Raw genomic sequence first — 68,740 nt, forward strand, 5'->3', positions numbered from 1 at the left:
CAAACTTATTCCTATTTGATAGTGTTCTTTCTTTTTCTTTTTTCCATTTTTAGAAGAAAAAAAATTCAAGTAAAAATCTCACATTCTTGTATCAGCTTGACAATTTTCATCGAGGATAATCAATCTGATTCAGAAGTCACAAAAGTTCAAAAGATTGGCCTGGTTGGAACAACGTAAGTTTCTGACTATCCACGTGTTCCATTTGTTTCTCTACATTTCTGCTCATATAACTAAATTACTTTTGTTAAATTCTTTTGGGTAATTTGTTACTTTCTTTTATACCTATACTCCAACCAGTAGTGGAAAATTGCAATTACCTTTCATGGAAATTAGGCTTTCAACTTTGGTTGTGGTTTATTTAAGTGTGAACTTCATCATCTTGAGGAAAGTCCATTCTAATATAGGACTTGCCATAATTTGTTTTCAAGGAATCAAATACCTGTCGTGTTTCTTTGTGCGTATGTTTAGTCCCGTAGCATGGCTTGTTTCATTTATGTGGCAGTGTTGTGGCAGACACATAGATATAGTATAGACTTACTAGAACATATCTGACAATCTCCCATTGTGACAATTGTGACATACTACTGCATCTCCTTAAAATACTTACAATAAGCATCTGATGTTTTTCTTGTGGTCAGTACCAGAGCCACACTTGCCCGTAGACGGTCACGTTCCCAAGTAACAAATTTCAAGTTTTAGTTTGTTTATTTCCCAATCTGGCTAGGTAGTGTAGTGAATAGCTGATTAGATAGCAACAAAGTGGTCATAACCAAGCAAGTGTTTTGTTTTCCTCCTTTTTTGTTGGTCTAAACATTTTATGTTTATATATAAAGATTATATTTTGGAAATTTTAATGTTATCATCAAATCACATCACACAAATTTAAAGATATCATTTTGGGCATGTTTCTTATGTAGTTTTTATATTGGGCATGTATTTTTTTTCATAGATATTTTGTGTGCCTCGCTAGAAATTAAATTCTGACTCCTGCTTGTGATATAGGGTGGAAACAACTAACATGAAGGGTTTGAAGAAGATTGAGGATGGACACTGAAGAGACATAAAAATGAATGAATTAACAAAAGGTGGATCATCTAAGATCGATCTGATTGTTTAGCAAACCCATTTGTGTGCATGGGGTCTGTGGCATATTGTACCCTGAGATTATAGTTAAGTTTCCTTTGCCCTTCATGGGATAGGATCCTAATATTTGACTAAAGATTTAAAGTTATTGCCCTTCGTGAGAAGCATCATGTTGTTTGGTTAAAATGACTGAGTTGCATGTATGTTTCGTTCCGAGATTTATATAAGGTTGTTGGTGGTTAGGTTTGCCTCTGGTGACTGCCACCAATCGATAGCATCTATAGGAGTTTAAACTCCGTCGATCTGGTTCAGACAGCTCAATATGCAATATAAACAATTTCAATTCTTTATATGCTTGGGGTCCTTGCTCCTTGGTCAGTTTTTTATCTATGTGCTTCAAGCCGCTGTCTTTGAAGATTGGGGTGATAAGTGAACATTTACTGGGAATCAGAGTAATACAAAAGGAACTTCATTACAAATTGAAGAAATGAGAAATGTACAAGATAATTGTTCTATCTGTCTATAATACCCAATTGAAACTGAAACAACATGGGCAGGTCCAGGCCTTGAGACCATGAGTGCACACAAAAGAGCCTCATTAGCTCGAAAAGAGTAAAAGGTAAGTAATGGAAATCTCGACCCAAGTGGGTGAGGTCGATTCCAGTCTGTATGATCAACTGCTTCTAGAATAGAGATCGATGCTACCTAATTGCAGCCGCGAATTTGATTGAATATCGCGAACCCTCAAAAATCTAAACCTGGTACAAGTAACTACATGTTAAATGAGAGCCACAATACAAGCAGATGTTCAAATAGATTTAGAGCGCACAATACCTGAAAGCATTTGATAGGAAACCTTCAGATGAAACTTTAAATGTTCTACACTGAAAACGACTGTCGAATAGTTGAGAAGTTCGTTTATCTATCAGGTGCCAGCTTGACCCCCCATCATTGCTTCTCTCGACAACCCTGAAAGTAAAAATGTTAGATGTTTACAAGGGAAGATATGTGGACAATCACAAATGTAGTGCATATATATACCAATCCATTGGATCTCTTTCAGGTGCATCATTGGCTGACATCAACTCATATGCCACAAGTTCGTGCATCTGGTTATCCGATACTTTATATACGATCCAACAACCTACAAGAACAAAAGAAGAAAATTCAAACAGTGAATTTGTTACACTGGGAATCAGGCTATCATAACAGGTACCATCTAATTTTTATTTTACTCAAGTTATTGTGTTTTCGGTCTTTCTTGGTGTTGAACAAAAACCTGACCACCTAAAAATTGATACATTTTTGACAATTCAATTGTAATAATGAAGATGGACCAATAAAAGAAACTAAGAAAAGAGAGAAGTTTACATTACCTTTGGCACCATTTGGTTCTTCCCACTTGGACACGCGTGTCCCATCAAAAGCTGATGTCGCCTGAAATTTATTAAAGTGATTATGGATAGATTTCTCAAGTAAAAATTTAAAATGGTGAACTGCACTATAAAATAACACTCACAATTCCAAATGGAATTTCTTCTCCACTTGCACGTACTACACCAGAATGTATTCTGTTTAACTTAAGAAGTGGCAAGCAAAGAGAATCTTTAACAAAGTTTTCACAACTTTTAAGATTACGGATTGTGATGTCCAAAGCATGGAATGTAACAGGCAGTGCCAAAGAGGTTTTAACAGCAGGTCCAGCCAATGAAATTTCAACCCTCCCATCAGTATCTGCCTTGCTACTCAATGAAAGAGCGCTGAGTAACTCAGTGAAAGAGGGCAGCAACTGCCGAACAACAGACTGGTTGATATTTGGAACTGAATCTACTGACACCCTCCTTGTTTTAAAAGGGGATTTCTTAAGATTTATGAGAAGTCCTTTAAGAATCTCCAGTACTTCAACTGCCCTTGACTTTGGAAAACCTTCATCTACCAACTGTGCAAGAATTGGAAGAAAACCATTGTAAATTTTTGTCACGTGCTCGTCCACACATTGACGAAGTGGACAAGAAGAACCAGTTAAGGATAAACTCTCATCAGAGCCATCTTCCATTCTTGACTTGCGCCATTCCTTGTCCCCACTTCGTCTCCCAGGTAATGAGGTTGAGGCATCGTCTGTAGAACGTAAATCTCTCTCTAGTTCTTGTCTTTCCTTCTCATCGCGGTCTTCAAGTGCAGAACGCACTTGAGAAGTATAGCCTCGTCGACATTCTTTTGTTATATTAGCAAGCACAGATGACAGTGCAGGCTCTGAAATAATGTTACGTCGAGAAAGAACCTGCAAATTGAAAGATTTATTTCTCATCAGTGACTCAGCATTAAGAAATCTAACGAGAACTATCTTTTAAGTTCTCCACAAGCATTTCTCATTATGAAAATCTAGGCAACAAATTAAAGCTACTACGCCTCTTTTTGATTACCTCATGCCACTTCCTTGTGTACCGTTTCGTTACATCACATACGCCGTCCTTCCCAATGGCAATTACATAATTTAATTTTTTACTCCACCTTTAAGAAAGCACTTATTTTAATTATAATACGAACACATCAAAGTATACAATTCTAGTATCAAGAACTTGGATGAAAGATTATTCTAGAAAGATGATTGAACTAGCAAAACAAAAGGTGTACCCGCTTTCATATAACAGTGGTTTGTCATACACTCCTTCACAAGGATCAAGATGCATCCATCTGAACAATAGAAGAGGTATCAGAAAGGATTTCCCAACTTAATGAAAACTCAGTAATTTGTAGATGAAAGTTACCTTCCTAAAGATTCTGAAAAGCACTCTGTCCAAACATGATCCGTGAAATCTAGGATCTAAAAAGGAATAAAAGAATAAATAAATTATAGAAAAGGCTATGGACGGCCAGCATCAGTGAACCGTGAGGAAAAAAGTAGATCTCTGAACTGTTGCCGTAACTAGATAAGATAAATATTCTGAGTTGGAACTGTACTTGTTACGTATAGTAAAAGAAAGATTATATACATAATATTGAGCATGTCCTATTAGAGTTGAAAATCACTGACCAGGCGGGATTCAAACCCAAAAGTTCGGCAATAAAGCGTGAAGCAATTTGCCCATTCCCCACAACGACCCCTTCTTGTTTCCACAAGCTGTATTTTGGAAAAGGAGAGAGAATGATGGAGATATGAAATATCAAATGAGCTTTTCAATAGGTAAATAAGTAATCATAAGCTTCTCAAGACGTAAAGAAGCATAGATACCTTTAGTGGGTCATTGTAGCGTGGGAAACGAGTCACTGTTGGGCAAGAAGTGCATCTGGGTTTTTAAAAAAGGAAGAGAGATAAAGACCATTGCAGTTAATCAAGAAATAATCAACATCATTATCGAATATGAACAGACCACAAGAAAACAAAGAATGCATGGAAGCTAGGACAGTAGAAACCCTAACTCAAACAACTTTATGACAATAAATAAAGAATCTTTACAAGGTGAAGATACAGCTACAAATGCTGTCATAGCTTAGCAGTGAAGGGTGCATGTTTAGGGTTGAAGAGCATATATACACTCAGCTACACAGAAACGTCATAGTGATTGATGATATACGGTAATAAATTCACAAATAAAATAAAAAGTAATTAATAAGAAAAAAGTACCAGAGGCCAGAATTGGACGGTTAAATTCTTGGTTTGGCACTTTGGTTGCAGAAAGAGGGGTTGGGGAATCAAAACAGCAATGCCATGCAAACCATATGCCAAAGCCAAGGCTACAACTGGCGGACCCTTTAAGGGGCAGGAGAGGGTTGTGGCCCCTCCGGCGATTCGAACTTTCTCTTAATTCTTGTCCAATTATGTACTTATTAGTATTAAATTCAAGGTTTTTGTATATATTGGCCCCTTCGGGAATCTAAATCAAGTTCTGCCATTGGCTACAAGTGCAAATTTAAAGGGGAGAGAGATGGGTCTGGACAATCAAAAGAGTTCGCTGTAGCATACCTATAAATTTCAACTCGTGAACCTCCATGAAGAAGTTCTGGAGGAAGTGCAGCATCCATGCCAAGGCTGACTGTTTTCTGGCCGCAACTATCACAGGGAGGTTGATTAACCCAACTGCAGTACCGAACAAGGACATTATAACCGATATTCATCTTGACAGAAATGCACAATCAAGTGAAGTACAAATTTGATTAAATAAAAGAGAACAATAAATTTTCCTCAGAAACTGCTCTGTTTTCACCATAATATACTATATCATATTTAGAACGAACGTGTTATTTCTTTACTCTTCAACAACCAAGAGCAGACAAAATCATACTATAAACTGAAGATATTCAGAATGGTATTGACCACATTCAAAATAAGCCCCAACCATCATTCAGAAACAGACTGATGCAAACCCACCCATGGTTGGGATATTTACTTAAATTAGCTTGCTACTGTTGACCAATGATGGTAATATGTGATTAGTAAGTTAAATCTGTGTCTTATATTTTGCGGGATCTGTACTAATCTTCACTTAATATGCAGACACATCAGTTTGGACTTTCGAGTCCAACAAATTAACAAAAACCAAGATAAATTTGAAAATAATAAAATAACATGAAATAAAACAATACAAAACTGGAACACACCTGAAGGATTGTTTGAACCAGAATAGCAGCTGCAGCAGAAACGCGTGATCTTGTTGCTTCTTTGATGGAGTAAAGTTCCCTTCCTGACATGTTTATCAAATTTTCTTATTACCAAGGCATCTTTACCAGTTTCATCATATATTGCTAAACCAGTATGTATTCGGATAAACAAAAGTACTTATTGTAGTCCTCGATATCAAATTTTATCTTTTCACAAAATCACTAATCATATTGATACAACATAAGCTTCGGTTTCAGACGATTAAAAAGCACAAATTTCACATTTATATAGTGAAGCAAGATAGTGGTGCTCTCACCTTGGCCAAACTGACCAATGCCTTCTCCTCCAGCTGCTCTACCGAGACTGTTTTCCTCGCAGCCTCCTGCCGTATCGGATCCTCATACTAATCAGAGCCAAAAATCCCAATAAACACATCAGTTCACAAACTCTAAAAATCGCAAAATTTCAAACTCTTCTACACATTCTTTTCTCTACTAAAACACATCACTTCATTTGATCCAAATGCATATAGACTCCAAACTTCAATCGAAAAATCAAGTAAAAAGGGAAAGAACATCTACCATAAGAACTTGACTGATGTAAGGCCGCACTCTCCCCTCAAATGCTCCATTATCTTCACGAACAGCGAATTGCTGATACATAAGCGCCTCCTCCTCCGCCTAATTTTCACTCAAAACAAATCTCAACGCTCAAATTAACAAAATTTCAGCTAAACAGCTTCGAAAATCTACAGAATCGAACACAAACCTGCAACATTCTAGCCAATTCCTCATCGGATTTCAGCAACTCGTCGTTCCCGGCGGCCTGTTCCGGTTGATCGTCACTGATCGAAACCAACCGGAGCTTCTCCGAGACCGCGGCCAGGTCGGAGTCGTCTGAAACGACGCGATCGTCATCGGCGCCGATGATCTTCACAAAAAAAAAATAAATAAAATAAAATCAATGTAATCCACTGGAGCAAAGCTAGCGGCGGAGAGAAGAGAGAGAGAGAGAGATTGATGAACCTTTTGCTCGTCCGGAGGTACAGAGGTGAGAGAGAAGAGCTGGTATTTCAAGACCTGCAAAGAGAAATGAGATTTTGCTTAGTTTAGAGTGAGAAGAAGAGAGAGGACAGAGAGAGAGAGAGAGGTGGTGTAATACTTCGAGGCCGTCGTCGGTGTCGTAGACGACGGCGAAATCGGAGTCGTTGTGGCGGACCTGGAAGCTCCGAGTCACCATTGCTTTCTTCAACGACTGGGAAATGATCTCAAGTCAAGGAAGCCAACGACTTCTCCATTTGTGGAAGAAGAAGAATAAGAAGAAATAAAAGACGACGTGTCGTTTCGGGTATGGAGCGGAGGCCCAAACAAAATAAAGAACTGGCCAATAACGGGCTTCTGCGTGTGGCCCTGACTGATCACAACAGAGCCAGGGCCCAATGATCGGTTGCCTTGATGGATTTGAGAAGCCCCATCCAATAACTCGTCCCAAAACACAGAAGACTCACGTAAACAAACGAAAGTTGGGAAGCCCTAACCAATCGCTATTACAAAAGATATAACATCATTCAAATCGAGGCAAAGTCCCTCTACATCAAACCTAATGAGAAATCCAAGACAAGTAGTTGCTCCATTCTTCGCTTAATTAGTTGCCATGTACTTAAGTGAGAAAGCGAAGGAAACTAAGAATTAACTAGTGCGCTCCGATTCCACTTGCAACCAAATATGCTTCCACATACTCCCTTCCCACGCTATTTCAATAGCCTTGATCACAACCAAAACTTCACAATAACGGAACTTGGAATATGTCCAAGTTAGAGCAAAGAATTACCTTGCCTCTATAATTCTGAAGGGTAGTGCTAAAGGGCCTTAATAAAATCTAAGATTTATGGCTTTAATCTTATGTGGCATGTCATGTCACCTAAACACGACATCAATTTAAAAAATCATATCATATCATCCATAGATCAAAATGCAATCATATCCTTCTCAAATCCAAATTAGGCAATAATTATACCAAATTCTTCTCTTATTTAGATGATTTAGTTACCTTTTTTTATCAAGTTGATTTTGTTACCTTACATAAATTTTATTAAATTTATTTCTTAATGGAGTCTAACATTATAATAATTTATGGAATCTTACAGGAATTTCATACCACCAAAGATTAAGACCAAAAATCTTAGACCTTATTAAGTTCTTTAATCATTTTCCAATTCTGAAATATCCCGCCATAACCAACTTTGTTTTTTCATGCCCTTATTATCAGTTCAGCTTAATACACCCGTAAGAAAGAGGACGCCAATTGAGCGACTTCAATTACTCTAGGAGGACGCGTACGTAAGAAAATGATGGTGTATAATTAGAGAGGAGCGGCAAGCTACTAATGTATGGTTAGTATATATACGATTATACGTTATGGACGTGGCTTGTTCAGAACGCACTCGCTAAATTCATCACAGTTTGACTTTGATATTCCACGTCCTATCAATTCCTCCGGTTTGCTAGGCCGGCTAAAGTGCTAAACCCTTCAGTTGGTTTAATTTCATTGTCAAATTCATTGGTGTGACAAGTACTTGAGGGATACAAGGGGTACCATTGGTGAAGTGGTGTACGCCCATGCAATCAACACATGATGGTGCTAGAAACCCGAAATGAACGAAATTGAAAAGGATATGACACTGCTTAATTGTGTGTAGAAGCTTAAGAAAGCACTTCCATACATTATTTCCTTGATTTGTTATATCTATGGATCACTTTCAATACGTATTTTTCTCTCCACGAGATGATCGAATAATACGACATGCATGATAGAGTTGTTCTTTTGCTTATGGTTGAAGCTCACTCGAATCTATTTTCTTGACCCACAATATTCAACACATGCAGTTGCTCCTAACCAGAACTGCCAACCTACATCTGTCTCGCTCCTACAACATCAGGAGCACCGATTTGGTAATTTTCATGCGTCGGTGTTGCATCAATTAAATTCCAACCACACCAATTTGTATCGAGTTTTGGAAGAAGTCATATAATCGTACACATACTAGTTTAAAGGAATATATGAGTCCTCGATTGTCCGTTGCGAGTGGGACAACAAGGACAGCTGAATTTCTCTTCATTTGAGCATCATGATCAGCTGGCTATTTTTCTGGTTTGCAGATTACACAAATAACGTGGTTACGATCATATACATCACAGCACCGTAGACAACCATCGTAACTGAATAGTTACAAGGATAACTGAACTATTAAATCCGTCTTTTGTTTTTAATATGGCTTAGCAATTAAGTAAATGTGTTCTGAGAAATTTTAAACGAAAAATTTTCATATAGAGGACTAAAGTCCTTCCCGCAAACGCTGACTAGCTACTTCATTTGATAGATTTATTGAGCTCAACCAACTTCTTCAATGTCCACCTGCCCCCAAGAACGCTGAGGCATCACGATCAGTATCACACTTTACAATTTCCATACGCAAGCTTTACTATAAATCAGAGGAGAAATTATAGTCTTTTGTACTCTTATTTCTACGTACTCCATATACATTCTCGCTCCAATCTAGCTATACAACTCTTCCTGATTTCTTTGTCTCATCTCTGAAAATGATGACGCAGAGTCACAGCAACCGGGTGGCTCTCCGGTCAAAACTAACGGCAGTATCGAGCCGGCCGGTGAACCCTGGTACGATACATTGTTTCACTGGTCTGGACCGAGCAATGGCCCTGCACAGCGTTCACGTGGTATTCTACTACAAGGAGAAGCTCTTCACATATTTTGACCTGGACCCTTTTAGGGTGTGTCTCTCTGAGGCGCTGTCGCTTTACCCGCCGGTGACGGGTCGGATAGTCCGGAGAGAGGACGACGGTGAGTGGGAGGTCAAGTGTAACGATTCTGGGGTGAGGGTGGTGAAGGCCACGGTGGCGACAACACTTGATGAGTGGCTGATATCTGCTGATGAGGCGGAGGAGAGGCTGTTGGCGGCGTGGGATGATATGCCTCAGCAGGGTGATCCTAGCTTGTGGTCGCCGTATAGAATCCAGGTATAACTCTTAACTTCCCTATCTTTTAAACGAAACTAAAAAAGAACATATTATAGATTGCTTCAGTATTTCCTAATTTGGTGACCTGAAATCTCTTTGGTTATTTTAAGAGATTTCAAATTATTCGAATTGTGAAGTCTGGTTTTTATTACCAAGATACTACGATGAAGGGACTCATTTATGTTGAGCAATGATATTTACTCCGTAGTTTTCCTTTAGGATTTCGACCAGAGTACACAGAGGAATATATGCTGGTCGGTACAAACATAAATCAATTATCAGCTATGAATGCTTTGTGTACGTAATTGTTTCCATGATATGGTAATTGGTCGAATCTAAAAGGGTAGTTGCATGGCATGGGGACACTTGTGGATGCCCAGTGAGTTAATCTATCTGGGTATGCGAGACTGATCGAATAGGATCTAAGAGGTCTCGTGCTTCCTGGAAATGCTTTGAAAGTACGTAGCAGAACCACAGTCAGGGTTTGGTCCACAACCACCGGTACCATGCATGACATTCGCCGTACACGACTGCGTTGAGGTTTAATTTTGGTAGTTGAAAGTAAGACGTCATATATAACCGATCAATAAATCGAGGCCACCCCACCAATTAGCAACAAGCTAGACTCCAAATCTCCAATAATTATGCACTTGATAACAATAAACAAGAGCTCGATCACATAATAGCTAGATACGGTTGAACGATCATATTCTATATTTCTTTTTTTTCTTTTTTTTTTTAATCTAAAAGCAGCCCTCACGCTATTACTATTAATGAATTTTATATTTCTATATATGATGTGTTTTTGGATTGTTGGTTTCTGGTCAGATGAAAATTAATTGTTGGGGACCTATTTAGGTTTCGGGTAGAGGTTGTCTACACATGCAGTTGATCATTTCAAAAGTTATTATAAGGTCAAAAAACTTGAATTTAAGTAATAATTAATAAAAATGTTTTTCTAAGTCTCTAATTATATTGAGTTTTAGGTACTTAGCTGGTTTCAATCTGAACCTCACATTTAAGTTCTTCAGAACTTCGTATGAACGTTTTAAAGGACTAAACTAAATAACAACTTCCACTAAACAGATGAAAAAAAAAATTACGTTTTGGTTTAACTATATATACTCTTAATTTATCTATATATGGAGCAGATAAATGAATTTGAAGGAGGAGGAGTAGCCATTGGATTAAGCTGCTCCCACATGCAAGCAGACCCAACTTCTGCAACCCTGCTTATCAAATCATGGGCCGAGACTCACCGCCGTGAAGCCGTCGTACACCCACCGTCCTTCGGTGACTTGTCAGATTCGTCACTCACTCGCGGATCACTTAGCATTAACAACTCAAAGTCACTAAGCGCTTATTACGAAGCCAAGTCCATGGCAACAAAGACTCCATTGGTACCGAAGAAAATGGGCACAGCCACTTTCAAATTTTCCGATGAAGCTATCAAGCAAAGCCTCTTAGAAATCCACCAAACATGCCCTGTTGCCACCCCGTTTGATTTGCTCGCCGCGCTCTTTTGGGCACGCATTGCTCGCTTGAAGCACTCGAAAAGCGAAAGCAAGCATTCCCTCTCCATTTGTGTCGACTTCAGGAAGAAGCTGCAGCTGTCTTATGGGTACTACGGCAATGCGTTACATTTTTCGTTGCTTACATTACCTGACGTAGAAGTCAAGCAAGACTTGGGGGACGTGGCCGGAGCCGTGCACCGCCATGTCTCGAGTCAGGGGGAGGAGGAGTTTTGGTCTGATATAGACTGGTTTGAGTCCAGAAATGGAGAGGGAGGTGAGTCTAGGGCACCTTTTAGGATGTATGGCCCCCAGTTGACATGCATGAGCATGGAGCATATGATCGAGTTTCCTGGGAGTACTGGGAATACGCCGTTGATGCCATACAGCTGTATTTGATAAGGAGAGGAGACCCGTACACGTGTCGTATCATGTCGGAAATGTGGAAGGGGAAGGGTTGATAATGGTGACGCCATCTCCGGAAGGAGGGCTCGCGAGGATGGTTACGGTGACGTTGCCGGAGGAGGAACTAGAGCAGCTTCGTGAGGATGAAATTATTCTGAGCCAAAACCCAGTAATGATCGTAAGTGGGACGAGACAAGCATAAATTTTCTTTTATATCCAAGGAATAAAAAGGTCTTAACGATCTTTTTCGAGTTGATTTTGTGTTTATGTATGTTAAATGTGCATGATTATTACAGTTCTAAAATTGTATTAAAATAGACCTGATAGTCTCACACATCTTGAGCTTGATTTTATATATTCTGTTTACTTCAGTGACTCTCTCTCTCTCTCTCTCTCTGGGTCTCTATCAGAGCTAGGAGATTAGGGTTTTCTTGATTGAAACCATTATTAGGTTAATTATACTGTAAGAGGTCATATAATGAAATCTTTAGTCTTCCTTATGACAAAGGAACTGTGATTTACGGTTCACACACGCATTTATTGCGAAAAAAATGTAACACATGCATGATCGATGTAGACAAAGAAGCAACATCAAGAAATTAAGATTAGTTGAGAATCTAAATCCTTAGTGAGTTAGTGTTACTTCCGGTATAAAATTGTATAATGCAGTTCAAATATCACTGTGTATTTATTATTTTGTTATTGGAAACGATTACACTTTATTCATAATAACTAGTAGCATTACAATGAAACTTGCACGTCACACAGTGTGGCATAGAGAAAATAAGTTCCTCACATATGGTACTACTTGAAGAAGTACAAATTAATGGGATATGATATCCCATATTTAACTTACTTATCAAAGAGAAGTTTCGTTTGCTTCAAAACACATATTACTGATGATATAGTCAAGAACTCAAGATTGAGATGAACTAGTTCAGAGTCTTTTGAGGAGTGTTGGCATATTTCCATTGCACATGACTCGAGCTTGGATACGTTTTATCACCAGCTACTTCATCTAGTGGAACAGCTTCAGTGATTTCTTTGAGGTCATCTTCCTTGAGATTCAGACTTAAGGAGCCAATGTTGGTATCCAGGTTCTTAATCTTTGTTGTCCCTGCATGTATATGTATGTGGAAATTAGTTCAAAGTATTATAATCTTTGTCGTCTGCATTATTTAACTTGAAGATCGACGAAGAGGTTCTCAGACTCACCGGGGATTGGTACAACGTCATCACCTTGGTGGAGAACCCACGACAGTGCTAGTTGAGCAGGAGAGCAATGGTGCTTAGTTGTAGCAAGGCTTTCTATTGCCTGGTATATGTGTCTGTTCTTCTCCAAGTTCTCTCCAGTTAGCCGAGGATGGGAGGCCTGGTATTACAAAATCCAAGATTATGTCACATACTAATGCCATAATGAAATGCTCGGTTTCTGAATTACAGAGCTCTCTGTTTAGACGTGTGCTATATCATGCTCTATACGTGTGTTCTAAGTTTGTCATAGAATTTGAGAAGATATCAATGTAAGGGAGAAAACGATTTGTACCCCATGAACATTTGGATCCAAACTTTCGACAACTGCTTTGCCTGCGAAGAAACCACGACCAAGAGGACTATATGGAACTATTCCAATGCCACGCTCCCTGCATCATGTGATCATGAGAATTTAAGATTGATTGATGTACATGTGATATGGGAATCGAAGAATAGTATGATGGAATGGAAAAACACCATCATTGTGCATGAAATCTTTATATTCATATAGCATTCCTAAATCTACACAATCTGTATGATGTTTACATCATTCATTTTCATCTGACGATACCAGCCCATATGTACACCTCTGTCCCTCATTTCTGCATTTGTTCTTGTGTGTCCTTATCAATGCTACTTTGATTAAATATATCAGATATTAGAAGAAATTAAAGAAGATTCAACTAATAATGATAGGTGAATCTATTTGTGAGAATGAAAGAACTATCATCATCCCAATTCACTCTCTAGTTGGAAAGACACATGTCTTCGAAAAATTTTAAGGAGAATCTCACCGATTAATCAGTAATAACACCCTAGCATCTTGTTGAATTATTCAAATGCAAAAAGAACTGGAAGGACTCTATGAAAAAGAGAATGGGAACATTTAAACTCTAGACAATGTTCCAAATAATGCTGATCATGATATATTTGTTTGATCCGTATATCATACACTCTTATATGAGTCCTTGTTATTTATGCTCTTCATTTTAATATATAGCTTACATGTAAATGATGATTACAAAGAATTAATGATGACAATTATATTGAACATTTTCTCAGTTTATATATAGTGAGGGATACTGTGTTGATCCTACCAAAAAAAAAAAAAGTTTAATACATAAATATTAATCTTGAAATGAATTAATTATATACCTGCAAAGTGGAATAATCTCTTCTTCAATATCTCTAGTCCAAAGAGACCACTCCATTTGCACAGCTGTGATGGGATGCACAGCATGTGCTCTCCTTATTGTGTCTGGACTGGCTTCAGATAACCCAATATACTTGATCTTTCCTTCTTCCACAAGTTTCTTCAGCTCTCCCATCTAAAATCCAACAACAAAAAAGAGCAAGTATCTTATCACATTTCCGTCTGGGGTTGTTTCGGATGCTCGAAATTGTTCTCTATATTGGTAGTATGCATATGTTCAAATGAAAATTACAGTTTGATTTCAAACTTACAGTATCCTCTATTGGCACCGTTTGATCAATGCGGTGATAATAGTAGAGGTCAATGTAGTCGACGCCAAGACGCTTCAAGCTAGCCTCGCAGCATGACCGGACATACTCAGGAGTTCCCTTCACCACCAAGCGAGGAGGTCCTAAGCTTACAACACCAAACTTCGTTGCTAGTTGAACCTCTTCCCTTGGCAACTGCTTCAGGGCCTAAAACAACATACAGAAAATTAGTCTGCCTCTCATTACCACTATCTGTGATGTTTCCTCAAACTAACTACCCCATTTGTGGAACTGGACTTTGATAGTATCAGAATTCAGTAACAAAAATTCACATTGCATTTGATAATCTCTACAAAAACACTTGGACAAATGCTTTAAGGAAAGTTCACCAGCGAAGGTGTGATCAAATCATCAAATCATCAAATTATCTTACTTACCTTGCCAACAAGAATTTCATTGGCATGATCAGTTCCGTATATATCAGATGTGTCGAAGAAAGTGATTCCTTTACTGAAGGCATGCTTTATAATGGAGATTCCATCCTCTTCAGCACCAGGAGACTTGACAAACGTCAATCCCATGCATCCAAACCCCAATTTTGAAACCTGAAGTTAATGCAATTATGGGATATAAGAAATAAACCAAACAAAGCTACTCAAAGGAAGTTAATTATTCAGGAATGAAAGAAAATGCAGGAGGAATATTATATCTGACCTCAAATCCTTGAGTTCCTAGTTTAACCTTTGGGATCTGTATTTCCTTCTGTTCAGCCATTTCTTCGATCTCTTCCTGCGAATGATTACTTTTGAGTTGTGAAACTGGGAATGGGATTGTCAAGAGTGAAGTTCAAGATTTACGAAACTCTTTAGTCTGTAGTGTTTGAAATTGTAGATATGATTCTGTGGTTATATATGTACTCTCACACTGGCGAGTGACATCATTGACTATGTCATAGTATCTAGTTCTCATAATCTCATTGACTACTTTTCAGAGTATCTGGTCCTAGTTATAGCAATATGTCAATATGGCTTTTCTTTCGGTAAGTGATTATGTCACTACTAAACAAGTAATAATTGACATCACTGCTTATGCATGTCTTGGCTTTACTGCTTGCAGGGGTACACCTTGTGCATTACTGCGAGGATGACAAAAAACAGTGTATACCATAAATCTTTATCATTTGGCCCAAAGCCAGAGGCTTCCGATACAAACTGGCCAGCGCTTTGTCACCAAAAGCAACATTCTTGAGTCAAATAGATCCAACCTCCAATCAAATTTTATTGTTGACATGATATACCCAAGTCTAAGAGTAACAATACAATATTATTACCAACAATAAACCGAGCTAATTAACTTTCTTCAACACTATGTCTAAAAATCATTAGACCACGTGCAAAGATAATTTACTCATATATTAACAATCAGACAACATCGCAATGAGAACATTTATGTCACACTCAGATTTTTGAAATTTTTTATTTTTTATTTTTTTATTTAGGTGTAACTCATATTCCAAAACTAGAATAAATTTTCCATAAATAGAATATGAAAGAAATTGGAAAAGAATACATTGATACTCAACTGAAAGATCACTCTTTATTTCCAAGTAGTTCATAAAGTAGCTTACAAAGATAGCTAGACTAATGAAAGTCTACATCTTATTCTAAGAAAACAAACAACAAACATATTTCACATGAACTAAAACATTCTTACAAGAAATCAACTTCAGACAACTTGTTCCTCACTTGCAAAACATTTAGAGGGGTGAGCTTAAATAGCCTAATAGGAGACAAAACCTCTTCAAACAATACAAATCAGAATACAATATTTATATACATGTGTATGATCTGCTCCATATAGTTCATATAACAAAATACACCAAGTCTATATGTCTCATATCATGTATTTTACCACAAGGGCGACTTGGAGTATCTATTTACATAAACTATCTCCCTCTAACCCCTTTTGCTAGTCATCTTGTCCATTCCCCTTTCACCAATCTCGAATTACCCTTTCCATAACCTATACTACTTGCGCATCAATATGGGCATACCTGGGATATGGTTCCTACTGAAGATATGGACTCAACTACACAAAAGTTTTATTACTCACTTTTTTATCCCAAATGCTTTATGCATAGTACTACACTCTCTTATACTTTATATGGAAACAACACCTTTATGAATTTAAACAAACCATATCAGTAATCTGGCAACAAGAAAATAAACAATTCAGACAATCCGTAAAACCACTTATAAGGCAAACATAGAGGTTCCCCAAGTTTCCTCCTACCTTTGCCGGATCGATCTTCAAGTTTCAAGCTCCTAATAAAAGATGAATCATTAGTTAAAAAGTCTAAGCTAAACTGCTGAAACAAGAAATAAAGTACCAAAACAGTAAAAAAAAAAACATGTTTTTCTATACTTAAACATGATTTTCTGTACCAGTTACAAATAGACTAAAAACTGTACAAAGCTGTTCATAATTTGACTTCGAGGTCTTCTAATGACTTATAGCAGGCAAACAGAAGAAACTATGAGAGTTGGAATCACCTTAAAACGATTTTTATTGAATTAGTTATGAATTTTCAAAATTCAGCTTCAAGTTCAGGTTTTTCTGAAAATTTTGCTAAAAAGAGTTTTCAAAAGCAAAACAAAAACTCTAAGTGATACAAAACTTCTAGGTATTTAATATAGACCTTTTGGTGTTAAAACAAAAAGAAATCACACAAAATTTTCAGTGTAAAGGACTGAACTAAAGCATCACACAAATAGCAGAGTAAACTAGCAACAAGTAAAAGTAGTTCTAAATCTTATAGCTAGCTTTAAGCAACCCAAAAATCATGGTTTCTACCTTCAATATCAGAAAATAATGACACATATAAGAACTTTATGATCTAATCTCAATACCTATACAAGTTTGAACAAAGGAAACCATTAAAACGAATAAACAGTAAAATAGTACCAAATGCAGAAACCATTTAAAGCTGACCTTCAATTTCGAAAATTCATAACTTAATCTACAGAAATTCTTTTCAAGAGATTCAAACTTCTAAATGATGTTTAACATGTGTACTACAACTTTCATGAAGACACAAACTTCAACTACTCAACTGAAATGCACAGATATTAGTAAAGAGACAGCTGGGTCGAAAACTCAGAATACTGATATGCAGAATTTCTTATTGCAGACCCTGGACTTTGAAAAATCATATCTTAATCTAAAGAAATCCTTTTTGAAGTGATTCAAATTCTGGAATAATCTTTAGGATGTCTGCTACAACTTTTATGAAGAAACAAACTTCAAATAACCAACCTAAATGTACGGTTTTTAGCAACAAAATGACTGACTCCAAAATACAAGAAAGCTGATTTGCAGAATGTTCAACTATGTTTTCAGCTTCAAACTTGACTAATGAATTCTAAATGAACTTGCATGAAACTACCCAGATATCAAGCTAAGAATATGACCTTTCAAGACATGCAAATGATTTCTAAAATGCATGATTAATTCAAAAGATATGGCTACTTAGAGTTAACTAAATGAACAAGTTACAAAAACTTTTCCATTCAAATGTCACTTCAGTTCATGCAAAGTCTAAGGTTCCTAATCAGTTCTATGGATGTTTAAATGCTCATATAGGTTTCTTAGTCATTCTAAGATCTTGCTGTATAAGAGAAAACAAGAGTATCAAATTCGAACAACAACACTGTAATTACTCAGGACACCCAAACCTGTAGAACTAAAGTTCTATAATTATCTTCATCAGTTTCTATTCTGTTTGGAAAAGAATAAATCTACTACATGAACAGAATCTTAAGCTAATTCAAACAATAGCAACAACAACAATAACAATAATATCATATATTTGATTCTCTAGCTGTTAATAACATATAAGAACTGATTTGGCTAACAAAGATATCAATTCAAAAATAACCAAAACTAAATGATTAGTAATCCTATTTGCCACAGAATTCAATAACAACAACAAAACCATAGGAACTATCCAATCATACAAGAATTCCAACATGAATTCAAAATCTAGTTTCACAAACTAAGAACATATAAACAAACCAATTAGTTAGAATGTAAAAAAAAATACACTTGACACCAAAGTATCTCTCTAAGTATGAATAGCTGCTGAAAACCTATCTCAAAATGTAGAATGTTCTACCTATTTATAGGGTCTAAAAAGGGGATAAAACTTGGCGTCCAAGAGAAGAACATAAGAAGTAAAATTGGATTTGTTCAATCGAAATCTTACCCGTTTAGGTACTAGGCTAGACCCCTAGGGTACTAGCTCCTACTGCATAGCTTCAAGTTGTCATCAACTGGTCTCCAAGCAATTGACACGTCCTGCTTAAAGAGGTCGGCTACCCTTGTTTAAGCTTTTCTAGGTCGGTTTCTGGGTTTCAAGGTGGTTGAGCAAGATTTCGGATGGGACTGATCATGGTTCCGGATTGAGAAGCATCTGGTGGAGGAGAAAGTCGGTGAAGATGAAGGACAAGCTTCTGAGTTTAAGTCGTGTTTTCTGTCTATCCATTTGCGACAACACTTTCTAAACAATGTTTTAGTTTGGGCTCAGGTTTTGGGTTAATTGATGTTGGGCCAAGTTTTGGTTTATGGGCTAAAAACTCTCCTAGAAAAATAAATAAAATAGAAATAATCTAAACAACTAAAACAGTTTTTAACATGTATTAAAATAGAAATAACATATATATATATATATAAGTGGACATCCGCACTCCGGCTTAAAGTGCGGATGTCGTCCGTTCTCCGCCGTCTCACGCCGACGACGGCTTCTCTCCTTCCCGGACGACAACACAGGCTTTCAGGACGACTTCTCTCCTTCCAGGACTGGCCGGCGACAAGTTTTCTGGCCAACCTTGATCAATCATGGTGTTTTCCATCTAGAGCTTCAATCCGGCCGGAAAACTTGTCGCCGGCCAGTCCTGGAAAGAGAGAAACCGTCCGGGAAGGAGAGAAGCCGTCCCCGGCGTGAGACTGCGGAGAACGGACGACGTCCGTCACATCCTCTCCGTGTATATATATATCTATACACACAAAAGATTAAAACCAACAACGCAGAAAATTAGTTAAAATTTCTGAGTTGTCACAATTTATCCCCATAAATGATATCACCAAAGTAGCATACCAACAAAACCAAAGAACCCAACACTCGCTCCTACACCAATGAGACCAGAAGCCAATGCTAACGTGAGGGCGCTGCCGGACAAGCGAGATACTCAATATGTTTTCCTAACCATAAGCCTTATGTTATTGCAGAGCAAACGAGACTCTTTAGATGATGACTACTCTGAGGGTTTTTTTTTTTTTCGTGGTTGGTAATTTGTTGACTTCTAATTGGATTCTTATATCAGTTTAATGGTTCTAGGGTGTTTCTTCTTTAAATAAATTCAAACGTGTCTTTACCATTTTTACATTCCTTTTTACCATTTCCTTATATTGTAGATATCTACAATGACTTTTTACCTTCCTAGATCAAAATTCATAAATACAAATTGGTACAAAATTATAGCGCCATGAGTAAAAAAGTTTAGCCAATTAGTTATTTTTGTTGTAGTCTATGCAATCAGTTGGCTTGAAGGGTACTATGTTTTTATCCAAATTAGAACCAAATTTATAAATCTGTCTGAAGCATGCCCCCAAAATAGCCAAAGTCATCAGTGCCGCCCACGATTACAAGGCAATACATCCCATTCTCGCGAGCTGTTAACACCTTATTGCTCAACAACACTTCGCCACCACCCTCAAAATGTAAAGCAATTCTTGGCAATTCTGAAGGCGTTGTGGTAAAAAAACAAAGGGTATCCAACCCATAGTTTTTATTTACGACTGACTCTAATGGAACTGCCTTTTGTATCTTAGTTACCACCCGGTCAAACAGATCTTTTGGTAGTCGTGGAAAAGGTGTACCTGAGTCGATCAACATGTTATCTTTTTTCAGCAGGGTACCATTTGAGTTAAATGGAACAAAATCATTTCCGATGCTAATTCTTGATACCATCACATAATAAAAGGTTGTATGATTGACTAAAGGTGTTGTCACCACCTCTTCATCCAAAACTTTACTTGACACGACCCACCCCGAATTTCACCCTGAAACCCGGAGTAAGTCGTGCGGGGACCACCTCCAAGGAAAATTTACTGAAAAGATTAAGGAAATCTCCCTTGCAGATGGACAACCCTAACTCGAAAATTCCAAATTACACTCTTAATTCAACACTTCCAAACATCACATAATTATCCTTTAGAAATTCTACACATAATATACAATAATCCCAAAATATTCAGAGCTACTAAACACTAGCGGAAGCAAGAAAACACGAGTAGGTTGAACATGTAACCTACTGACGAAAACTGGCAGAAATGCGGGTGACTATGCCTCGCCTCCTACTAGATCCAACCCGAACTCTGCAGACTGGGCAATTTAAAACGAAGGGCCCAGGGAAAAACATTTAATAACGTTAGAGTGAGTTGACAAAAATAAAATAATAAATAAAATATTTATGTTTCCCCAAATTAATTTCTAAGGAAAAATCGAATGCATGCCGCAAGCGATAAAACTTTTATCTCATAAAAAAATCGAGCCTCTCAGACTCTATAATATATATATGTATTTACACTCGTCGATACTCCCTATATAAATTCATGGGTCTATATAGGGCTACTACGCTCGCGTCCAACGCTCACGTCACGCCCTAATGCGGTGCTACACTACGCCATCAAGGTGGACAGACGGGTGTATCAATATGTGTCCATACCCCCTATATGAATTAAACACTCAAATAGGGCTACTACGCTTACGTCCAACGCTCACGTCACACCATAATGCGGCTATATGCTACGCCATTAAGGTGGACAGACACATATGGCTAGCTAGCATTTATATACTCTCTCATAAATACATATTTATATCCACCGAAAATCCCATTTTCGGTAACTCTCCAAGAGAAATAAAAATCGTCAAATTAAAATGACGTTAAAATATTCTGCAACATTAATTGTTCAACCATGAACTATAGCATGCATTTATTTAAAATAAACGTCCACTCACAAATTAGGCCTAAGCCTGATGTCGATCTGGGGCCTTGTCTGCTCGAGCCTCCTCACGTCCTGTTCCAAATATAATATTAATTTCCCAACCAATAATCCAATATTTAATCAAAATAGGCAAAATTACCCGAGGGCCATAAATACGCTCATCATTGCCTAACTTCGATATTCTTAAATCGGGACGATCCGAACTTAAATATCATACTCAACAGTCGTAAATACAACCTCCCCAAAATACGACTTAAATCCTACGGCCGGATTCTACATTAATTAACCGCCAAAAATACCAAACTTCGGAAATTCACAAACCTACCCAAATCTCATCCAAAAATTCCATAAATCACATCAATATACTCCTCTTAATATTCCACACTTAAAACCCTAAAAATCTCCTAACCGGCGGCGGCCGCCGGAGGCCAATTCCGGCGACCTCCAAAACCTATGAAATTTTGACAGAATAATCTCCTCATCATGCTCTACAACTTTCCTGACCAACACATCACCCAATTCCAAGCCTAACTAGGCTAATCGAACAAAAACATCCTAAAAGCCCTAGAAATTTCAACTCCACATTTCTCCTTACCTAGCTCAAGAGGGAGTGAGCTGATTGGAGGGGTTGTTGCACGAGAGGAGGGCTACAAAATGAGCCAAGGATCACTGGTTTTGGTGGCCGGAGGAGGGAGCTCCGGCAAGAGAACCACCACGGCAGCTAGCGGCTCCAGGCGACGTTTCTCTCTCACGGCGGCGCTAGGGGAGCTGCTACCGGCCTAGAATGGAAGCTGGGTTGGAGACCGATCGATTGGGACCGGTGCGGCGGTCTGGGGCGGCAGGACGGCGGCGGTCGGGCGGCCGGAAGGTTTGGCTGCGGGAGGACTCGGGGAGAAACCGGGAGGAAAAGAGAGGAAAAGAGAATGGGTTTGGGCCTCACACCCCAAACCGGTCCATCACCTATATACTACCCAATTCTAAAATAAAACACCCCGAAAAAATAATACCCGAATAAAAATTACCTTTTACTAGCTAAAATTTATCATTTTTACTGTTGACATAAATTCTCCCACGAATGATTCCCCGAAATTAATCGTCCCTTTAAAACACCTCTAGGGACCAATTAAACTATTACCTCAATGACGGAGACGGTAAAATTCTTATTATAATCAAGCTAGTAAATAAGGTAAAAATATAAGGGTCGGGATGTGACATTACTCTTGTTCCTGAAATAGATCTTGCTTTCCAAATTGGGATCTTACACCAAACAATGAGAGAATCTCTTGCCTCCAACATAAGGAGCAATTTGAGAGACAAATGACAAGGGCCCACGCCTAAGCCCTATAACTCCCATTTCATTTCCAGTGCTAAAAGTGTTATTGTTCGTAGTCTTACACCTAAAGATAATGTCTTTTAGGATTACAACGTTACATGTAGTGGATTTCAACAAAATTGTTTCTCTACTTAGATTACCTATTGTGTATGTCCTGTCTGCATAACTGTACATGTACACGTAATTTGTAGAAGGTTCTTTTTTATACACTCATGCTAAACTCGGGGTATAGGATTCGCCAAGTAGTCTACAGTCCCCTGACTGACATGTAATGTTCTACTAAGTTGATGAGTTTCTCAGGTTAAAAACACCAAACTTGGTCTTGTAACAAGCATTGCATGGCTCACATTGCGTCCATAATAGATCGCTACCATTATCAGTAATTGCATAAATATCGATAGGCGGAGTTCTCATTGAGAACTTCATAATACGTTCGAAGTTGGTATCAAGTTTCATCGGTGCTTCGGGAACTTCTGGACCTATCAACCGTCGAGAAACTTTGTTGTTTCTTTGTTTGTGCAATGGTGATTTGGGGGAATTTTTATGGATAAGATGGGCGCTAAATTCACCCTTGATATTGTTGATATTGGTTGTTGCTGTAACAATATAGTATCCAAGATGAAAGAAAAAAAGGGTGATGATGACTATAGTATGGTTAATTCTTGGTGAAGAACAAAGGGTAGCCATATGATCGAGTTTACATGATGATACACGAAAAAGAAAAAAAAGACTTGAATTCGAGGCAAGATCACAAAGGATTTCAAAGATTTGTGATCTTTAAATGTTAAAAGGTTACTTCACTCCACAAATATCCAGTTATGATTGAACGTTAAATTTTAGTTAAAGATCACAATTGATTGTTCATATAGAGATTGTAAATTTTGTGTTTACAGCTGAAAAACCACTATTCACACTTGGAGACATAACATTAACGTGGACGTGGTTGTGGAAAATCTATTTTTAGAAATATTTGAAATGTGATGTGGTCCACGTTTTTTTGAAACAACTCTGTACTAGTAGTTTTATAGGGCAGAGCCTCATTTGAAGAGTTTTTTTTTCTTCTTTTTTCTTTTCCAAATATTGTATTTTGCAATAATTTCCTACCATACATTTCAAAATTAGTTAATTAAGTCATTAGAGTGTATTAAAATATTACCTGAAAGAGCACAAATAGTTTTAGTACAGAGTTACACGTGCTAAGTTGAATCCATAAGGAATGTATGAAAAATGAATAAACTAATCAAATCAAACTAATCGATTCTAAATGAATTTAACGCTAATTTAGTTGAATAAAAGTTGGTTGTGATGCAAAATTAAGTGATCCTAGATTTGAGTCTGACCATCCTAACTCCAAGATGAGGCCCTATGCTCAACATAATGCCCAAACCCAATTCTAGGATCTTTTCGCTACCGTCGTCGCACCGTTACTAGTAGAACTCGAAAGATAAAGCACACAAGCATAGAGCCGAATCTGCACCCTTGAAGGACAGAGTGATTGACGCTACCTCACAACATATTTGTTACTTTATCAGCAAGTAACTTTGTCATCTTAGCCTTCATTTTAGATTCATATATCCATTCTTTTTATCCTGTTTAATTCCTTCTTTTGCACATCAACCAAACTGAGTTTGCATACTTTGCATATGTAGGCAGACTGACCATGTTTTGTGACGAAGTTGCATACCTTCAGTGTTGTTTGCTATTCGAATGCAAAATGCATTGGCCTCTTCATGTCTAGACAGTAAGTGTTCTTCTGTCAACGGATATTCGCCACCACGCACTCTTATCTTCTTTGTTCCCGAAAAAGATCCTGCTTTCAATGTATGTTCTATGACAACAGATGAACTACAAAAACCACATTACATTGCAGAGCCCTTATATTTACTATCATATATATACTAAATGAAGTCCCACTCTGATACCACACAGAAGTTTCAATTTATTTTCCATCAAAGAATTGAACTTTCTCAGATTATGTAAGAGGAGTTTTTGAGCAAATGTGATGTGAATTAGTGTTCAAGAAGTTGTACTGAATATATTGAAGGAGGGAAATTACATGGAGCCCTCTTTTATTATATTGGTGTACTACGACAAGAAGCAGCAAATTTTAATTCATGTGGATCAATTTCATAAGATGGAACTCTAAAGCTATCAGATTTTGGATTCTTTTGGGGGAGTGTTGGCGAATCTCCATTCCAAGTGCATCAGGTTTCCATAAGTTCTACCACCCGCCACTTGGTCTAGTGGAACAGCACCAGAAACTTGTTTCAAGTCTTCTTCCCCAAGTTTCACCTTTAAGGAGCCAATGTTTGCGTCTAGGTTCTTTATCTTTGTTGTTCCTGCAGTGGAACCGGAATGTCAGTATGACAGGGATATATAAGAAGTTAAGAACATAACAGATGAAAAGGACAATGAACAATTACTCTTAGAATCCATAATTTTGGAAGTCATGTTTTCATTGTTGAGAACAAATATGGAAATGATGATGAGTCACCTGGGATAGATACAACATCATCTCCTTGGTGAAGAACCCATGCAAATGCTAGTTGAGGAGTACGGCATTGGTGCTTTTGAGCAAGGCTTTCCAATTGATTGTAAATAGTCTTGTTCTTCTCCAAGTTCTCTCCTACGAACCGAGGATGGGATGACTAGAACATAGAAAAGAAAACTGATTCAATTAACCAGTATAATTCTGTTTAAGCAGCCGGAGCCGTGCACCGCCATATCTCGAGTCAGGGGGAGGAGGAGTTTTGGTCTGCTATAGACTGGTTTGAGTCCAGAAATGGAGAGGGAGGTGAGTCTAGGGTACCTTTTAGGATGTATGGCCCCGAGTTGACATGCATGAGCATGGAGAATATGACTGAGTTTCCTGGTAGTACTGGGAATACGCCGTTGATGCACACAGCTGTGTTTAATACGGAGAGGAGGCCCGTACACGTGTCGTATCATGTCGGAAATGTGGAAGGGGAAGGGTTGATAATGGTGATGCCATCTCCCGAAGGAGAGCTCGCGAGGATGGTTACGGTGACGTTGCCGGTGGAGGAACTAGAGCAGCTACGTGAGGATGAAGCTGTTCTGAGCCTAAACCCAATAAGTGGGACGAAACAAGCATAAATTTCTGTTATGTCTATCTCTGAAGGAATAAAAAGGTCTGAACGATCTTTTTCAAGTTGATTTTGTGTTTATGTACTTTAAATGTGATTATTACTGCTCAAAAATTGAATTAAAATAGAACCTGATCGATAGCCTCACACATCTTGAGCTTGATTTTATATATATTCTGTTTCACTTCTGTAACTACTCTCTCTCTCTCTCTCGCTCTCTCTGGGTCTCTATCAGAGCTAGGAGATTAGGCGTAGGATAGGTTTAGGTTTNTGTATACGAACTATAGTAGTTATANATAAGAGGTAGNTNTATAGAGATTNTTNTTCTTCTTNNAAGAAGATTTTGTTTTTTTTTTTTTTTTTATAAATTTTTTTATTAAATAACTCACACACCCAATATATGTCAATGAGGTTTGAACCCATGACGTCAAAGTTGTTAGTTAACCACCTTAACCAACCACGCCACGGCTCACCGACAAGGAACTGTGATTTAGGGTTCAATTAATATACACATGCACACACATTTATTGGGAAAAAAATGTAATACACGCATGATGTAGACAAAGAAGCAACATCAAGAAATTTAAGATAAGTTCAGAATGATCTAAATCCTTAGTGAGTTGGTGTTACTTCCGGTATAAAATTGTATAATGCAGTTCAAATATCACTGAGTATATATTATTTTGTTATTGGAAACGATAACACTTTATTCATAATAACTAGTAGCATTACATTGAAACTTGCATGTCACACAGTGTGGCGTAGAGAAAATAAGTTCCCCACATATGATACTACTCAAAGAAGTACAATGGGATATGATATCCCCATATTTAACCTACTTATCATAGAGAAGCTTCGTTTGCCTCAAATACACATATTACTGATGATTTAGTTCAGAGTCTTTTGAGGAGTGTTGGCATATTTCCATTGCACATGACTCGAGCTTGGATAAGTTTTATCACCAGCTACTTCGTCTAGTGGAACAGCTTCAGTGATTTCTTTGAGGTCATCTTCCTTGAGATTCAGACTTAAGGAGCCAATGTTGGTATCCAGGTTCTTAATCTTTGTTGTCCCTGCATGTATATGTATGTGGAAATTAGTTCAAAGTACTATAATATTTGTCGTCTGCATTATTTAACTTGAAGATCGAGGAAGAGGTTCTCAGACTCACCGGGGATTGGTACAACGTCATCACCTTGGTGGAGAACCCACGACAGTGCTAGTTGAGCAGGAGAGCAAAGGTGCTTATTTGTAGCAAGGTTTTCTATTGCCTGGTACATGTGTCTGTTCTTCTCCAAGTTCTCTCCAGTTAGCCGAGGATGTGCGGCCTGGTATTACAAAATCCAAGATTATGTCACATAGTAATGCCATAATGAAATGCTCTTTTTCTGAATTACAGATCTCTCTGTTTAGACGTATACTATATCATGCTCTATACGTGTGTTCTAAGTTTGTCATAGAATTTGAGAAGAGATCAATGTAAGGGAGAAGACGATTTGTACCGCATGAACATTTGGATCCAAACTTTGGACAACTCCTTTGCCTGCGAAGAAACCACGACCAAGAGGACTATATGGAACTATTCCAATGCCACGCTCCCTGCACCATGTGATCAGGAGAATTTAAGATTGATCGATGTACATGTGATATGGGAATCGAAGAATAGTATGATGGAATGGAAAAACGCAAACATTGTGCATGAAATCTTTATATTCATATTGCATTCCTAAATCTACACAATCTGTATGATGTTTACATCATTCATTTTCATCTGATGATACCAGCCCACATGTACACCTCTGTCCCTCATTTCTGCATTAGTTCTTGTATGTCCTTATCAATGTTACTTTGATTAAATAGATGAGATATTAGAAGAAATTAAAGAAGATTCAACTAATAATAAAATTGTACGTATACTCTCAAGCTAGTCATGGTATCAAAGACAATGTGATAGGTGAATCTATTTGTGAGAATGAAAGAACTATCATCATCCCAGTTCACTTTCTAGTTCGAAAGACACATGTATATAGTAACGGATACTGTGTTTGATTCTACCAGAAAAAAGTTTATACATAAATATTAATGTTGAAATGAATTAATTATATACCTGCAAAGTGGAATAATCTCTTCTTCAATATCTCTAGTCCAAAGAGACCACTCCATTTGCACAGCTGTGATGGGATGCACAGCATGCGCTCTCCTTATTGTGTCTGGACTGGCTTCAGATAACCCAATATACTTGATCTTTCCTTCTTCCACAAGTTTCTTCAGCTCTTCCATCTAAAATCCAACAAGAAAAAAGAGCAAGTATCTTATCACATTTCCATCTGGGGTTGTTTTGGTACTAAATGCATATGTTCAAATGAAAATTAATTTCAAACTTACAGTTTCCTCTATTGGCACCGTTTGATCAATGCGGTGATAATAGTAGAGGTCAATGTAGTTGACGCCAAGACGCTTCAAGCTAGCCTCGCAGCATGACATACTCCGGAGTTCCCTTCACCACCAAGCGAGGAGGTCCTAAGCTTACAATACCAAACTTCGTTGCTAGTTGAACCTCTTCCCTTGGCAACTGCTTCAGGGCCTAAAACAACATACAGAAAATTAGTCTGCCTCTCATTACCACTATCTGTGATGTTTCCTCAAACTAACTACCCCATTTGTGGAACTGGACTTTGATAGTATCAGAATTCAGTAACAAAAATTCACATTGCATTTGATAATCTCTCAAAAACACTTGGACAAATGCTTTAAGGAAAGTTCACCAGCGAAGGTGTGATCAAATCATCAAATCATCAAATTATCTTACTTACCTTGCCAACAAGAATTTCATTGGCATGATCAGTTCCGTATATATCAGATGTGTCGAAGAAAGTGATTCCTTTACTGAAGGCATGCTTTATAATGGAGATTCCATCCTCTTCAGCACCAGGAGACTTGACAAACGTCAATCCCATGCATCCAAACCCCAATTTTGAAACCTGATGAAGTTAATACCATGATCGGATATTAGAAATAAACCAAACAAATCAAGCTACTGAAAGGAAGTTAATTATTCAGGAATGAAAGAAAATGCAGGAGGATTATATCTGACCTCAAATCCTTGAGTTCCTAGTTTAACCTTTGGGATCTGTATTTCCTTCTGTTCAGCCATTTCTTCGATCTCTTCCTTCAAATGATTACTATTGAGTCGTGAAACTGGGAATGGGACTGTGAAGAGTGAAGTTCAAGATTTACAAAACTCTTTAAAATCTGCTGTGTTTGAAATTGCAGTTTGGCCATATGATTCTGTGGTTATATATGTACTCACACACTGGCAAGTGACATCATTGACTATGTCATAGTATCTAGTTCTCGTTGACTATTTCAAAGTATTTCTCCCTCGTTAGAGTTAGAGCACTATGTCACTATGGCTCTTTTTATGGTAAGTCATTATGTCATTGTGCCACTACTTAACAAAGTAATAACTGACATCACTGCACATGCATGTCTTGGCTTTACCGCTTGCAGAGGTACACCTTACTTGAGCATTATTGGGAGGATGACAAAACAGTGTTTACCATATATCTTTATCATTTGGGTCCAAAGCCAGAGGCTTCCAATACAAACTCGCCGGCGCTTTGTCACCAAAAGCAACATTCTTGAGTCAAATGGATCTGACCTCGAACCAAATTTTATAATCGACGAGTTACCCGAGTCTAAGAGTAACAAAACAACATTGCAACTGACAATAAATCAAGTCAATTAGCTTTCTTCAACATCGTGTTTAAAAATTATCAGATCACGTGCAAAGACAATCCACCCACATATTAACAACTAAACAACATCGTAATGAAAACACTTATCCACATGAATGATGTCACCACAGTAGCATATCGACAAAACCAAGGCAACCCAACACTCGCTTAAAAGCATCCCACCCACACCAATGAGACCAGAAGCCAATGCTAGCGCGAGGGCACCACCAGACAAGCGAGATACTCAATATGTTTTCCTAACCATAAGCCTCTTGTTTTTGCAGAGCAAATGAGACTTTTTAGATGATGACTACTCCGTAGGTTTTTTTTTTTTTCGTGGTTGGTAATTTGTTGATTTGTAATTGGATTCCTATATCAGTTTGATGGTTCTAGTGTGCTTCTTCTTTAAATAAAATCAAACGTGCCTTTACCATTTTTACATTCTTTTTTACCCAGTCGGGATCCAGAGAGGACGTCTACATAGCCCTTAAAGTGCGGACATCCCTCCGTCCTCCACCGTACTGCTCCGACGACAGCGCGTCTCCACCCAAGCGGTCTATAGCAACGTCCCCGATCACTTTCCCTCCCCGGCGAGTCCGCCGAATTCTAGTTTTCTAGTGAGATCACCCAAAACTTCGAACCAAATCGATCTCACTGGAAAACTAATTCGGCGGACTCGTCGGGAAGGGAAAATGATCGGGGACGCTACTGGAGGCCGCTAGGGTGAAGGTGCGCCGTTGTCGAAGCCGTATGGTAGAGAACAGAGGAACGTCTGCACTTTAAGGGCGTGCGGACGACCTCCTTAGATCCTCTCCACCTTTTTACCATTTCCATTGTAGATATCTACAATGACTTTTTACCTTCCTAGATCAAAATTCATAAATACAAATTGGTACAAAATTATAGCGCCACGAGTAAAAATGATTAGGCAATTAGTTATTTTTGTTGTCGTCTCTACAATCAGTTGGCTTGAAGGATACTACGTTTTTATCCAAATCAAAACCAATTAATAAATCTGTCTGAAGCATGCCCCCAAAATAGCCAAAGTCATAGTGCCACCCACGATTGCAAGACAATACATCCCATTCTCACGAGCTGTTAACACCTTATTGCTCAACGGCACTTCTCCACCACCTCAAAATGTAAAGCAATTCTAAAGGCGTCGTGGTAATAAAGCAAAGGGTATCCAACCCATAGTTTTTATTTACGATTGACTCTAATGGAACTGCCTTTTGTAGCTTAGTTACCAACCGGTCAAACATATATTTTGGTAGTCGTGGAAAAGGTGTACCTGAGTCGATCAACATGTTATCTTTCTTCAGCAGGGTACCATTTGAGTTAAATGGAACAAAATCATTTCCGATGCTAATTCATGATACCGTCACATAATAAAAGGTCGTATGATCAACTAAAGGTGTTGTCATCACTCTTCATCCAAAACTTCACTCCTGTTCCCGAAATAGATCTTGTTTTCCAAATTGGGATCTTGCTTGCCTCCAAAATAAGGAGCAATTTGAGAGACAAATGACAAGGGCCCACACCCAAGCCCTATAACTCTCATTTCATTTCTAGTGCTAAAAGTGTCATTGTTCGTAGTCCCACACTTAAAGATAATGTCTTTTAGGATTACAATGTTACCTGTAGTGGATTTCAACGAAATTGTTTCTCTACCTAGATTACCTATTGTGTATGTCTCGTCTGCATAACTGTACATGTACACGCAATTTGTAAAAGGTTCTTTTTTACACACTCCTGCTAAACTTGGGGTATAGGATTTGCCAAGTAGTTTACAGTCCCTTGACCGACAGGTAATATTCTTATAAGTTGATGAGTTTCTCGGGTCAAAAACACCAAACTTGGTCATGTAATTAACTATGAAACCATTAGGGTTTTCTTGATTGAAACCATTATTAGGTTAATTATACAGTAAGAGGTCATATAATGAAATCTTTAGTCTTCCTTATGATGACAAATGAACTGTGATTTAGGGTTCAATTAATATACACATGCACACACACATTTATTGGGAAAAAAAATGTAATACATGCATGATGTAGACAAAGAAGCAACATCAAGAAATTTAAGATAAGTCGAGAAATCTAAATCCTTAATGAGTTTGTGTTACTTCCAGTATAAAATTGTATAATGCAGTTCAAATATCACTAAGTATATATATATATATATATATATATATATATATTATTTTGTTATTGGAAACGATAACACTTTATTCATAATAACTAGTAGCATTACAATGAAACTTGCATGTCACACAGCGTGGCGTAGAGAAAATATGTTCCCCACATCTGATACTACTCGAAGAAGTACAAATGGGATATGACATTCCACATTTAACTTACTTATCAACGAGAAGTTTCGTTTGCCTCAAACACACATATTACTGATGATATAGTCAAGAACTCAAGATTGAGATGAACTAGTTCAGAGTCTTTTGAGGAGTGTTGGCATATTTCCATTGCACATGACTCGCGCTTGGAAAAATTTTATCGCCAGCTACTTCGTCTAGTGGAACAGCTCCAGTGATTTCTTTGAGGTCATCTTCCTTCAGATTCAGACTTAAGGAGCCAATGTTGGTATCCAGGTTCTTAATCTTTGTTGTCCCTGCATGTATATGTATGTGGAAATTAGTTCAAAGTATTATAATCTTTGTCGTCTGCATATTTAACTTGAAGATCGACGAAGAGGTTCTCAGACTCACCGGGGATTGGTACAACGTCATCACCTTGGTGGAGAACCCACGACAGTGCTAGTTGAGCAGGAGAGCAACGGTGCTTATTTGTAGCAAGGCTTTCTATTGCCTGGTATATGCGTCTGTTCTTCTCCAAGTTCTCTCCAGTTAGCCGAGGATGTGCGGCCTGGTATTTACAAAATCCAAGATTATGTCACATACTAATGCCATAATGAAATGCTCTGTTTCTGAATTACAGAGCTCTCTGTTTAGACGTATGCTATCATGGACGTGTGTTTTAAGTTTGTCATAGAATTTGAGAAGAGATTAATGTAAGGGAGAAGACGATTTGTACCGCAAGATCATTTGGATCCAAACTTTCGGCAACTGCTTTGCCTGCGAAGAAACCACTACCAAGAGGACTATATGGAACTATTCCAATGCCACGCTCCCTGCATCATGTGATTATGAGAATTAAAGATTGATCGATGTACATGTGATATGGGAATCGAAGAATAGTGTGATGGAATGGAAAAACGCCAATATTGTGCATGAAATCTTTATATTCATATTGCATTCCTAAATCTACACAATATGTATGATGTTTACATCATTCATTTTCATCTGATACCAGCCCATACGTACACCTCTGTCCCTCATTTCTGCATTTGTTCTTGTATGTCCGCTACTCTGATTAAATATATGAGATATTAGAAGAAATTAAAGAAGATTCAACTAATAATAATAAAATTGTACGTATACTCTCAAACTGATCTGTCATAGTATCAAAGACAATGTGATAGGTGAATCTATTTGTGAGAATGAAAGAACTATCATCATCCCATTTCACTTTCTAGTTGGAAAGACACATGTCTTCGAAAAACTTTAAGGGGAATCTCACAGATTAATCTGCAATAACACCTGAGCATCTCTTGTTGAATTATTCAAATGCACAAAGAACTGGAAGGCCTCTCTCTTTATGTACAAAAGAGAATGGGAAGATTTTAACTCTAGAACTGGAAGGCCTCTCTCTTTATGTACAAAAGAGAATGGGAAGATTTTAACTCTAGACAATGTCCCAAATAATGCTGATCATGAGATATTTGTTTGATCTGTATATCATATACTCTTATACGAGTCCTTGTTTAAAATGTGTAGATTTTTGTTGTGCTTTATGCTCTTCATTTAAATATATAGCTTACAAGTTAATGGTGAATTCAAAGAATTAATGATGACAATTAATTTGAACATTTTCTCAGTCTATATATAGTAAGGGATACTGCGTTGATCCTACCAAAAAATAAAGTTTATACATAAATATTAATCTTGAAATGAATTAATTTTATACCTGCAAAGTGGAATAATCTCTTCTTCAATATCTCTAGTCCAAAGAGACCACTCCATTTGCACAGCTGTGATGGGATGCACAGCATGTGCTCTCCTTATTGTGTCTGGACTGGCTTCAGATAACCCAATATACTTGATCTTTCCTTCTTCCACAAGTTTTTTCAGCTCTCCCATCTAAAATCCAACAAGAAAAAAGAGCAAGTATCTTGTCACATTTCCATCTGGGGTTGTTTCGGATGCTCGAAATTGTTCTGTGTATTGGGAGTTTGGTACTATGCATATGTTCAAATGAAAATTACAGTTTGATTTCAAACTTACAGTGTCCTCTATTGGCACCGTTTGATCAATGCGGTGATAATAGTAGAGGTCAATGTAGTCGACACCAAGACGCTTCAAGCTAGCCTCGCAGCATGACCTGACATACTCCGGAGTTCCCTTCACCACCAAGCGAGGAGGTCCTAAGCTTACAATACCAAACTTCGATGCTAGTTGAACCCCTTCCCTTGGCAACTGCTTCAGGGCCTAAAACAACATGCAGAAAATTAGTCTGCCTCTCATTACCACAATCTGTGATGTTTCCTCAAACTAACTACCCCATTTGTGGAACTGGACTTTGATAGTAACAGAATTCAGCAACAAAAATTCACATTGCATTTGATAATCTCTCAAAAACACTTGGACAAATGCTTTTAAGGAAAGTTCACCAGCGACGGTGCGATCAAATCATCTAATCATCAAGTTATCTTACGTACCTTGCCAACAAGAATTTCATTGGCATGATCAGTTCCGTATATATCAGATGTGTCGAAGAAAGTGATTCCTTTACTGAAGGCATGCTTTATAATGGAGATTCCATCATCTTCAGCACCAGGAGACTTGGCAAACGTCAATCCCATGCATCCAAACCCCAATTTTGAAACCTGAAGTTAATGCAATTATTGAATATAAGAAATAAACCAAAAAAAGCTACTCGAAGGAAGTTAATTATTCAGGAATGAAAGAAAATGCAGGAGGATTATATCTGACCTCAAGTCCTTGAGTTCCTAGTTTAACCTTTGGGACCTGTATTTCCTTCTGTTCAGCCATTTCTTCGATCTCTTCCTGCGAATGATTACTACTGAGTTGTGAAACTGGGAATGGGACTGTGAAGACTGAAGAAGATTTACAGAACACTCTTAAATCTGCTGTGTTTAAAATTGTACCCACACACTGGCAAGTGACATCATTGACTATGTCATAGTATGATTTATTTATTTATTTTTTGGTCTGAATGTCATAGTATGATTAGTATCTAGTTCTCATTGACTATTTCCAACTTCAAAGTATCTTATCCTTGTTAGAGCAATATGTCACTATGGCTTTTCTTTCGGTAAGTGATTATGTCATTGTGCCACCACTACTTAACAAGTTTTTTGATACTTATCAAGTTAAGTAATAATTGTTTACCAAAAAAAAAGAAGTTAAGCAATAATTGACATCACTGCTTATGCATGTCTTCCCTAGTTGGCTTTACTGCTTACTTGGGCATTATTGCAAGGATGGCAAAAGTCACAAAACAGTGTATACCATACATCTTTTGGTCCCCGAAAATAAGATTCTTGAGCAAAAAGGGTCAAATCTCTAATTAAATTTTGAATTAAATTTAGTTTACTTTTTTGTGGTTTGAGGATGATTTTATGTTAGACCTTATATTTTTAATTTCATCAGTTTATCTCTTGAACTCTTTAATTTTTATCTGCCGTGCCCAAATTCTCATATTTCGTTTAAATTGACCATTAATTCTAGATACGGGCCCCACAGTTAAGTTTAAAATTATCAGCAGTTAATGTCTGATTTTGATAGAAGATAATTCAGTTTACCCCTTGTGGTTTGGGGATGACTTTATGTTAGTCCCTATATTTTTAATTTCATCAGTTTACCTCCTGAACTCTTCAATTTCTGTCTACCGTGCCCAAATTCTCATATTTCGTTTAAATTGACCTTTAATTCTAGATACGAGCCCCACAGTTAAGTTTAAAATTATCAGCAGTTAACGTCTGATTTTGACAGAAGATAGGACATTGGTCACGGTTGAGAAAAATTCAAAAGTTTGAGGGATAAACTGATGAAATTGAAAGTATAGGGATTAACATGAAGTTACTCTCAAACCTCATGGAGGTAAACTGAATTTTAGTTCTAAAATTTTATGCTCGACACGAGCTACTCAAGTCTAAGAGTAACAATACAACATTGCTACCAACAATAAACCGAACCAATTAACTTTCTTTAACACCATGTTCAAAAACCACCAGACCACGTGCAAAGGCAATCCACCCACATGTTAACAACCATGCAACATCAAAATGAGAACACTTATCCCCATGAATGATGTCACCAAAATAGCATATCAACAAAACCAAGGCAACCCAATACTCGCTTAAAAGCATCCCACCTACACCAATGAGACCAAAAGCTAATGCTAGCGCGAGGGCGCCGCCGGACAAGTGAGATACTCGATCTGTTTTACTAACCCTAAGTGCACGTTTGTTTGACAGTACTAATTGAGTTGATCTTAAATAAGACTTTGGGATACGTTTGATAACAAGAGGTACAAAATTTAATGAGACTATTTATGACCTGTTTTTCAATTTCACCTCCTTAGCTGGTGTCAACTTGAGTACTCCTTTTTAGTGTCTCAACTTAACACCTGCTTTCTCTCCTTCACTCTGGTTCACACAGTAATGGTGGTCTGTATGAGAGATGTCAGGTCGTTTTTCATCTTTTTTTCATTCCTCATCTCTCTTTTATTCCTCCGTCTCTTCATTAATTCATTTGCTCTCAAGAATGAATTTGGGTATGGGTATTGCATGCTGCGCTCAAACACAAGCAAATTTATCTCTCTTTTATTCCTCTGTCTCTTCATTAATTCATTTGCTCTGAAGAGTTAATTTGGGTATGGGTATTGCATGCTGCACTCAAACACAAGCAAATTTTGAATTGGATCCGTGAGTATTTGCTTAATTTTGTTTATATTCATCTCTTTAGGTGATGACTACTCCTAAGGGTTTTTTTTTTTTTTTTTTTTTTGGTTGGTTGGTAATTTGTTGACTTGTAATGGGATTCTTATATCAATTTGATGGTTGTAGTGTGCTTCTTCTTTAAATAAAATCAAACGTGTCTTTACCATTTTTACATTCCTTTTTACCATATTTCCATATAATGTAGATATCTACAATGACTTTTGACCTTCCTAGATCAAAATTCATAAATACAAATTGCTACAAAATTGTAGCACCATGAGTAAAAAAGTTTAGGCAATTAATTATTTTTGTTGTAGTCTATGCAATCAGTTGGCTTGAAGGATACTACGTTTTTATCCAAATCAAAACCAATTAATAAATCTGTCTGAAGCATGCCCCCAAAATAGCCAAAGTCATCAGTGCCGCCCACGAATACAAGACAATACATCCCATTCTCGTGAGCTGTTAACACCTTATTGCTCAACAGCACTTCGCCACCACCCTCAAAATGTAAAGCAATTCTTGGCAATTCTAAAGGCGTCGTGGTAATAAAGCAAAGGGTATCCAACCCATAGATTTTATTTACGACTGACTTTAATGGAACTGCCTTTTGTAGCTTAGTTACCACCCGGTCAAACAGATCTTTTGGTAGTCGTGGAAAAGGTGTACCTGAGTCGATCAACATGTTATCTTTCTTTAACAGGGTACCATTTGAGTTAAATGGAAGAAAATCATTTCCGATGCTAATTCCTGATACCGTCACATAATAAAAGGTCGTATGATCGACTAAAGGTGTTGTCACCACCCCTTCATCCAAAACTTCACTTCCGTTCCCGAAATAGATATTGCTTTCTAAATTGGGATCTTGCACCAAACAATGAGAGAATCTCCTGCCTCCAACATAAGGAGCAATTTGAGAGACAAATGACAAGGGCCCACGCCCAAGCCCTATAACTCCCATTTCATTTCCAGTGCTAAAAGTGTCATTGTTCGTAGTCCCACACCCAAAGATAATGTCTTTTAGGATCACAATGTTACCTGTAGTGGATTTCAACGAAATTGTTTCTCTACCAAGATTACCTACTGTGTATGTCCCGTCTGCATAACTGTACATGTACACGCAATTTGTAGAAGGTTCTTTTTTACACACTCTTGCTAAACTCGAGGTATAGGATTCGCCAAGTAGTCTACAATCCCCTGACCGACAGGTAATGTTCTTATAAGTTGATGAGTTTCTTGGGTCAAAAACACCAAACTTGGTCTTGTAACAAGCATTGCACGGCTCACACTGCGTCCATACTAGATCGCTACCACTATCAGTAATTGCATGAATATCGATAGGCGGAGTTCCCATTGAGAACTTCATAATACGTTCGAAGTTGGTATCGAGTTTCATTGGTGCTTCGAGAACGTCTGGACCGATCAACCGTCGAGAAACTTTGTTGTTTCTTTGTTTGGGCAATGGTGATTTGGGAGAATTTTTATGGATAAGATGGGCGCTAAATCCACCCTTGATATTGTGGATATTGGTTGTTGCTGTAACAATGTAGTATCCAAGATGAAAGAAAAACAAGGTGATGACGACTATAGTATGGCTAATTCTTGGTAAAGAACAAATGGTAGCCATATGATTGAGTTAAACGTGATGATATATGACAAAAGAAAAAAAGACTTGATTTCGAGGCAAGATCACAAAGGATTTCAAAATCTTTCTTGACATTCATAGATTTGTGATCTTCAAATGTCAAAGAGTTACTTCACAAATATCCACTTATGATTGAACGTTACTAAATTTTCTTTAAAGATCACAATTAAATGTTTATATAGAGACTGAAAATTTTGTGTTTACAGCTGAAAAACCACTATTCACACGTGGAGACATAACATTAACGTGGTGGTGGAAAATCTAATTTTAGAAATACTTGAAATGTGATGTGGTCCATGTTTTTCTGAAACAACTCTATACCGGTAGTTTTACAGGGCAGAGCCTCATTTGAAGAGTTCTTTTCCAAATATTATACTTTGCAATAGTTTTCTACCACACATTCAAAATTAGTTAATTAAGTCATTGAAGTATATTAAAATGTTACCTGAAAAAGCACAAATAGTTTTAGTCCAGAGTTATACGTGTTAGGTTGAATTCACAAAGAATGTATGAAAAATGAATAAACTAATCAAATCAAACTAATCGATTCTAAATGAAATTAACGCTAATTTAATTGAATAAAAGTTGGTTGTGATATAGATTAAGAGATCCTCGATTTGAGTCTGACAATCCTAACTCCAAGATGAGGCCCTATGCTCAACATTATACCCGCCAAACCCAATTCTAGGGTGGCTTTTTGCTACCGTCGTCGGACCGTTACTAGTAGAACTCGAAAGCTAAAGCACACAAACATAGAGCCGAATATGCACCCTTGAAGGACAGAGTGACTGATGCTACCGCACAACATATGTTCTTTGACAACAGATGAACTAAAAAAAAAAAAAAAAACAACATTACATTGCAGAGGCCTTACATATACTATCATATATATACTAAATAAAGTCCCACTCTGATATATATAGAAAAGATAATATTGAGACTAAATGAATATTCTCATTGATACAGAGAGTTTATATACAAGCAAGCAAACTTAGCGTACAATTATCAAATGCCTACAAACTAGAGATACTAGGCAATCTCCTAAATGTACAGAAAATATACATGGAATCTATTATATTGAACTAGCCTTTTAACACGTGCTTCGCGCGTGCTGAAGGATTTTTTCATGCCTACTAAATGTTTGGTTGTTATGCCACTGTTACTATATAACCTTCGGTTGATAATGTGTCTTAACCTTAGATTTACTAATCATATTAATTATACATTTATATTGACATGCAGATAATTTGAAACACAAATCGATAACCAAAGCCATCTTTCTTGCTAAGTTGTGTATATTCATTGTACATGTAAACAGATAAATAATTTCAATCACAAACTGCTAGGGAATGCAACCTTTACAAATCTGATAGTTGTAACCTTTAAACAGTCAACGCAGCTGCTATGGAATGCAACTTTACAAATTAGATTGTAGGGAAACATATATGTAGTTTCCAATACCCAATCAAACCAAAGAAGCCAGGTCTCTTGAAAATAGACAATGATGATAAAAAAAATAAAAAGAAGTACCAAGCTTTAACATGAGAGGGACTCATTTATCTTTTAGAGCAAAGCTTGATTTCAAGCTACCAAATTTCAGATTACAGAATTCTTACAGAGCCCTAAATTACAACTCTTTCGGTTTTAACTATAATTGCAAATCTGAGCAATCATATTAGCATTTTTAACAATTCTGACCACAATTCCCATACATGCCACCTGTACCCATTTTAAAGCTTTGCTGCGGAAGAAAATCACCTGTACCCATTTTTCTTATGCCAATCCTGTGCCGCAAATAAGAATTCGTCACGTCATCATTAATCTAATACCCTACTTGCCTCCGTTAACTATTACCAAAAAACAAATAATAAATCTTAAATTGAAGTGAGTGATTAGGGATTTGTTTGAGTGAAAGATTAAATTGTGAGTGAGCTGGTTCACCTGGTTGTGATCAAATGAGTGAATTTTTGTGACCTGGGATTTCTGGGAATAGACTTGGGTAGAGTTTGAGAAAGAGATGGGAAGATGGAGAGGATTTTCACATGGTTTGAGAAGGAAGAAAGAAATATTTTTGATATTATCTTCAGTAAAAAATTAATAATAATCAAAACTAATGGAGGTAGAGTCCCGTTAAGTTTGTTTAGTGGAAATCTACGTGTTAGTTTCTAATTGACAGGCACAGGTTTGGCACATGGAAATCCGAAACAGGTGATTTATTGCGGCTGTACGTGGCTTCATATATTCCCCCGCTTCGCTTAATATATAAGATACATAATATTCTTTACAATATATACCACACAGAAGTTTCAATTTATTCCTGTTAAAAAAAAAAAAAGTTTCAATTTATTTTCCATCAAAGAATTGAACTTTCTCAGATTATGTAAGAGGAGCTTTTGAACAAATGTGATATGAATTAGTGTTCAAGAAGTTGAACTGAATATATTGAAGGAGGAAAATTACACATGATATTGGAGGCATGGAGCCCTCTTTTATTGTGTTGGTGTCCTACGAAAAGAAGCAGCAAATTTTAATTCATGTGGATCAATTTCATAAGATGGAACTCTAAAGCTATCAGATTTTGGATTCTTTTGGAGGAGTGTTGGCGAATCTCCATTCCAATTGCATCAGGTTTCCATAATTTCTACCACCGGCCACTTGGTCTAGTGGAACAGCACCAGAAACTTGTTTCAAGTCTTCTTCCCCAAGTTTCACCTTTAAGGAGCCAATGTTTGCGTCGAGGTTCTTTATCTTTGTTGTTCCTGCAGTGGATCCGGAATGTCAGTATGATCTTGATATATAAGAAGTTAAGAACATAACAGATGAAAGGACAATGAACAAGTACTCTTAGAATCCATATGTTGAGAACAAATATGGAAATGATGACTAACCTGGGATAGGTACAACATCATCTCCTTGGTGAAGAACCCATGCTAATGCTAGTTGAGAGGTAAGGCATTGGTGCTTTTGAGCAAGGCTTTCCATTTGATTGTAAATAGTCTTGTTCTTCTCCAAGTTCTCTCCTACAAACCGAGGATGGGATGACTAAAACAGAGAAAAGAAAAATGATTCAGTTACCGGTATAATTTTTCTTAAGCAGAAACGAATTAGAGTGCAATCAACTAAATTTCTCTGTCCTTCCACAACAGATTAAACAGAACAAATAACAAAGAACATCTACCACAAAACTATTTGAAGGCACACTTTCTGCAACTGCTTTGCCTCCAAAAAACCCACGACCAAGAGGACTATATGGAACTATACCAATGCCAAGCTCCCTGCACAAGATTACATTACATCATGACATACATATTACAGATCATTTCCATAAGCATTACATGCAGTCTATTTGCTAAAGCTAAAGCATCTCCAAGGCCTTCCCAATTTTTTTCCCTTACAGAAATGGAATAAGGAAATCACTTTGAGTTGGTCTGTAACACAACATACCTGCAAAGTGGAACAATCTCTTCTTCAATATCACGAGTCCAGAGTGACCACTCCATTTGTAGAGCCGTGATGGGATGAACTGCATGCGCCCTTCTTATTGTGTCCGGACTAGCTTCAGATAAACCAATGTACTTTATCTTTCCTTCTTCCACAAGTTTCTTCAGCTCGCCCATCTAAACAATGAAAAACAAATTACAAGTGTGTAACCAAGAGCTTTTCACCAAAATTACCATTATTTATACAGGTGGTACTATACAATATGCAGATCTTTACTGCTTCTAGCATGTTAAAATTTCCAGTTTAATGAAGATGATGAGCACATACTGTTTCCTCTATAGGGACCGTAGTGTCCACCCGATGTTGATAGTACAGATCAATGTAGTCCACATCAAGACGCTTCAAGCTAGCCTCACAGCATGACCTGACATACTCCGGAGTACCAGTGATTTTGATGCTAGGAGGATCCATTATTCCAGCAATACCAAACTTTGTAGCCAATTGAACTTTTTCTCTTGGCAACTGCTTCAATGCCTAGAACACCCAAAAAAAAATGTGCACTGCTAGCTTAGAACTACAGAAATCAAAATATAACAAAAAATATCCTAGTACATTATAGTTTAAGCAGTAAAGATATTCCCACTACTGGAATTGATGTAGTTATGTAAGTAGGAAAATTCAGGAACTGATTACCAACCTTCCCAACAAGAAGTTCATTTGTATGAGGTCCATATACATCAGCTGTGTCAAAGAAAGTGATTCCTTTATTGAAAGCAGCTACTATTATTGAGATTCCATCCTCATCAGAAACAGGAGAGTTGTAGACTCCAGTTAGGCCCATGCATCCAAACCCCATTTTTGAGACCTGAAGAGCAAGCATATTAGAATTCTTGATCAAATCAATCCAGAAAAGAAATGGAAGAACTTTATCAAAAAGAATGAACATCATTACAAACATGGATCGGCTATACCTCCAATCCCTGAGTTCCAAGTTTAACTCTCGGAATCTGTATTCCCTTCTCCTCAGCCATATTCTTCTTCTGTTTCTATTTTCAGGAAACTGAACAGGAAATTGAACTCAAAGTGGCTTTAGAGAATGAAGAAACAGCAACAAGGATCTATTTCTGTGTTAGGAACTTAGGATTAATGCTTCCCACATAACTGGTTATATAGCAGTAGAGGTTCAAACATTACTGACATCACTGAATATGTCACAAACATCACTGACCACACAAGTATATGTCTCAAACATCACTGATTATGTTACAGACATCAAGAAGTCAACATTTGATGATCGATTTGAATAAAGCCACCCTGAAAGATCGATTTGAATACAGCCACCACATTAAGAAGCTACACAAATCAAAATATATCACATCAATCAGTATATTTTCTAATGAAGTTTGAATCTTTTCACTTGAAGAATTCAACTTATATAGTGACGGTCTTGAAGAGATGTGATTATTTAACACAGATTGAATTTGGACTTTCCAATGAGTATTCAAATAGGTCATAGTGGAAGTCGAAATGGAATAAAACTATCAAAATGAAAAATAAAGCCAAAAAGGAAAGATGCACCAGCCGGGAATCGAACCCGGGTCTGTACCGTGGCAGGGTACTATTCTACCACTAGACCACTGGTGCTATTATGCTCACTTGGCTAAAGTAAAATACTTACTCCATTTTATCTTAAACTTAAAACTCAGTTCAATCAAGTAAAAAACCATGAGAACTATCATCATATTAATGATCATTGTAAATTATCTGAAGAAAGTTACCATGTTTCAAATTATGAACTTCATTCTGGAGTATTCACTCATGTAATTATGTGTGCTCCAAAGAACTTCAACTTCTTTGCAGACCAATATTAGGGTATATTACTAACAAAAAAGTTTGAGTTCAATATAGATGTTGAGCTTCTAACTGGAATGGTAAAAGGTCCGGCTGCAGTTAGAAGTCGAGCAGTTTTAGGACCGGAGTCTGATCGGAAATGCAGAGAATGCTACTGGTGATGGTATGGATGAGACTTGGATTGCAAGTTAAGAGCGAATGTGGCGTTTAACCAGCATAGCTTTCCACATGAACTGAATGGGAGATGTATGCTCACTGAGCAGCATCGATAGCTCCCTAGAACAATCCAAGAGTACAGGGCCTCCCAACTAACGGGGTTCGCCTCCCTACTGTTTATGCTGGCATTCCTATTGATGGTTTAGTAACTTCTGAGATTGTAATAAGAAAGATTCAAGTCAAAAAAATAAGAAAGATTCAAAAGGAAACGTGATCATCTCTAGTTCGTGCCAGAAAGAAAACACATCATATGTAGAGCCCTCTTATATTGTGGGTTACAGTATATAAGTAAATTGCAAGTTTCACTTCATTTGGCCAAATTGCACACAATAGAATACATATAGTGTCAAAGTCCTCAGACCTTCGGGGGAGTGTTGGCGAATTTCCACTGCAAATGCCTCAGAGTTACATAAGTTCTCTCACCAGCGACTTGGTCGAGTGGCACAGCACCAGAAACTTCTTTCAAGTCCTCTTCCCCAAGTTTCACCTTCAAGGAGCCAATGTTTACATCCAGGTTCTTAATCTTTGTTGTCCCTGCAGTGGAAATGGAATTTCAACATGATTTAACAATGTGGGTTTCATCAATGTAGTCGAGTGAGGCAATACATGTGCAAACAAACCATAGCAACCAAGTCATGGGGAGCATCACAAAATTCTGATCTCTTGTTACTTCTTATTGAAGAAGAAACTATAACAGTGATTGTAAGCGGTTGCATTTCTTGCCTCATTATTCAACAACTGAAATTCGGTACTGAGTTCACTCAGCAGTATCCATGTGTGGCGATTTTATGACCTTATTTCTATAAGATCATAATAGATGTAAAGGAAAATGAACTACTCTTACAGGTCTTGATGTACAAGACTAGTCAGTACAAAAGGCGAAACGAACACCTTCTATAGTTTTGATATTCCATACAACAACCAACCATTTCAAAGAGATGCATACATTCATTTCCATGCAAACAATCAGTATCAGAGTTAAAGATGTAGCATAGAAGATTCTGATTTTATATTATAGAATAAATATGCAATGATGACTCACCTGGGATAGGTACAACATCATCTCCTTGGTGGAGAACCCATGCTAGTGCTAGCTGAGCAGTAAGGCATTGGTGCTTTTTAGCAAGACTTTCCATTCGATTGTAAATATTCTTGTTCTTCTCCAAGTTTTCTCCTATGAACCGAGGATGTGTCGACTTACAAAGCAGAAAACAGGAAATGATTCAAGCAACAACTGAAATCAATTTCTTTAGCAAATGTGAAGAATTATTTAATCTACCAAAAAAATGAAATATGACAGAATGCATAACGAGAACTACCAAGAGGGCACTATTTGAAGGCAAACTTTCCACAACTGCTTTGCCTCCAAAAAAGCCACGACCAAGAGGACTATATGGTACTATTCCAATACCAAGCTCCCTGTATTTGATAATTAGAGTTATTACTCTTCAACAGTTTTAGAACATTAAGCATTTGAGGTAAAAGGAACACTGGATACAAGGGGGATAACCATCTCCATTTGTTTTAGAAATGGAATAACAAAATCAGTTTTACGAACCTAGAATGGGTTTTGAATAAATACCTGCAAAGTGGAACGACTTCTTCCTCAATTTCACGAGTCCAGAGAGACCACTCCATTTGTAGAGCTGTGACGGGATGAACTGCATGTGCCCTCCTTATGGTGTCTGGACTGGCTTCAGATAACCCTATATATTTTACTTTTCCTTCTTCCACCAGTTTCTTCAGCTCACCCATCTAAATTTCAAGAAAAACAAAAACATTGTATCAGTTTCTTTCAAGAAATTCAAAATTACATCTACAAGTGAACATCTGACTATAATATGCAGAATTAATGGTACTAATGTATTCCACTTTCTAGTTGACTATAGGTGAGAAACACTTACAGTTTCCTCTATAGGCACCGAAGTGTCCACCCGATGTTGATAATACAGATCAATGTAGTCCACATCAAGACGCTTCAAGCTAGCCTCACAGCATGACCTGACATACTCCGGAGTACCCTTGGCTGTAACACCAGGAGGATCCACTCCTCCAAAAACAACACCAAACTTTGTGGCTAATTGAATTTTTTCTCTTGGCAACTGCTTCAGCGCCTAGAAAATGATTGTTGCAGTCAGAATTACAGAAATCAGAATATTAACAATAGATATCAATCATATCATGATAATAGGACTTCAATACATTGAAAGATTAAGCAATACAGAAATTCTATCCACTGGAGTTGGTGTAATTGAGCGAGTCGATTTAGAGTTGCATACCTTCCCAACAAGAAGTTCATTTGTATGCGGTCCATATACATCAGCTGTGTCAAAGAAAGTGATTCCTTTATTGAAAGCAGCTACTATTATTGAGATTCCATCCTCATCAGAAACAGGAGAGTTGTAGACTCCAGTGAGGCCCATGCATCCAAACCCCATTTTTGAGACCTGAAGACAAGGAATTTAGGAATCTTGTATTTTTCAGGAAAAAAAATTGGAAGAAGTTTATCAAAACGAATGAGCACACTTCCAACAATAGAAACTACGCATTGTTAGAAACTAAGTTAATTGAATAAAACATCAGTGCCACTCCTGTGCACCGATGGATGAAACGGTACACATCTCACTTTTATCATCGATACACTCGGTTGAAGAGGAATAAATTTGCAATCACTTTTACAGTTTGTGAGAAACAAAGAACAAGGATTCCCACATTTCATTCATTACAGATCCTTCCTTCTTCCTTGCTCTAAATTCTCTTTCTGGGATTGCTGATCCATCCCAAATGCTAATGGGGGTTTGAACTCTATCCCTTGAGAATAGGCTCAATAAATTTAAGAAATAGCTACAAACTCTGATCTATGTTATGATTCAAGTTTCCCACATCACTGATCATGTAGCAACAAAGCTCAACCATCACAACACTAAGTCACAGGGATCAAGAAGTCAACATTTATAAAGTACAGTAACCCAGTAAAGTTTGAAACTCAGTTCAATACCACAGATCAAATACCCTGTAAATTATTAAACATATTTATCAAAGAATTCAACTTTCTTACATTTATGAAGTTAAACAGAACCTGGTTTTTGCTAATGGGTGTTTAGGAAGTTGTAGTGTAAGTTACCTCAAGGCCTTGATTGCCCAATTTGACCCTGGGAATTTGGATCTTGCTAGCTTCACTCATCCTTTCAATATTTTCTGACTCTTCTTCTCTCTGTTCCAAGATTCTGGCAGTTTGGTGGACTGTGTGTGAACTGTGAAGTGGTTGGTAGGGAATGAGAATATTATTATATATAATTTCAAAAAAGATAAAATAAACAAGAAAAGATTTGCACCAGCCGGGAATCGAACCCGGGTCTGTACCGTGGCAGGGTACTATTCTACCACTAGACCACTGGTGCTTTGATGCTCCATTGGCTTGGTTAAAACAATATGAAACGACAGCTCTTCTTTGAGCTGCAAACAATGCTTACTTTCAGATCCATCATGGAGATTGAAATGGACAGAAATACTAATGGAAAACATGCTTGAAACTAAGATTAGTTTATCAAGTAATGTACTAGTATCATAATATCAAATTCATCTTGAGCTACAAGATGAGAATCAACAACATTCACCAGTTTGTTAAACTGTGCACCAAACTAGTGCAGGTGATAGCTTGTTTGCACTTAATATGGATTAATCCGCTCCAACGGACTTCAATTTCGCCACAAACCAACACCAGAATGTTAAGAATATAAAGATGCAGCAGCGTCAAAGACTCTCATCTATGTTATGAATAAAGGCTTCTTTAAGTCACATTGCTAGCTTTTGGTGGTGTATTTGCAAACTTCCAGGAACAGCGAATAAGACTTTCGGATACTCTATTTCCTGTGGCTGCGTTGATGGGTATCATTTCAGATATCTCCTGTATATCTTCTTTAGTGAGTTTCACTCTCAAGGAATCAACATTAGCATCAATATTCTCAGTCTTAGTTGTCCCTACAAAAACACAAGCAGAGTTCAGTATGTTGAACTACTACAATATCCATCAAGGTACAGTGCCCTTGATCAATTTCGTTCAGAACATAAGTACTCTGAATTAGAAGATGAACTAAGGAAAGGTAAATGGGGGCACACACCAGGGATAGGTACCACATGATCACCTTGATGAACAATCCACGCAAGTGCAAGTTGTGCAGGGGTGCATCCATGTTTTTCAGCCAAGTATTGTACTTTATCATATAGAATCTTGTTTTTCTCAAGGTTTTCGCCTTGACAACGAGGAAGTGATTGCTGATGACAAATTTAGCAGCCATCAGATGAACTAGCTTACTCTCATGAGCAACAAGAGGAAGATAACAAGTTGCAGCTGTCTTTACAGTTCTCTTTCCCATATAATAATAACTAGACAGACATGAAGAGATACACAAAGTCTCTAACATAGGTTACCAGAAAACTATTTGCAGGCAAACTTTCCACCATTGCCTTGCCAGCGAAAAATCCATGACCAAGAGGGCTGTATGTCACTATCCCAATTTCAAGTTCCCTATGTTCCATCAAACAAAACACATTACACATAGAGGAACTTTGATTCAAATTTAGAGCCAACGTAAGCACCAACACTGAAACGTAGACAGATATATAAAGTTATTGGAAGATCAGTCAGGCATTACAGAACAGTAGTTTTAACTGAGTTTACCTGCAAAGAGGGACAATTTCTTCTTCAATTTCACGAGTCCAAAGATTCCACTCCATTTGTACAGCAGTAATAGGATGAACTGCATATGCCCTCCTTATTGTTTCTGCACTAGCTTCAGATAATCCAATGTACTTTATCTTCCCCTCATTCACCAGCTTCTTTAGTTCTTCCATCTACTCTTATGACAATAGCAATTATTAGTTAGATTATTTCAAAATACAAAGACTTGAGGAAAATGAGAAAATCACAAATACACTAAGATTGCAGTTAAAAGAGGGCTTACAGTATCCTCTATTGGGACTGATGTGTCTATCCGGTGCTGATAGTAAAGATCGATGTAGTCAACAGCAAGGCGCTTCAAACTAGCTTCACAACATGAGCGGGCATATTCCGGAGTGCCATTAACTATAACTTGATTAGGCTCAATTCTTACCATACCAAACTTTGTAGCCAGCTGAACTTGATCTCGAGGCAACTGCTTCAATGCCTGAAACACTTGTAACATGCCAACTATTAGTCATCTCACAAATCACAAGACAAGTGAGCTAATCAAACATTGAATGTCTTTGTGAGATGGATGATAAATAGAATACCTTTCCCACCAAAACTTCATTCGTATGTGGTCCACAAATATCTGATGTATCAAAGAATGTTATTCCTTTATCAAATGCGTGCTTGATGATTGATAATACAAGCTCTTCACTGACTGGAGCACTATTGTTGATTCCAGTAAACCCTGTACACCCAAATCCAAGCTTGGAGACCTGAAATTACATCATACCAAAATTCGATATGAAAGACAGGCACTTTTTTATTAGTCATAATTTATAAATGCCATAATTTATTAGTCACATAGACTTATAAGAATGACTAACAAAGCCACAAATTTTATTATCTTTGTTAATTAAAATCAAGAATTTAAATTGGGTTTCACCTCTAATCCCTGACTTCCCAGTTGCACTCTCGGAACTTGGAGTGTATCCGCAGCCATCCTTGCTCTCGTTCCTCTTCTTCTTTCCTCCCTAAACGGTGCTGAAGTGGAAATCATGAATTCTGTGAGCTCAATTCTGAAGCACAGTTCTGATTTTGTAAATTGTGTGTGCCAGCATGGATTATGTCATTCTTGTTAATAACTTGATATCACTCCAAGATAACAACAGAATCGAACTAATACACACATACAACATCAATACATTATATGTTTCGATACTTCTATCTACTGTTCAACTGGAAATTATAGACTCGTTATTAGAACTGAAAGAGGTTCTCATGAGGTAATTAAGAATTCCTTACACAAAAGCCGGATATCCGATTGCAAACTTAAACCACTCAAGATGAAATTTTGCCTTCTCTTTTCTGGTGCACTTGCAATCTTCCAAGAGCAGCACATCAAATTATAAAGTGCATTGTTCCCAGACAACGTGGGTATCATATCCGGATAGCTCTGATATGTTTCCAATGAGTTTCACTCTCACAATTATCACCAATCAGTGAGTTTCTTGTTATCATATTTGTCCCTACAAAACAAACACAACCAGGGTTCTAACTTTACATGCATCCCAAACCCAAACATCAATCTCAGTAATTTCTACCATGGTCAACAAGTTTACCACAAAAGAGAATATCTGGTTTGAGTTTTTGAAACAGCCAAATTTACCAACTGAATTAGAATAGGGTGGAGACTGATAATTTATGAAGTGATGGTGAACATGAGCAGGAAGAATGGTTTATAGGAGGAAAGGAAAAGGGTATGCACCGGGGTTAGGTCCCACATCGTCATCTTGGTGAAGAATCAAAGCAGGAGGAGGTTGAGTACTTGTGCCGCCCGTTGTGTGGTTAAGGCTGCTATTGAGATACCATTTCCAACTTATTGGTGGCGAATGATGCCGGTTTGGTTCGTGTCTACCATTTAGAGTAGACGTATGTAAGTTTGTGAAATGGAGTGTGGCACTATTTACGACTTGTTGATTCTAAGTTTTTTAAGTTGGACACATCATTATTTGATTAAAAAGAATATAAATGCTAGAACATAGCATAAAAGTTTTCAAAAGTGAATTGTTGATATGATTTTGCTTTTAATCGTGTCATTGAGTATATGTTGGTCGTGACATGTCAAAATGTAGTTAAACTTTGAAAATATTGACTTTCGCAGTTATTATCTTTTTTTTATTTTAGATATTAAACTAAATTTATGGGTGCATACAACATACCGTAGAAAAGCAAATATTTATATATTTATTTTAAAAATTGATGATGTGGATCAACATCGTAATTTAGTATGAACAGTTTTCCAAATAAAGCACAAAATTGAGAACCATTTCTATAGTAGAAAGGAAAGTATGGGAAAGAATAACCATCTCGGCCCCTAACATTTATAACGACTATTCATACTCCAATCTGTTATTTGTAATTTCATTTACAGTGTTAAAATTCTTATCCAATATCAATTTCTTTATATTTCTTGAACGCAATCTCTAATTTACCATGTAAAGCAGCTGACACTAGATAGCAATTTTAATTTCTCAGCCGCTTAGGAAAGCCTAACAATTTGGTTGCCTACCTAATAATTTAATTGCCTATACATAAGCTAAACGATTACTTTCTGTTACCATTAAGATTTTCATGTTTTAATTTCCTCTGATATTTTACTAATCAAGTAGTGATATAGTATCAACAAGCTAAGAGTGATCTAGCAACTTTCCTCAAACCCATACAAAAAGAAACTAGTATTATCAATGAGATCATTTTTCTAACACATTATGATAAAGATCAAGGAGTAGCCAATTTTTATATACATGTATCATGTCAATAATGTGATGCAAACTCAATGACTATTTCATGTATGCCAATAATCGGGGACTTCATACATGAAAGCTCATTTCTTCTGCAACCAGCGCAAACAGAGGCCCAATCTCTTTCATCGTGGCTATAAATACAGAATCCCCAAATCGGAAAAACCCAGAACCCCAGAGGAGGAGGTGGAATGCCGCCGCAGAACCCTAACCAGCAGCAGCAGCAGCAGCAACAGTGAATATTCGGTACTTGTTTGTTTAGTTTGATTCCGGATGTGTTTGTGCATGATGATGAGCTATACAACTTACTTCTGCGTGCACATGCTTACTTGATCATTGGGCGAATTTGGAGTTGTCAGTCGAATTTTCTTAATAAATTGGTGAACTTGGAAATGTTCTTGCAATTTCTATATCTTAAGTAGTAGCTATGCAATCTAGAATTACATGGGTTTTATATTTTTGTGAAGGAATGGAATCAGTAGGATCTTGCCAGTTGCTATTAAGCTGATTGAAAAAGAACATTGAAACGACATAAAACTACCTATCCTCACTTACCAATATGTACAGTATCTGCTACAGTTATGTTTTTCACAAGATGAACAATGTCTAAAACGGGGTTTAAAGTTTCCCTAAGGTGTTAGAAATGAAGAAATACAAAGACTGATTTTGCTTGTTGCCATTAGAAGTTTAAACCATACATCTCAAATAGACCAGGTTCCCCTTAAGCTGGACTTCCAGAACTCTTGGTGTAGATTCTGAGCAATTTCACTTGAAAGTTATATTATTCATTCTGTGGGTTGTTGGCTTGTTGTATATTTCAAGTAGTCACGCTTGAAAATTGGATGCATGTAGTGATCTATGCTAAATTCAGTTACCTTCACATAAATTAAAGTTAATCTGTGTAGCTAGATTTTGCATTGTACGACACAGTTTGACTTCATATATTTTGAGTCCCAGAAAGATTGAGCGCATTAATTTGAGAAATGACCCCTTCAACCATTCAGTGCATTATATCTTAGTTTATGATTTTGTCATCTTCACTTTTGGCATGTTTTCCGATCTTCCATGGGCGAGAGATGAAGTATCTGTATCTTGCAACTTCATCTGAGCATGCGTCTCTTGAATACTCTTATGAGCACCCTTGGAGACCTGATATTGCGTGCAAGTTAGTTCTCTAGGAAGTACTATTTCTTGAACATTGAATGTGATTACGGCATTTAAGCTAGTAAGTGTCCATAAAAGTTCCAGAATTTTGCAGGTAAGCTTATTCAGTATTCACAATATGCCTGCATGTCCAACCAAGAGGACTGTCAAACTATGCCAATTGTTAGTTTCCTGCATAAGTGTACTTTGATGCTATCTGAAATTCAGAATGAGATGAGGCATCTTCAGTATTCATGCTCTTTTTATTGTAAAGAAATGGAAGCAGCTTTCACATTATCTTATCTGCTCGAATAAGACCCTGTTTGTTTCAGGGAATGATGCTGGTGGAAAAGGAAAGTCTTTCCTTTCCGTTGTTTGGAATCGCAAGAAAATAAGAGGGAAAGGAAATTGCTTCCCGGCTGATGGGAAAATTAAGCGGAATTTCCTTCCCTCCACCCAACCCCAGGATTTATTTTCCCTCACAAAATCCTGCAATCATTGCACTTCTTTTTGACTAAACTGTCCTTGCTCTAAATTTCATCTTCCAGTTTTAACCATGCCTTTATAAATCTGTAACCTAACACAGACAGACAAACTAAACCACTTCCAAACGCAGACCGGAGAAGAACTGAAGTATTTCCATTTGATATTCCTCTATCTATCAGTTTCCTCTCACAGCAACCGCAAGGTATGAACTATGAACCATATATACGATTTCTTCTTCTTCTCTCAATACAATACGGTTCAGTACATATGGTGTTTCATGTTGATCCATCCCTTTCTTAATTTCTTGTTTATTTATATCTGTATATAATCACTCTGTGGGTATTGTTATTTTGTTTGGATTGTTTTCTCTTTTGAAAGAGACAGAGAAGAGGTTTTGCTTTTTGGGAGGTGAGGAATACTCATTTTCGTTGTAGGCTGCTTTTGTTATGTATGGAACTTTCTTCTGTTTTTAAGTGTTTGTACTTGGTTGTAGGAGTATGAAACTTATTTTGTTTATTTGATGCGTGCTTGTTCTATAGTTCTTCTTCAATGTTGAAACAGTTTAACGATCAAATAGTCTGTAGAATGAGTGCTAATTCACTGATATTGATGTCTTTACCATTATGTCAATATATAATTCTACGGACATACAAGTACTAGTCGAGTGATATACTGATATAAGCCATCATTTGAAAGATAATGATGCATCCTTAAATAAACATAATACCATTGAACTAATTGAAGGATGAAGATCGAGGTCTGGTTTTGTGCTTGTCGTTATTGGTGTCATCTCTCTGTGCAAAAATTGTATATATTCAATCTATTGTGATGCTTTTCAGATTCTATTTTCTATGTGTGGCCTCGTTATAGATTCAGTTGTGTGGCCTTGTTATAGATATGTTAGTTTATTCATCTTGATAGATTCAGTTGTTATAGATATGTCAGTTTTTCAGCTAGTTTAGATTGCTATGTGTGGCCTTGTTATAGATTCAGTTTTGTTGCTTTTCATGATTCTATTTTGTATAGACTGAGTCTATCAAATAAGTAGAGAGAATTGCATAAAATCTATTTCACATCTCACTGTTTCTTTTGTGTAGGATGGATTCGCAAGCAAACTTGTCAAGATCCTCAGCTACTAGAAGTGAAAGAAGTACTTTTGAATGAGCATGCAACATCCACAAAAAGAGGTAAGCTTGCAGATGAGCTTATGAAAATTGAAGGTTTGAATGATTATGATGTGCTTGATGTTGCTGCTGCAATTATTGGTGATGATTCTAAAATTGAACTTTTCTCAGCCTACTTGACAATTTAAAGGGCCAATGGATTTACAGGACTCTTAACCAGTAGAGGAATGGATTCTCAAGACTAATGTTGGCCTCAAAGCTTTTGTTAATATTTTGGAGTGTAGTGATGGCTCAGCATTATATTTTGATCAAACTCTTGTAGATGCTAAAATGTGATGTGAATTTTAATTCTGTTAAGATATCAGAAATTATCCGTTATGAATTTCAGATTTATTTGTCTCACGATGTTTACTTGGTGATTTCTTTATCTAATGCGATCTGACATGTAGAGATCATTTTTCTTTGGTCTGATTGGAACTGGAATTGGTTCTGACATGGATACCCTATATTTGAATTAGATAGGCATCAAACATGTCTATTGTAGTTTGCTGCATAATTTGACAGTAGAAAGGCAGCCTGAAAAGAATATTGCCAGCCTGCATTCAATAGCAGCTGGTCCATGCCATCAGTTGAGAACTAAAAAGCTCGGGTTAATAGCCACTATATTTGAGGGTATTATTGGAAAATTGATAGGATTACGTTTACATTCCTTGGGTGTACCAAACATTGCAATGGAAACTAGAGGATAAATTCTGACAATATTCCTGGCTTTTCCAAACACCGGAAAGTAAAGTTGACGGGAGATCCAATTTCCCATGGCCAAGGAAAGTTCAAAGAATTACTTTCCTTTCCATTCCTTGAACCCAACGTGGCCTGACCAGCATCAGAATCCTAAACATGAACTGTCGACCATTCTTTCGAACTGTTATTCATAATCAACAAGAGTACGAATTCTCATCCAAACATAGAAGATGGTATTTTGCCATCTTTTGCTGGTGGTGTATTTCCAAACTTCCATGAGCAGCGAAAAAAGGCATCGGGTGCATTTTTCCCAGCCACTGCATTGATAGAAATCTTATCAGAAATCTCTTTCATATCTGCTTTAGTAAGTTTCACTCCCACGGAACCAATATTATCATCCAGATTCTTTAACTTAGTTGTGCCTGCAAACACACAAGGAGAATTCACAAATGTGCTTTGCTTTTCGATCAATTCAAGGTCAGTGTGCTTATGAATATCAGAGTTGCTGATACATAAGAACAACACGCACCAGGAATAGGTACAACATCATCTCCTTGAGTAAGAACCCAGGCAAGCGCGAGTTGTGCAGGGGAGCATCCATGTTTTTCAGCTAACTTCTGTGTTCTAGCATAAAGGTCTTTGTTTTTCTGTGTTCTCACGCTTTTCCTTCCTTCAATAATTGTGGGATGATTTGCTGGAGTTTTGTTTAATTTGTTTGATATTCCATTATTTCCTAATAGATTGAGAGCGGAGGAGAAGAGATAAGTCAGATAACAATTTAATTTCAGCCTGCACCAGAAAAGGAATTAATAACAATCAATTAAATTGCTACTTTAGTTTTAGCTGCTAGTGATAGCCATGATTTTGGTACGTCACTTACGTGACACATTTGGGACGTTAACACGTTTTTTGTTGTTGATCTTTTGGTGCTCAAACAAACACAAAATTACAAACAGAACCAATTAATTGTATCTAGGGCTCAAAGTGATTTTAGAATCGGTTTATATTTATTATTTTTGGACAATGGTGATTATCATAGCACCCTGTTTAGTTATGAATATTTTTTCACTTGACTACTGTAGTCATTTTCCTTCGAAAGTAACTTAATTGGTTTAAAAAAAAAAAACAACAACAACGTAGGTACATAAGTGAAAGATACATCTTTAATTTTAAGGTATATTGTTATTGTATTTAAGATTCGTGTTTGATTTTCGATGATGAAGATTCATGTTTTGTTAAAGTGTTAAAAATTTAAATGTGAGAATGCTACTCCAAAACTTACTTGTTTGAAAGAGAAAAGGAAAAAAAAGACACCAAATAGTGTCTGAAAACCACTTCTATCTGATTTCTTTTTTTTTTTTTTTATTCAAATCTTTCACCCTCTTATTTTCAAAAATGAGCATAAGCCAACTTTACTTATCAGCATAGCTGCATCAAACACACCATAAAAACGCTTCTACGGGGCCTTAAATATTCGGAACTCAAAACTTAACAAGTTGATGTTCATGGATCAAAAGGCTATAACGCAAAAAAGTCAAGGACCAAAGTGCAAAACTTGGCCAAAAAGCAATTGCTTAACGCCTCCTCTCTATTAAAACGCCCTTCCACCTCACTCATTTCTCTCACTTTTTCCTTTTGGAGCGCCTACATATCTCTCTGGTTTTGCTCTTTTCTCCCACTTCAAGAGCCTCCACACCCAACTCCATCCATGGAAAACCCAAACTCCCCCTCCAATCACTCCCCAAATCAAAGCCTCATTCCACCCAGGAGAGGCGAAGTCAAGAAGAAGATATTCAAGGTCATGTTCAAGTCGCTGGCTTCCATGCCGTGTAGATGGAAGCTAGCTACCTGAGCCCCGGCCTGACGAACCCCGAAGCGACCGCACCCGACACCCCAACTGGCTCAATTGATCGGTTCTTGTGATCGAGGATCGACTTTTGGATCTGTTGTGATATATGTTGTAGGTGGTGTGTGCATGCATTGTAATTTCAAATTTGTTTTACTCTATTTGTTTCGATCGTCGTGTGTTTCTTGTAAGCTGAGGGGTCGTTGTTGCAGGCTTGCAGCCATATGAGGCTACGGTATGTAACTATTTCTATCATAACCGTGTGTTCATTGCTGTTATTGCTGTTTCTACGTACGTAAGTGAATGTTTTGTGGTTTGGATCAAAAAAGTTTCAACCAAATCGGTGATCTTTAACGTTTCGAACTAGCTTAAATCAATGGACGGTTTAAATCTGCCAATCATGAACTGTTCATGAAAATTGTAATTTTAAGTACCTTAACGATCACCAATTTAGATAAAATTTTGCATAAGTAATCTACATATTAGGACTTAAAAACTGAATGGTTAAAATTAAAAAATGTGATCGAAAAGTTAATTTAATGTTCAATCCCTCGTATAAATCATAATAAAGGATCATATATTCTCCATGTCATATAAACTTCTAAATCTTCGTAATCTAGCTAGCTTCATGTAAAAGTTAACCAATCATGTCCTGATGAGTCCTTTGTTTTCAACAACATTATCTTTTACTACTGTAGTTAGCTTGACTCTGGTGCTAGTTTCGTTTAGTTTGTTCTTATTGGGAAAGCGTGTTTAGAATAAAAGGAGGATGGAGCAGCTCTAATTTGGACTTGAAAACGACTGGCGAAATTTGTAAGTAATCAAGTGCATGTTTCTTTAGTGGTGGCTGTCTGATCGATGGAGCATTCCTTCAAAGTAGAACACAATGGAATTTATCGTTGATGAAGATCGATGGCGGTCTAAGAAAAAGCTTTAAAGCTTCCAAACTGTTATCGACCGTCTTTGCAGGTCAATTCAATTCTGTTCAATTTCGTTCCTTATTGACAATGGCGGACACAGTGGCCCCCACTCGGATTTTGACACTTAGCATGATGATCAATTTTTTTCCCTCTTTTTCCTTACCGGTTAACTAGATTTTCCCGCGTCTCACCCCACTTGATTATAATTTTGTACTATATGATTGTAATTGTATATTTGTAAACCCAAAACCTTTTATATTCTTTGTTTTCTTCGTTTATCGTCTAAAATCCCAAGGCATGAGAGTTCAGAAATCCCCAAACTTTATTTGTTTTTTCTAAGTTGATGAACTGAGCATGGTAGTCTTTAGTCTATATGTGTATGAGATATAGTTGAATTACTTTAATGCATTTTACATCTCTTATATATTTAGAAGTCCATGTTCTTTTCTTTTTTTTTTTTAGTTACATGAAGTTGTATGTTATTGTTGTTTTGGTAAAAATTTGTTCATAAATGAGTCACATAAAATTTGCCTCCTGAGAAATATTTTCTTGCATCCGCCACTGCCAGTCAATTATTTTCCGGCCATATATTCGAATTCAGTGGGAAGCACATTGTCCCGGCTCTACAGTTAGTCTCACTCGCGTGTTGGAGTGTTCACACACTTAAGTCACTACTGCGTTCAAATTGTTCATATATAATTAAACTAAGCTCAACTGCTCTGTTTAATTAGCACTTTAGCCTCTGGTAGAAACACAAAGAGATCTGGAAAATAAACAGGGAATTCACTGTAGTACTATATATCATGATCTGCAAGTATATATAACTAATTACAGAAGCAATATTAGCAATGCACCCGAAGAGGCAAGAGGCAAAGGCAAAGACGGAAGGCAAGGCTTTGCTTCTAATACTAATCAGTGTAAGTGTCTTTACGAAAACTAACAATAAAGATCGAATACAGTCTTTTGGGCAATTAAGGTTTAGTTTATTTTGAAGAGTCGTGCTCTTGTATGCTTGAGCAGGCTGATGGGACATTCCCCTTGGTTTTATATTAGTTAGCTTAATTGAGTTATTTCTAATCAGACAGATTTCGATCACAACTGCTTCGAGTGCTTAATCAATTCTCAATGCCGGCACTTCGACTAATTATTTAGTCAGTTCTAGGAAGGCAATAGTCTAAAACAAATCTTGTTAAATTGTCTCTCTAATTATCTCCTCCTCGAAATTTAATAACCGACTATTTACCCCTTTAATTGATATTCCTAAGACTGAGCATGGGACAAGATAGGATTGAGCTCATTTCGCGGCTCATTCCGGACATTAAAATCAGAACGGGACGAGACAATTTTCATCCCAAACGGGACCAATTCCACTTAGAACAAGACAGAACGGACCCACTCCTGAATAAAAAAGTCAAAAACCTGATGACGCCGACTTAAGCTTGGCCCTGTTTTTTTATTGTGCCAGTTGATGCTCATCTCTTTTGCAACCACAAGTCTAACACATAACTGTATAAAACCAATATGCACAACTATATTTAACACGTGTTAATATCCAAGCTTTTGGTATTGTGGTTATATTTGTTAAATTTGAGTGTCAGTTGCTGTAATCGGATATGAGATGAACAAAGACATAAAGTGCAGCAAAGAAGGAAGATAATTGCATAGCTAACTGAATGAATTTAATGAATGACTTCTGTGTGTAGTAGTTGTAACAACTAGAGCCGACGATAAGGAAGACTGCAAAGACATGGGTTAAGATTCACTCAGCTGCAATTCTAGCTTGATGAGAATGTCTCGAGCATTTGTAGATGGACTTTGGTATCACCAGAAGTTCTAATGCATGAAGGATCTGCATGATGGCATTGAAACAACGAACCTAGGAGGGTAAATGAGAATTGAAGTCACTCATTATGCCGGTGAGGTTGCTCAAGTCCTAGTTCACAAAAGTGCTCACCTCTATACCCAAGACAAAAGTTAAGGATACAGCATGAACTAAAGCCAAGTAGCTAGCTCGTACTATTCAAGTTGACTCAGCAAGGAGATTTCAATCTTCAATCCAAGCTTACCACGTACATCTAGAAATGGATGTTCTGGGTTTCTGTCAGTCTCCTTATTAAGCTAAAGATTCAGAGGGCTGAGATCAAAAGACTCAAAATAATCGGATGACATCTTAAATAATAAAAAATTAATTAATAGAATAGTCGGGACGGGACGGGCTTAAACGGGACTTAAACTATCAGTCCCGTGTCCCTTCCCGTTTTAGTGACAGGACAGGCCTGACGTTTTGATATTCAAATCCCGTCCCATCTCGTCAAATTTCAGAACGAAACCGAGACAGGTTCAGTATTGTGGTTTTTTATGCCTACCCCTAGATATTCCTAAATGTCCATGTCTGTTGACGAATTGTTTGACCTTATGCCAACATACATATGTTTAATTACAAACTAGATTATGAGAGCTGCATTTCTCTGCATGTTCATCTCATTTTCATCCTGTGTGAACATGTACTTCCTTTTTCTTTTTGTGAAAGGGGTTTGGAACTAACCTAGTTGGGAGTCTCAACCTCAAGGTTTGGGAACATGTACTTCTTAATTTGACGATGTAATGGAAAAAATTAGGGGAGGTATTAGTTGGACCTCCAAATTTGCTATAAACCTTCATTCATTACTCCGTTCAAATTGTTCCATAATCAAAAGGCCATGGTCTCCTCCATCCCCTTAAAAGACCTGCCATCCCGTTACGATATCTTGTGGATTATTTTTGTTTTTGTACAAATTTAAGTATCAGCCTCCATAATGGACTTGACGGTAAAAATATCAAAGTTCGGTCGAGATGAAAACTTGAGATACCATTTTGATATTTTACAAATTTGAGATATCAAAGTTGAGACATTGGACTGATTTCTCTTTAGAGTAGAAGTATGTAAGTTTGTGAAATGGACTAATGGACTGTGGCACTATTTAGGACTTGTTGGGTTTAATCAGGCCATTATAAATTCTCAATGATTCTAAGTTTTTCAAGTTGGACATCATTATTTGATTAAAAATAAATAAATGCAAGAACATAACATTCGAGACAAAGGTGGGAAAGAGCATAGGTTTGTGGAAACCACTCAACTGGTGATGGATATCAATAACTTGGGGCTTATGTTGGACAGGGAAGCATAAGCTACTCTAATAGGAGCATCTCTCTCTGGTCTTGATTTTCAATCGGCTTTTGTTGTGGTATTGAGTGACTTGTCCAAGCTCTTTGTCATGGTCTATAGTGATTCCAATGATATTACTGGCAATACACTTAATGATGGCACATTTGGGATTTCAGTGAAGGGGCATGGTGGAGATGTTGTTGATATGTTTTGTGAGATGCAGAGAATGGGTGCTCCATCTGCTGATCATATTTTTATGAGTGTTCTATCTACTTGCAGTCATTGTGGGTTGGTCGATGAAGCAAGGGACAGTTTTGATCATATGGGCAAAGTTTTTGGAGTGCTGCATAATGTCCATCACTATGGGTGTATGGCTAATATTTTGGGTCGTGCTGGTCAGCTCAATCGAGTATATCAGTTTATATTGTCGAGAAACATCTACCAAGAGTACAATTTGGGAGCTTGGGATCTAATGAGGTTATATTCATCAACTTGCTTACGGCATGTGTCATGTATGGTGATATAAAAAGTGGTTGTCAAGTGCTGGACATTGAAACAAATTTGCCATTAATTAGTGGCTATGCATATGGGAAAGAAATATCAGGTAGTTCATATGTTGGTGGGAAATTGATTGGTAGATCAGTAAGGTTGTCTTTGGTTGCTGACGAGGTGAGTCATCCTGAAGTGCTTGTAGTGATTAAGAAGTATAAGTCTTGGATGGATGGAATATGGGGTGAGCATGGTTTCTTGCATGATAAAAAAATGGGGTGGCATTGTAACAGAACATGGATCACTGCTGAGATGCCTTAATTAAGCTGTATAAATCGCATTCATGGGAAGGAAAGGGGACTTGCAAATGAAATAAGGCAGGGTGATTATGATATTCTAAAATTCAGGTTTGTCTTGCTTACAGTGAAATTTGCTACTTATGTTACTATTGTTGCAGACTTTGGTATAACTGAATATGCAGACAATCCTCATATCAAAGAAGTGATTAGTCTTGCTTTGGAGTTGCAATATGAACTATCCCATTTTCAGGAATGATTTTTACTTCGGCGTTCCGGCTCAAAGATAAGAAGTCTGGATGATTTTCATGGTCGATCTTCTGAACAAATATAATGCTATGTTAATCTTTCATGCGTGTAGTTTGAGGACCGCATGAAAGCATTCTCTTCTGGTTGGTTAGTCGTATTTGACTCTTATAATTTTGTGAAATACATATCAAGTAAGCTTTTTACTATTCCATCTGATGTATATTGAAATGGAAAACTGAATTTCCACATGTTTATGGATCTTTGTCATTTATCTGGCCCGACCCTAGATTTATGGAAGCTACAATAGGTCAATAGCCAACACCTACCTAGGATATTTCATATATGTGTTTTAACTTTATGTCATCAGGATATGTAGTTAGAATAAGACTATGTATTCCTATTATTACCATATTGGTACTTTGTAATTCCCTATATAAAGGGCTCCTATCAATGAATAAGATGATTCTCTTGCTATCTTTGTCTCTACACTTTATCATTCATCACGTTATCATGTACTTTGTTCTAACCCTAAAGCCAATAACGCACCATTTGTTTTTCGAAACCCTAAAAAAGCGTTTTTCGGCTCCAATGTCAAACCGCCGCCGCCGCCGCCGTCCTACATCACCGGTTGCCAATCCCTTGGCCGCCGCCTGCCGATGATTCTTGGTTTTCTCCGACTACAATTTTCAACTTCTTCAAGTGTTTGAAGTTTCTAAAAGGTATGTTTTGAAACCCTAAACTTTTCCAAGTTCAATAACTCGAGGAGGATAAAATCTTTTCCTCCCTTCTTCATCTTCATTCTATGTGCGTGCAGGTAAAAATCCCGAAATTTTATTCACGGGTCAAGAGTGTGTTTGATCACTTTTGTTTCCTTGTCCGGGTTGTGTGTGATCAACCCCAACCTTTCTTCGGATTGTATTTGATCAATCCTTTTCGAATTGTGTATGATCAATTCGCGGTTTTTCCGGATTGTGTGTGATCAATCCGTAAGACAAACCATTAAAAAGTATCATTTGTGACCTCTATCGAATCTCATAACAGCTTGGTTTTGTATGCAAGAGCAACGTAACATTCTGCTCATTTAGTTTTGATGTACTCGATACCTAAGGCGAATCTTCGCTTGGTATCTATGGAACATTTTATTGGAAAAGATTAAACCACATGTTTTGACCCCTTGGTTAACAAGCCTAGATGCCAAGATTTCACATCTCATGCGCTCAAAGTTTTGAAGCGCCACATCGACAAAAGTTTTCAATGGTAATTTGTGCAAAAAGTAATGACCACAAAGTACTGTGGAATGCACTTATGGAGCGTTTCTTGAAACGTCCATCTACCTTGTTGAGTTATTAAGTCAAGTGGATTGCTTACCACCTTATTTGACTACATATCGTCGATGATATTCTGTGGCATCTTGATCCATAATCTTTAGCGGATTCGATCATCATCAAGTTCTCTAGGCCCTCCAAGTTGGTTTGGAATTACCAACGAAACTTGATTTTGATCATTATGTTGCAAACGGGAATTGCATATACGCTAATAAGATAAACGTATTGGCCTACGTACATGGATTTGTCCCCTAGTGTTGGGAAAACAATATGGGTCACGGCAACGGCAGAAAACGTTGTGCCGATGTCTAGAAAATAGGGGGAGGTGTCGCCGTCCCTAATGGCGACACTCCCGGTCTAGACACTAATCTGTCAAAACTACTCATGTCAGCTCATGACAATGCAACCGTTGTGGATCTCTAGATCACTAGTTTAAGATTGTCAAGTTCATCCTCCAATTATGAATGCATACAAAAATGTACGGAAAATCAATATGAGGACAATAACGTCATCCTCATGATCGCGGATTTCAAAGATTCAGATCACGCTCTAGCTATCCATGACTTTGACGTCATTGGCTAAACATTGATTTTCTTTCCAAGCTATATGTAATAAGATGTCGTATCGATGTCTTTTGTTTATTCGAGACCTCGATATATACTCACATTAGCAATAATGAATGCCTTGAGAATTTTTCGAAGTTATGAAACTATTCTCCTCTTATGGTTCATATTGATTTACAAAAAAAAGATGTACATTCTTACATCGTCCTTAGAAACACGACATATTGTGCCTATTTTGGTCCCTTCATTTGAATGTGACTCACGGCACCGCATCCTTAAAGAGGATCGCCCACATGTTTTCCGGTTAAGTCTTCTACCCTATAGCGGATTTTTCATCATCAACTGTTCAACTAAGCTCATCCAAGCTCAATGTGATATCTTAGAATTGTCCGAAATTAAGGAGATAGTGGTTTCAAGTGTGCCTCGCACTACCGACCTTTCACGGACATGCCTGGTCATACTGATTTTGAGTTACCGAAAGCTTTTGATTTTGGATCCCCCTACGCTATTAAACTAATTTCTGTCTTGCAAAAGACGTTGAAGACTTATCAAAACCGAATAATCATCATCATGATCGAATCCTCTAGGTTTAAGATGCAATGACAAACACATAATGACACCGATTATAAGTTTAGTGCTCATCTATATAATTTCGATGCATATAGTTGTAATATTTGATTGAGATACATAAACATAGGTAACAAAAAAGATTATATTAAGTTACCAACACACATATTTGTACGTTAACCAAAGACACATGTTCTAAAGTGGGACATTAGATGTTCACAAGTTTAATTCATGTACGCAAATATAATATAATATATGATCATGTAGTTCTAGTATCAAGGGTTAATAGATAATATTTAGGTTATCAAGGGTTTCAAGCATTACAATTGAAAGACAACAAAATGTTAACATTCAAAAAACATTGAAAAAAATAGGTAGAATAGAACGTTGATAACACAAAATATTATAAAAAAGAAAAGAAAAGAAAGATGATGTATCTCAAGATCAACCTATTCACATGTAAATAAAAAGTCTGTCGTAGACTTTTCCAAATCTTTGCTCTAGTGGATGGAAAAATATTAGAGTTTGGTGCGTGTAATTTACACTACAAAGTCCACAGTTATCCATGAGTTACTAATTCCATAAGTATGAATGATATTTTGAATACATCTAAACTTCTATTCACTTTGAAGACACTCTGTTATTTTCGACCTAGCCGCTCTCAAAAGCTCTGCTAGGGTTTCGTCCTCAAACGTCAAAAACCCAGATCCATGGCTTCTGCTATTGCATCTTTGTCGTCGGCTTTTCAAGCCGCGTCATCCAATCTGTTGCTCTCGAACTCTTCCCGACTCAAGATCGGAATTGAAAGGGGGGCGGCGACCAAAGATGATCATTCCTACCTAGTAGGTCGATTGTTGGGTCCTAAGGACAGGTTCCCAGGTTTCAAAGGTACCATCTCCACGATTTGGAGAGCGAAGAAGGGGTTGTCCGTCTCCGATGCTGGGGATCGCTATGTGTTCCAATTTGATCGAGTTTCAGTTCGCAATCAGGTCTTTCATGGTGGTCTATGGCACTATAGGAACACAATGCTTGTCCTTGGTGAGTATGACGGGAGAGGAGACCCTGCTGCTGTCCCTCTCAATTTACTTGAGACGTGGGTGGATGTTCAGGGACTGCCACACCTTCTTAGAAACCCTATGGCTTTGAGAATGGTGGGTACAGGTCTTGGCCGTGTCATTCGGTTTGATCCACAAGCTTTGAAGCGGAAGGAGGAGATCCAGCGCATTCGGTTGGAGTTTGATGTTCGTCGCCGTATTAGGGTTTGGCAAGGCTGATGAGATTGTGGTGGAATTGGATTTCACTTTTGAGAAGGTGAAAGGTTTTTGTAAGAGGTGTGGTCTATTCATGCATGATGCTATAGGCTGTGACCGAATGGTGGAGCTTGAGAGAGCAGCTATCAAGGCTCTTCCGACGGAGGAGTTAGGCAATCTCTCTTTGTTCTCAAACCCGGTTTTTGTTCCTAGGGTTTCTGAGGGTGGACTGAGGTCTGCCCATGCAGTGAAGTCTAAGACAACTTCTTTGCTCTCGGTAGACACAGGTGGCAGCTCTAACTCAGTGGCTTCACTGGTGAAAGGTAGTGGTGGAGGGGTGGAGCCGGTGGTATGTTTATCGGCCCCTATGGTGGTGGAGCGGCATGAAAAGTCGTGCACTATTGGGAGTAAGCAGAAGGCTGTGGACTTGTTGGAGTATACAGGTAAACGCTTTCTAAATTTCCCTGAACCATCTCTGAATATTGCTGAGGCAGGATCTGTGGCTTTGGTTCATCATCAAGGACAGTTGGTTGTATCCCCAAAGAAGAAGAAGAAGTTAGGTTGCCCTTATAGCAGCAAGAACAAACCTAGAACAGAGACCGCTCCTGTGGTCAAGAAATGGAAGAGTCACAAGAAAGTTTCCTCCTCCAAGAAGACTACTGCTAAAGGGCTTGTTTCTGTAGGTTCGGTGAATCCTTTAATCACCGAGAAGAATCTGGAAGGGGAGACAGGAGCAACCCAATTGTAGGGATGCAAGAGGTTTCTGGTGGTATGGCTTTTGAGGTGGGGATGCTCAAGGAGGCACCAACTCCGGAGCCAGAGATAGAACTGCTGATGATTGAGGCGCAGGCTAAGAAGGGTGAGGAGGATGCGTCTGGCGTCCCTCTCATAGGATCTGTTTAATTTGGTTTTGGTCCAGGTAGACTGGTAGTATTCGTAGATTCTTGATTTCTTTCTACGAAACCTAGTTTACTTGTATAATAAAGGTGCTTAAGAGCTAAACAGTAGGTGTACTAGGAATGTCTTGGCTTATGCTTTGGGTAGTGTAGGACTGGGGATTCTGCGAAACGATGCTTTTTGACGACCACTTTGGGGTGCGTCGTTTTTGTACTGTTTGCTCATTATTGAATCGTATGACCTTTTGATCAAAAAAAAAAAAAACTTCTATTCATTTTAAAAAGTCTTAATTGAATACCTCTGAATTTTGGTGGAATTCATAATGATTTTTTAAAATCTAGTTGAATACACTTAGACTTTGATAGATTTTTAAAAATCTGTATTGAATACACCTAGACTTTCAAATTCCATAGACTTCTTTAAAACTTCCACTAATTTCATATACAATACACCCCCCCTAAATGTGTCATTGAGCATCCGTTGATCATAACATGTCAAAAATGTAGTTAAACTTTGTAAATACTGACTTTCGTAGTTATTATCCTTTTTTTTTTAGGTATTAAACTAAATTTATGGGTACTAACAGCATACCATAGATTAAATAACAAAAATTTATATATTTATTTTAAAAGTTGATGATGTGGATCAAATTCACAACTTAGCATAAACAGTTTTCCAAATAAAGCACAAACTTGAGAACCAATTTCGTAGTAGAAAAGAAAGTATGGGAAAGAACTCATGTTGCACGGACACTTCACACCTCTGGAGAGTCGGAGTGTCCGACACGCCTCCAACACAGCCCGACACGTGTCGAAAAATGTTAATTTTTTCGACACGTTCTGACACGTCACCTCAGCCTCCGACACGCCACGTCCTCAATTATTAATATACATATATATATATATATTTAAAAATAGAGAGGTTAGATGGATTATGGAATGATTAAAAGGTTTGGATGGATTATGGAGTGATTAGAATTTTCTTGTCTATTAGGTTAAATGCAAGTCATTAGTCTGTTGTGTTACTAAGTTGTTGTCTAGTTTTTTTTACAACCAATATCTGCCCATTTGATTATCTTTAATGACTTGCATTTGATTCTCTTTTAATGTTATTTCAACATGCTTATGCAATAGATTGAACGAAAAAAAAGATTGAATTTAGAACATGATTTTGGTAATGTGATGAACTTATTTCATATTTTCGTATATTTTTTATGTATTAAAATACATAAATATATTATTTTATTTGCCGTGTCCAAACCGTGTTGAAAACTCAGTTTTTGAGTTATACGGTGTCGTCGTGTCGCGCCAAATAGTGTTGCCATGTCTGTGTCCGTGCAACATAGGGAATGAATAACCATTTCGGTCTCGGCCCTCAATTTTGAGACTGATTTTTCCATTTTCATTCCCTAACACTTCTAACGACTATTCATACTCCAATCTATTATTTGTAATTTCATTGATGATGTTAAAATTCCTATCCAATATAAATTTCTTTATATTTTTTGAACGTTTTCTCTAATTTACCAAGCAATGCAGCTTATACTAGATAGGAATTTTAATTTCTTACCCTCTTAGGAAAGCCTAACAATTTGGTTGCCAATACGGGAGCTAAACGAGGCGTAAGATTTCTTCTTGTTGCTATTAAGATTTCCATGTTTTAATTTCCTCCGATACTTTACCAATCAAGTAGTGATGTAGTAGCAACTAGCTAAGAGTGATCTAGTAACTTTCCTCAAACCCATACAAGTATTATCAATGAAATCATTTTACCAACACATTATGATAAAGATCAAGGAGTAGCCAATTTATATATACATACATGTATCATGTCAACAATGTGATGCAAACTCAATGACTATTTCATGTATGCCAACAATCTGGACTTCATAGATGAAAGCTCAATTCTTCTGCAACCAGCCCAAACAGAGGCCCAATCCCTTTCATCGTGTGGCTATAAATACAGAATCCCCAAATCGGAAAAACCCAGAACCCCAGAGGAGGAGGTCACTGAGCTCCAAGATGCTCCAGCACATCAATTACCGCATGAGAGTCACCATCCACGACGGCCGCCAGCTCGTCGGAATGCCTCCTCCTCCCGGTGTGTTTGGACCTCCACGTGGAATGCCGCCGCCGCCGCAGAACCCTAACCAGCAGCAGCAACAGTGAATATTCGGTACTTATTGTGTAGTTTAATTTTGATGTGTTTGTGCATGATAATGATAATGAGCTTTAGAACTTACCTTTGTGCGCACCTACTTACTAATATGTGTTGATCATTGGGCGAATTTGGAGTTGTTTGTCGAATTTTCGATATGTTAAGTTGTAGGACTTGTAGCTATGCAATGTAGGTTGACCGGAGCTTCATTGATGATTTGGTGAATTTGGAAATGTTCTTGCAATTTCTATATCTTAAGTGGTAGCTATGCAATCTAGAAGTACATAGGTT

At 37.5% G+C, this 68,740-nt stretch overlaps 9 protein-coding genes, 3 non-coding genes and 1 pseudogene across 14 annotated transcripts in view; 3 read left to right on the forward strand and 10 right to left on the reverse strand.

Annotated features, from left to right (window-relative positions):
• Positions 1-1,437, forward strand: part of LOC101300634 (PITH domain-containing protein At3g04780-like) — a 3,167-nt gene extending 1,730 nt beyond the window's left edge. The window contains exons 7-8 of the mRNA XM_004301991.1: positions 96-173; positions 1,003-1,437. Coding sequence (XP_004302039.1) covers positions 96-173; positions 1,003-1,054 — 130 coding nt within the window. The 3' untranslated portion in view covers positions 1,055-1,437. The remainder of the gene's footprint in view (positions 1-95; positions 174-1,002) is intronic.
• A 52-nt stretch (positions 1,438-1,489) lies between these two features.
• LOC101300925 (peptide-N(4)-(N-acetyl-beta-glucosaminyl)asparagine amidase-like) lies at positions 1,490-6,978 on the reverse strand. Its single transcript, XM_004301992.1, has 17 exons — positions 6,845-6,978; positions 6,709-6,762; positions 6,452-6,613; positions 6,265-6,363; positions 6,000-6,086; positions 5,683-5,765; positions 5,048-5,161; positions 4,316-4,370; positions 4,118-4,204; positions 3,852-3,907; positions 3,718-3,777; positions 3,507-3,594; positions 2,603-3,364; positions 2,460-2,520; positions 2,125-2,227; positions 1,918-2,052; positions 1,490-1,841 (listed from the first exon to the last, which is right to left on the reverse strand). Exons 1-17 carry the CDS (start codon positions 6,920-6,922, stop codon positions 1,757-1,759), a joined length of 2,169 nt encoding a protein of 722 aa, XP_004302040.1. The 5' UTR covers positions 6,923-6,978; the 3' UTR covers positions 1,490-1,756.
• A 2,225-nt stretch (positions 6,979-9,203) lies between these two features.
• LOC101301210 (vinorine synthase-like) lies at positions 9,204-12,138 on the forward strand. The gene is made up of 2 exons (XM_004301993.1): positions 9,204-9,720; positions 10,872-12,138. Exons 1-2 carry the CDS (start codon positions 9,283-9,285, stop codon positions 11,628-11,630), a joined length of 1,197 nt encoding a protein of 398 aa, XP_004302041.1. The 5' UTR covers positions 9,204-9,282; the 3' UTR covers positions 11,631-12,138.
• A 163-nt stretch (positions 12,139-12,301) lies between these two features.
• On the reverse strand, positions 12,302-15,233 carry LOC101301503 (probable aldo-keto reductase 1-like). Its single transcript, XM_004301994.1, has 7 exons — positions 15,066-15,233; positions 14,789-14,956; positions 14,355-14,558; positions 14,046-14,218; positions 13,183-13,279; positions 12,852-13,008; positions 12,302-12,753 (listed from the first exon to the last, which is right to left on the reverse strand). Exons 1-7 carry the CDS (start codon positions 15,123-15,125, stop codon positions 12,569-12,571), a joined length of 1,044 nt encoding a protein of 347 aa, XP_004302042.1. The 5' UTR covers positions 15,126-15,233; the 3' UTR covers positions 12,302-12,568.
• An 11,494-nt stretch (positions 15,234-26,727) lies between these two features.
• Positions 26,728-29,124, reverse strand: LOC101301790 (annotated as a pseudogene). The gene is made up of 7 exons (XR_184840.1): positions 28,948-29,124; positions 28,667-28,834; positions 28,239-28,437; positions 27,961-28,133; positions 27,356-27,452; positions 27,025-27,181; positions 26,728-26,926 (listed from the first exon to the last, which is right to left on the reverse strand). The product of XR_184840.1 is annotated as a probable aldo-keto reductase 1-like (transcript).
• A 2,675-nt stretch (positions 29,125-31,799) lies between these two features.
• On the reverse strand, positions 31,800-34,816 carry LOC101302084 (probable aldo-keto reductase 1-like). The gene is made up of 7 exons (XM_004301995.1): positions 34,653-34,816; positions 34,379-34,546; positions 33,945-34,148; positions 33,628-33,800; positions 32,635-32,731; positions 32,310-32,466; positions 31,800-32,212 (listed from the first exon to the last, which is right to left on the reverse strand). The coding sequence occupies exons 1-7, from the start codon at positions 34,710-34,712 to the stop codon at positions 32,028-32,030; spliced, it is 1,044 nt and encodes a 347-aa protein (XP_004302043.1). The 5' UTR covers positions 34,713-34,816; the 3' UTR covers positions 31,800-32,027.
• Positions 34,817-40,675: 5,859 nt separating this feature from the next.
• LOC101302369 (probable aldo-keto reductase 1-like) lies at positions 40,676-42,921 on the reverse strand. Its single transcript, XM_004301996.1, has 7 exons — positions 42,683-42,921; positions 42,409-42,576; positions 42,039-42,245; positions 41,715-41,887; positions 41,449-41,545; positions 41,159-41,312; positions 40,676-41,029 (listed from the first exon to the last, which is right to left on the reverse strand). Exons 1-7 carry the CDS (start codon positions 42,740-42,742, stop codon positions 40,842-40,844), a joined length of 1,047 nt encoding a protein of 348 aa, XP_004302044.1. The 5' UTR covers positions 42,743-42,921; the 3' UTR covers positions 40,676-40,841.
• Positions 42,922-43,284: 363 nt separating this feature from the next.
• On the reverse strand, positions 43,285-43,355 carry TRNAG-GCC. The gene has a single exon. It is a non-coding gene; the product is annotated as a tRNA-Gly (tRNA).
• A 142-nt stretch (positions 43,356-43,497) lies between these two features.
• LOC101302664 (probable aldo-keto reductase 1-like) lies at positions 43,498-47,036 on the reverse strand. Its single transcript, XM_004301997.1, has 8 exons — positions 46,903-47,036; positions 46,058-46,225; positions 45,683-45,892; positions 45,361-45,533; positions 45,098-45,197; positions 44,821-44,974; positions 44,140-44,312; positions 43,498-43,930 (listed from the first exon to the last, which is right to left on the reverse strand). Exons 1-8 carry the CDS (start codon positions 46,960-46,962, stop codon positions 43,910-43,912), a joined length of 1,059 nt encoding a protein of 352 aa, XP_004302045.1. The 5' UTR covers positions 46,963-47,036; the 3' UTR covers positions 43,498-43,909.
• Positions 47,037-47,108: 72 nt separating this feature from the next.
• On the reverse strand, positions 47,109-47,179 carry TRNAG-GCC. The gene has a single exon. It is a non-coding gene; the product is annotated as a tRNA-Gly (tRNA).
• A 389-nt stretch (positions 47,180-47,568) lies between these two features.
• LOC101309178 (probable aldo-keto reductase 1-like) lies at positions 47,569-49,450 on the reverse strand. The gene is made up of 7 exons (XM_004304696.1): positions 49,394-49,450; positions 49,053-49,223; positions 48,743-48,946; positions 48,460-48,632; positions 48,210-48,306; positions 47,900-48,053; positions 47,569-47,759 (listed from the first exon to the last, which is right to left on the reverse strand). The coding sequence occupies exons 1-7, from the start codon at positions 49,448-49,450 to the stop codon at positions 47,569-47,571; spliced, it is 1,047 nt and encodes a 348-aa protein (XP_004304744.1).
• Positions 49,451-51,464: 2,014 nt separating this feature from the next.
• Positions 51,465-54,310, forward strand: LOC101302949. Of its 2 annotated transcripts, none has more exons than XR_184841.1 (3): positions 51,465-53,082; positions 53,978-54,067; positions 54,176-54,310. It is a non-coding gene; the product is annotated as an uncharacterized LOC101302949 (transcript). The 2 variants fall into 2 exon arrangements; XR_184842.1 differs by having other exon boundaries at positions 54,212-54,238.
• Positions 54,311-54,958: 648 nt separating this feature from the next.
• On the reverse strand, positions 54,959-56,451 carry LOC101309468 (perakine reductase-like). Its single transcript, XM_004304697.1, has 3 exons — positions 56,372-56,451; positions 55,275-55,534; positions 54,959-55,167 (listed from the first exon to the last, which is right to left on the reverse strand). Exons 1-3 carry the CDS (start codon positions 56,449-56,451, stop codon positions 54,959-54,961), a joined length of 549 nt encoding a protein of 182 aa, XP_004304745.1.
• Positions 56,452-68,740: the final 12,289 nt, after the last annotated feature.

Source organism: Fragaria vesca, linkage group LG6 (assembly GCF_000184155.1).
Source record: "Fragaria vesca subsp. vesca linkage group LG6, FraVesHawaii_1.0, whole genome shotgun sequence".
Lineage (NCBI taxonomy): Eukaryota > Viridiplantae > Streptophyta > Magnoliopsida > Rosales > Rosaceae > Fragaria > Fragaria vesca.

What these genes read in the sequence shown, in the direction of transcription:
- LOC101300925 (XM_004301992.1), bottom strand. Translation starts at nt 6,922, where the DNA reads ATGGTGACTCGGAGCTTCCAGGTCCGCCACAACGACTCCGATTTCGCC. An exon ending in CATTGGTCAGTTTGGCCAAG is followed by an intron (nt 5,766 to 5,999) that starts GTGAGAGCACCA and finishes TAAACATGTCAG; the next exon opens with GAAGGGAACTTTACTCCATC. An exon ending in CCACTGTTATATGAAAGCGG is followed by an intron (nt 3,595 to 3,717) that starts GTACACCTTTTG and finishes GCTTTCTTAAAG; the next exon opens with GTGGAGTAAAAAATTAAATT.
- LOC101301210 (XM_004301993.1), top strand. Translation starts at nt 9,283, where the DNA reads ATGATGACGCAGAGTCACAGCAACCGGGTGGCTCTCCGGTCAAAACTA. An exon ending in GGTCGCCGTATAGAATCCAG is followed by an intron (nt 9,721 to 10,871) that starts GTATAACTCTTA and finishes TATATGGAGCAG; the next exon opens with ATAAATGAATTTGAAGGAGG.
- LOC101301503 (XM_004301994.1), bottom strand. Translation starts at nt 15,125, where the DNA reads ATGGCTGAACAGAAGGAAATACAGATCCCAAAGGTTAAACTAGGAACT. An exon ending in CGGTGCCAATAGAGGATACT is followed by an intron (nt 14,219 to 14,354) that starts GTAAGTTTGAAA and finishes GTTGGATTTTAG; the next exon opens with ATGGGAGAGCTGAAGAAACT. An exon ending in GAGATTATTCCACTTTGCAG is followed by an intron (nt 13,280 to 14,045) that starts GTATATAATTAA and finishes CACATGATGCAG; the next exon opens with GGAGCGTGGCATTGGAATAG.
- LOC101302084 (XM_004301995.1), bottom strand. Translation starts at nt 34,712, where the DNA reads ATGGCTGAACAGAAGGAAATACAGGTCCCAAAGGTTAAACTAGGAACT. An exon ending in TAGGAACTCAAGGACTTGAG is followed by an intron (nt 34,547 to 34,652) that starts GTCAGATATAAT and finishes CATTAACTTCAG; the next exon opens with GTTTCAAAATTGGGGTTTGG. An exon ending in TGACGTTGTACCAATCCCCG is followed by an intron (nt 32,213 to 32,309) that starts GTGAGTCTGAGA and finishes ATATACATGCAG; the next exon opens with GGACAACAAAGATTAAGAAC.
- LOC101302369 (XM_004301996.1), bottom strand. Translation starts at nt 42,742, where the DNA reads ATGGCTGAGGAGAAGGGAATACAGATTCCGAGAGTTAAACTTGGAACT. An exon ending in ATGAACTTCTTGTTGGGAAG is followed by an intron (nt 42,246 to 42,408) that starts GTTGGTAATCAG and finishes TGGGTGTTCTAG; the next exon opens with GCATTGAAGCAGTTGCCAAG. An exon ending in TGCCTTCAAATAGTTTTGTG is followed by an intron (nt 41,313 to 41,448) that starts GTAGATGTTCTT and finishes TCTCTGTTTTAG; the next exon opens with TCATCCCATCCTCGGTTTGT.
- LOC101302664 (XM_004301997.1), bottom strand. Translation starts at nt 46,962, where the DNA reads ATGAGTGAAGCTAGCAAGATCCAAATTCCCAGGGTCAAATTGGGCAAT. An exon ending in GAAGTCGTTCCACTTTGCAG is followed by an intron (nt 45,198 to 45,360) that starts GTATTTATTCAA and finishes TATCAAATACAG; the next exon opens with GGAGCTTGGTATTGGAATAG. An exon ending in CTTCAAATAGTGCCCTCTTG is followed by an intron (nt 44,975 to 45,097) that starts GTAGTTCTCGTT and finishes CTGCTTTGTAAG; the next exon opens with TCGACACATCCTCGGTTCAT.
- LOC101309178 (XM_004304696.1), bottom strand. Translation starts at nt 49,450, where the DNA reads ATGGCTGCGGATACACTCCAAGTTCCGAGAGTGCAACTGGGAAGTCAG. An exon ending in GAAATTGTCCCTCTTTGCAG is followed by an intron (nt 48,307 to 48,459) that starts GTAAACTCAGTT and finishes GATGGAACATAG; the next exon opens with GGAACTTGAAATTGGGATAG. An exon ending in TCATGTGGTACCTATCCCTG is followed by an intron (nt 47,760 to 47,899) that starts GTGTGTGCCCCC and finishes GTGTTTTTGTAG; the next exon opens with GGACAACTAAGACTGAGAAT.
- LOC101309468 (XM_004304697.1), bottom strand. Translation starts at nt 56,451, where the DNA reads ATGGAGTTGGGTGTGGAGGCTCTTGAAGTGGGAGAAAAGAGCAAAACC. An exon ending in AGGCGCTCCAAAAGGAAAAA is followed by an intron (nt 55,535 to 56,371) that starts GTGAGAGAAATG and finishes TTTCTGGTGCAG; the next exon opens with GCTGAAATTAAATTGTTATC. An exon ending in TGATGTTGTACCTATTCCTG is followed by an intron (nt 55,168 to 55,274) that starts GTGCGTGTTGTT and finishes GTGTGTTTGCAG; the next exon opens with GCACAACTAAGTTAAAGAAT.